This window comes from Mustela erminea, chromosome 6 (genome assembly GCF_009829155.1).
Source record: "Mustela erminea isolate mMusErm1 chromosome 6, mMusErm1.Pri, whole genome shotgun sequence".
In the NCBI taxonomy this organism is placed as follows: domain Eukaryota; kingdom Metazoa; phylum Chordata; class Mammalia; order Carnivora; family Mustelidae; genus Mustela; species Mustela erminea.
In genome coordinates, this window is record NC_045619.1 from 133,917,516 (window position 1) to 133,985,088 (window position 67,573).

General features: G+C 46.8%; 2 protein-coding genes across 2 annotated transcripts; one reads left to right on the forward strand and one right to left on the reverse strand.

The window, feature by feature from the left end:
- The first annotated feature begins 3,704 nt into the window (after positions 1-3,704).
- LOC116593640 (WASH complex subunit 1-like) lies at positions 3,705-15,165 on the forward strand. The gene is given in 13 exon segments (XM_032347913.1): positions 3,705-3,763; positions 4,763-4,916; positions 11,211-11,322; positions 11,510-11,656; positions 11,819-11,952; positions 12,154-12,289; positions 12,485-12,527; positions 12,530-12,685; positions 12,776-12,809; positions 12,811-12,944; positions 13,651-13,809; positions 14,801-14,868; positions 15,028-15,165. Coding segments are annotated over 13 exon segments (1,449 nt in total). The 5' UTR covers positions 3,705-3,729.
- Positions 15,166-15,209: 44 nt separating this feature from the next.
- Positions 15,210-41,017, reverse strand: LOC116593641 (putative ATP-dependent RNA helicase DDX11-like protein 8). Its single transcript, XM_032347914.1, is given in 29 exon segments — positions 15,210-15,396; positions 16,556-16,751; positions 16,885-16,963; positions 17,295-17,379; positions 17,783-17,883; positions 17,987-18,055; positions 18,331-18,480; positions 19,139-19,242; positions 19,596-19,668; positions 22,368-22,480; positions 22,942-23,073; positions 23,233-23,271; positions 23,274-23,343; positions 23,602-23,640; positions 25,131-25,198; positions 25,318-25,362; positions 26,319-26,351; positions 26,354-26,397; positions 26,735-26,781; positions 27,902-28,054; positions 29,486-29,691; positions 30,080-30,142; positions 30,145-30,171; positions 30,400-30,505; positions 31,356-31,401; positions 38,412-38,569; positions 38,857-38,943; positions 39,400-39,648; positions 40,994-41,017. Coding segments are annotated over 29 exon segments (2,793 nt in total).
- Positions 41,018-67,573: the final 26,556 nt, after the last annotated feature.

Consider the following 67,573-nt stretch of genomic DNA (forward strand, 5'->3'; position numbering starts at 1 on the left):
TCTGTGTCTCTATATTCATTTTTAATCTGAAATTCAAATTATTGTGGTGTTCTGTATTTTTATCTGGCAACCCCAAAAGACAGGGGCCGGGAACTTTGAGACAAAGGAATGGATTTCAGGAGGGACCACTGCAGGATCTCTGGATGGATGCTTTCTTTATATACCTAAATTTTTGTTCAGTCTGTTAAAATACCATCTGGCTTTATTTTTTATTGTTGTAACCCGTGCATAACACAAATGGACCATCTTAACTGTTTTCAAGCGTACAGTTCAGTGGGATTACGTACATTCATATTGCTGTACAACCATCACCATTTCCAGTCTCCAGAACTTTCTCATCATTCCGAACTGACGTGTCAAAGAAAACTAGAGCTGCACAGTGAGCAGTAAGAAGAGATTTTATTTAGGACTTTGCAACAGAGGGTGAAAGAGACCTCCATACAGAAGCAGGGTCCCTTGCAAACACAGCATGGCCGAGGGGGGATTTCTAGCCAAGGTGGGGAGGCGGGGGTCGGGGCAGCGGATGGAAAAATCCCTAAGAGGGTAGGTAATTCTTTGCTCTGCCGACCAACAGGATTCTTGTTGAGGGCAGCCGGGGCGAGGGGCCAGCCGCGGGGGGATCGTGGGGGATGAGGCGCGCGGTGCAATACCGAGGGTGATCTGACGGAGAGGCCGGGGATTCCGGCTATAGCGACTTGACAGGGTTCTCGCTACCGCTGGCCGATGCAGCCCGAAGCCTGGCTGGGCAGAGGATGCAGGGGAGCCTGAGTCCAAGGCGGTGGGAGAAACCGCAGAGAGAAACCGAAAGTCTGTACGCGGGAAACCACCAGCCCAGGTGCCGCACACCCACCACTCTACCTTCTGTCGGTCTGTGCGCCCCGGAGGCCGAGCCGGCACCGCCAGGCGCACGCGGGCGGACGGAGGGCGGGGCCAGGACCCGTCCCGGGTCGGGGTGGGGGTCGGGCGCGGGGGCGGCGCTGAGGGGCGGACGGAAGGAGGGGGCGGGCAGCGCGCGGCCAGGTCTGAGCGGAAGGCGGGGAGGTGACGGGGCGTCGGGAAGAGTGAGGGCTCCCGACGACGGCCTGGCGCCCCGCAACACGCGCGAGGGGTGCGGCGAGGGGACGCGGGCGGCCTGTTCTGCGCGGGGGCCCGCCACTGGCTGCGCAGAGCTCCGCCAGCGGACCGAGCGTCCCGAGAGGCCGAGCGGAGGCGCCAGGACCCGGCGGAGCGCGCGCGTCGGAAGCGCGGCGGCCGGAGCGGCAGGCGGCGGGCAGGTGAGGAGCGGGCGGCGGGCCGGGGGAGGGCGCGGGGGACAACGGGGCTGCGCGGGGCTGTGCAGGGGCGGGACGCGGCGGCGAGGCGGGCAGGGAGGGGCCCCGGGAGGCCGGGCAGGGCCGGGCCAGGCGGCGAGGCCTGGGATCCGCCGCGCTCCTTCCTCCCGGGAGGCCCGACGCCGAGCCGGGGGCCGCCGTCCGCACAGGCCTGCGACCAGGCTGCCCTCCCGCCGCGCCGCCCGCCCGGAAGCCGCGCCGAGCCTCTGCCCCGAGTCTGACGGGCCCCTCCCCGCTCGCCAGCACCCCTGGAGCCGCTCTCCTCCGCGGCGTGAGGTCGAGGCCGGGGTGCGGGGAGGGCCCTGCCGGCACGCGGGACTCTGGGCCCCGGGCGCCAGCTCGCCCTCCCCGTCGCGGCCCGCCGGTCCGGTGACCCTCACGGGCCTTTGCACCCTCTGGCCCCTGGGCCTTGCAAGCGGGCTCGACCGAGTCCTCGGAGCCCCCTGCAGCAGCTCCCTTCCCTCCCCGGCCCCTCTTAGGTGACCTGTCTCGCTGCTTTCCCCTGGCTTGCTTCCTGACTGCGTCAGGCCTGGCTGTTAACCTGGGCGGCTGAGGGCCCTGGGAGTGGGGGCCCGGGATGGTTTGCGGGAAGGAGTCCGTGCACTTCTGTGATTAAACAGCACTGAGAGGCGGGTATGGTGTCTTATGGTTTTTACCATATTCTGTAGGGTAGTGTCATCAAATAGAAATACGGCGTGAGCCCCACGTTGTAATTTGACAAGTAAGAAGAAACAGATTGGGGAGTTTGGGTGATTCAGTCGGTTAAATGTCTGCGCTCACCTCAGGTAATGATCCCAGAGCCATGGGATCAAGTCCCCCATGGAGCTCCCTGCTCAGTGGGGAGCCTGCTTCTCCCTCTCCCTCTGCCCCTCTACCTGCCTGAGCTCGCTCTGGCGCGCACTCTCTCAAATAAGTAAGTAAAATATTAAGAAAACAAACAGATGAAATCGAGATAGTAATAGATGTTCTTTAATTCTGTGTATCTAAAATTCGGTCATTTCATTCTGTAATCAATATAAAAATTTTAATGGGACATTCTACATTTTTTTCCCCTACTAAGTCTTTGAAATTTTGTGTACATTTTGCACTTACACCACCCTCCACTCCGGCAGGCCATGTGCAGCTAGAGGTTAGCATATTGGACAGCTTGGGCGTAAGGGCTTCAGAGTCAACTTCTTGCTGGGGTATGCAGTGTTGATCACAATCTGGCTTTTTAATTTTTTCCTGCTAATGGCACAAGGATAGTTGTACCCTTATCACTCAGCACCACTTACTTGCCCTTCCCTACACACTTTTGTTCAAGTCTTTCTACCTGGAATGCCCTCTCCCCAGTGCCTGGCTGGGCCTGGTAGAGAGATGCCATTTCTACTGAGAACCTTTTGCTGACTCCTCCAGCCTCTGTGGGGATGATCACTCCTTCGTTGGGGCTTCTCCCCTAGCCACTAGTATTGTGGCCGAATTAGAGCACTTGTCATGTGGTGTTTGTTTGTGAGGCTGTCTCTGTGGCTAGCATAGTGCCCTACTCATCTTTGTTGCCATCATGGCTGGCACCTAGTAGCTGATCCGGAGATGTCTGGAGACGGAATGAATAAACAACTGACCAGCTGTACTCAATCTCTTTGTTCTTTGTCTTTTTTCAAGATTTTATTTGAGAGAGAGCATGTGCATAAATGAGCAGTTGCAGGCAGAGGGAGAGGGAGAAGCAGACCCCCCACTGAGCAGGGACCCTGATGTGGGGCTTGATCCCATGACCTGGGGTCATGAGCTGAGCCAAAAGCAGATGCTCAACTGACTGAGCCACCCAGGCACCCCTCAGTCTCTTAATTCTTGAGTGGACCTGCTACTTCCTTGTTGAGATTTGTCCCCGTACGACCCCCTCCTGTGCACACACACACACAGTTGGGGTAACTTACAAAGAACTATCTCAAAATGTGCACAGAAGTATCTCCACCTTTTACCCTCTCCTGAGCTTACAGATAGGAAAACCAAGGTACAGAATTAGGTTAGAAAGGCCAGCAAGTTTGCATCAATATGAATATAAATGGGGGGGGCCTTCTTGAAAGGAGTGCAGTGGTCTCAGAGGGTTAGGTTCCTGGCTTCGGCATCAGCTGGCCCCACTTGGGTCATGTGATAGGAGGGAAGAGAAGTGGGGAAGTGAGGAGGGACTCTCCAGCCCAGAAGAGGATGCTAGGCAGCTTCGGGCCTGACTGAGGATGTCACTGCCCAAGAAGAAGTTGAAGAGCAGACCCGGAGGGCTGGTAGGAGGAACAACCCCCGGGAGAAGAAGGGCTGGGGAAGCCAGCAGAGAGAGCAAAGGAGTAAGCTCCAGCTTGGAGAAGATGGTGTGCTGTGTTGGGAAGAACCACTTGGAGAGTGGTGCCATGCTCAAGACTGCAAAATGGGAAATGGGAAAAATCAGAGATTCAGAGAAGGCAAGCGACTTACCCCAAGTCAAACCATTCTTTAAGCCCACGCAAGGCCTCCTCAGCCCTCTCTGTTACACTTACCCTGCCCCACCTCCATCTGTGTTGCACTCAGGGGCCTCAACATGGGGCCAGAGAGAAAAGGTCTGTAGCACAGGGCCAGCTCTGGTTAATGTCTTCCTCACCGTCTTCTACTGAGGGGCTGTGATTAGGCCTATTTATAGGGGCCCGGAGCCTTAATATTCTGCCTGGTACATCTCTTGCCGATCAAATCAGTGCCGTGTGCAGCATGATTTCTGCTTTAATGGCACCAGGGAGCGGAGTTAATTAAACCCAGTATAAATAGACTCTGCCCTCATCCTGCCATTGGTAGGAGTGTTTTTCCTCCTTGTCCCCCACCCTCCCATGCCCCTCCTTCCTCCTGGCCCCCCTTAGCTATAGCCTGGGGGAGCAGAGCCCAGTCACCAGCCACTACCTGTCCTGTCTCAGGAACAGGTCTTGAGTTCCTTGGGGCCAGAGTGAAAAGAACCCAGGAGTCTGCATTTCCTGTGCTTTTCCAGACCTGGGTATCATTTGGCAGTTGACACAGACATTCTCGGCCCCCCACCCCTCAATCCATCCTTGTGCTCCAAACTCTTTTTCACTCTGCAGCCACGGTTTCTTTCTTCTTCGTCTAGGCTTGGGAGGTAGAAATGACATAATGGATGGAAAGGGTGCCTAGCAGAGCAGTGCACTTCCGACTGCTTCTCTCTGGTCTCTGTTGTCATTACCACTTGCCCTCCCTCATTGATGCAACAAGCATCAACAGAGGACCAGCTCCAGGGAGCTCCTGGCCTCCTACCCATTGCTCTGTCCCCCACTCCCCACCTCCAGAGGTGGGACCTACAGCCAACAGTTCTGCAGCTAACAGTTGCAGGTGGGGGTGGGGGGGTGGGGGAGTGCTTAGGTTGGGGGCTGGGCTCCGTCCTCCTGGCACTTGGTCCCTCATGCTCTGGTTCCCACCCACAGGCACCATGACTCCCACGAGGACCCAGCACTCGTTGGCAGTGCAGACCTACGCCGTGCCCCTCATCCAGCCGGACCTGCGGCGGGAGGAGGCCATCCAGCAGGTGGCCGATGCCCTGCAGTACCTTCAGAAGGTCTCTGGAGACATCTTCAGCAGGTGGGTGCTGCCACTCACCCACACCTGATTGAGGGCTGGGCAGTCAGCATGCGCCCTCCGGGAGCAGCCCTTCTGCTCCTCCTCCGTAAACTTGCTATCAGTAGTTTCGAAAAGTGCTATGTGCCCTTTCTGTGCTTATGTCTGTGCTAACTATGCCCAGGGCCACATTAGCAAGAGGACACAGGCCTTTAAGAGCCATCAGTCCCAGATGATAGATACCCCCTGCCCAGCGACCAAAATAGAGGCAAAAAGCAAACCCGTCAGAAACATTTGTGTTTTCTCACCAGGATTGTGATTGTATGCTTGCCTTTCTCTCCGGGGGGCACTGGAGTTTTAGCACACTGGCCTTTCCTTTCCTGGCATTTGGCACCTGTAGACAGTTTCATGTCCCTGTGCCCAGGATGGAATGAGGAGAGGGCAGGAAGTCTGTCTCCTGGGAGCCTCGGCGTGGTCCAGGGAGCTTAGGGTGCCTTTCGGGAGCCTGGTGCCTGGTCACCCCACTGACCTCCCACCCTGGGCCAAAACTGCTGGACCCTGAGGGGTCCCGACGATGTGTGCAACCTGGTTCCTGTCCCAAGGACCTTGTAGTCTAGAATGGGGGAAACACCAAGCTGAGATGGATTGATTCTTCACTGTGTAGCATGAACCGTGTCAGCTTCTAGGGATCTAGAGAAGAGACGATAAGTAGGCATCAGAACTCCCCAAATCCACTGAAGCAAATAGTAATCAGTCTGTGGAGCAGGATATGGAGTCGCAGGGCTTAACCGATGTCGTCAGTACCGGATTTTTCTTTCATTCCATCCCAGCTTACTGTTTCTCTGTTGGCCGCATTCCCAGAAAGGCCTTGGCCTCCAGCAGGGCTGATGCTCCTGCACTCAACGATCAGGTCCAATAGGAAAGAGGGACACTGGCCTGGCTGGGTTCTCATGTCTATCCCAGAGCCCCTTGCGGGGGCAGAGGCCGTGACACACTGATGGGCTTAGACCCTGTTACCCGCATTACTCCCCCGGCTTTAGCCCCACCTGAAGTGCAGGGCCTGAGCCTGTGGAGCAGCGGGTTCCTCAAAGGAATTGAGGGCCCCTACTTGAGTGAGGAAGACGTGGATGCTGGAGAGGAAACCTGCATGCCTGCTATGTGGTCAGGGGAGGCCTCCTGAAGGCCGTAGGAGGGCTCGGTTGTGGTTAGGCAGGGGTAGGAATATGGGTGTGCAGGGCCTCTGCTGGGGTCTAGAAATGGGTGCGCATGGATCAGAGGCCTGAACGGGAGCATGGTGTATCCCGGGCTCCCCAGGGGAGGCTGGCCTGAACGGGCCGTTTTGTACTGGGGGTGCAGACATTGCTACTTGGCCCGCATTCAGCTCCTGCACTGTGGAACAGGGTGTGAAGAGTCCGCTTTCTCTGGGTCCCTGGGCCTTGCTTACCCCCCTCTGATTGCATGCCCTTGGGAGCAGGACTCTCAGGGCCTCTCACTGCTTTCTGTGCTCTGCAGTGCTGCGGGAATGTGCCGGGGCTGAGGGAGGGGATGGACGATGGGGCAAGTGAGCTGTTAGAACGTGTCGGTTAGGTCTGGCCTTCCTCCTCTGCTGGGAGCCACGCTGAGCCTGAAGAGAATGACAAGTGCCTCCCCCTGTCGGGGCTTCTGCCTGTCCCTCACTTGGGAAAAGCCAGGCCCCAAAATAGCCGCCCAGAGACATCACCTGTCTCCTGCTTCGCATGACTTAGATGAGGAGGCAGAGGGGGTTGGGGGGCGGAGGGAAGAGGAGCTGGATAGCTTCTGTGTGTGGAAGTTTGGGTGCTGTCGCTTGCCTTTCCCGTCAGCCCTGGGGAAGGATTCCTTTTCTCTGCAGAGCTTTTCCCTTGCCTCTCCTTTGTCTTTCCAAGCCCTCCTTTCTCCTCTCTTCCTGGTTTCCCTCCCTCCCTTTTCTCCCTTCCCATCTTCTCCCCCTGCCCCCTTCCTCCCCTCCTCCTGTCCTCTCCTGGCTCTGATTGGCACCTGGGGACTCCCAAGGTTAGGAAGCTCAGTCAGCTGCCTGCACAATTAGCAGATCATTCCTAATCCTGCCAGGGGCGGAGGAGGGGACACAGGAGCTTTTCAGTGTCCGCAATGCCAAGGGATAGGACCTGCAAGAGGAGGACCAGCTAGTGCTCCCTCCTCCCCAGAAGCCTCCCTGGGCAGGTGGAAGGCATGAGGGTGTGCTGATTGCAGGGGGTGGGGAGACTGTGGCCGGAAATCATCTGTGAGGGGGTTGGGGGGCTCAGCATGGGAGGTGGGGCCCGGGAGCCCAAGTGGTGGTCCCTGTGGTGCTCCGGGAGGAGTGGCTTCCTGTCACCCCTGTGAAGTGCCTATTTCGTGGGCCTGGACCATCCTCCCCCATGTCTGCTCAGCACCGCCTCTTCTTGCTTTCCTCTGAGCACCTGGAGCCCATAATCCCTCCTACCCTCGTGGGTGGTACTAGCACCTGATTCAGCAGCTAGTGCTGGAACATGGCACCGGCCCCATGTCGCAGCTGCAGAAGCCCAAGGCATAGGCCAGTTCATTGAATTGCTCAAGGTCCCACTGCCACGAAGTAGATGGTAAACATACCTGTTTCTGTCCCTGGGAGATGTCTGCTCCCCGGTTCATCTCTGTCCTGGGCTCTGAGCAGACTGGCTGAGCCAGTTCCATTCCTGACACCCACAGAGACCACGCTGGGGTTTTGGGGACTTGGCTTTAGCGATAAGCTTGGAAACTGACCTGCCGTGAAGCAGACCACCGAGTGAGGGAGTGTAGATTAGGAATGGCAAACAGATCACCCTCTTGCCACTACTCCCCCAAACTCTCGTGGAGGGCACTGCTAATCAGTCATGGCTTTCCGTCCCAGCCACATGTGGCCTGCTGGTCCTTCCTGTTGCCACCTTCGGCACTGCCACTGCCCTCGTGAGAGCCCTTTTGCCCGTGCTTTGTGTTCTTGGCACCACGGCTCCTACTGTGAGAGGTTGGACAGCCTGGAGGCCGTTGCTTAGATTGGTAGGCTCTTGGATGACCCTGGAAGTCCTGTCTGCTTTCCCCTGCCCCCCACAGCAGCCTCCCTTGGAGCATTTCTGATGGGTGCTCATCCGCGGGAATCTGATTTGCAGAGCTCTCCTAGAAGGAAAGTTTACTAGAAAGTTCTCCTTGTGCAGAACTGAGAGCTGGTTCCTTGTAACTCCACCCGCTGGTCCTCATGCTGCCTTTGGGGGTAACACGATAAGTGCAGTCGCTTTCCACCCGCCAGCACCTGTGACGATTTTGACATACGGAGAGAATTACTGTATTGTCTAAGTCACCTCACCTGTTGCCAGAACACTCAGGACGTGAGTAGCTCACTCCTCACCATCACCCTCCTTTGGACGTTCTTGAACTTGTCGCTTTTCTTTCACCCAGTATTTGTTACATGTCAGACACAGTGCCAGGTGCTAGGGACACAGCAGTGACTAAGACAGACCTATAGTTAGCCTAGAAGGAATTCAGAGTTCTCTTAAATTGTGGATCCAGTTTAAGGGGGACACAGCTATAGAGAGATGGGTGCCCAGCACAGATTACCTCATAATCTGGGGTCTGTTTCCTCTCTAGTGCCCCCAAGAGACTGGATGTCCCGTTTACTGAAAGAAGGGAGAAGGGACAAGGAGCTGTGTGCGCGAAGATCCTGTTTCCTTCGTAAGCTGCTTAACACACTTGTAGCTCATACTGAGCTCTAGTTAACCGAAACGTCAGGCCTTGCTGCTAACCCTCCATCCTCTGCGGCACTGGACTTCTCCCACCTAAATGCTGGACCTCATCCCTTGTCAGTTTCCTCTTGCTGATTACAGTCCATCCTTCTGGACTCTTGAGATTTGTGAGTCTTGATTCCCCATGCAGACCATGTTGACCCTCCCCCGTTCGCTCTCCCCAGTTTACTAACCCAGTGTGGCATGAGCTGGACGAGGCCCTGCCAGAGAACTTCGTGCAAGGCTGAAATCAGTCCATTGCTCAGCAGTGCACTTCGGGCGCTGTTCCTCATCTGGCTCTGAGTTTTTCTAAATATGTTCCAACCCCCATAGCTCCATCTCGTCCACAGGATTTTGTGAGAAGCTGTCAGAATCCTTGCTGACTCAGGATGCACTATGTTTAAGGTTTTCCCCTGCTACACCAGTCTAATATCCCTGTCAGAAAAAGAAAGGCTGGGGCACCTGGGTGGCTCAGTGGGTTAAAGCCTCTGCCTTCGGCTCAGGTCATGATCCCAGGGTCCTGGGATCGAGCCCCACGTGGGGCTGTCTGCTCAGCAGGGAGCCTGCTTCCCCCACCTCTCTCTGCCTACCTCTCTGCCTACTTGTGATCTCTCTCTCTCTGTCAAACAAATAAATAAACTCTTAAAAAAAAAAAAGAAAAAAAAGGCTGTGAATTTAGAACAATTCTGACCCCTGGGAGCTCCCTTTTTCTCTTCGGAGGGCTTACCGACCCTCGATTTAATAATCCATTCTGGAAGTTTGCCAGGGTTTATGGTTAAGCTCTGTGTTCACAACTAAGAGAGATCAGCCCTTCTCTCCTTGCCGGAGGAAGGAGAACAAAATGTCCATTGTCCCTCTCCAGTTCTGCTGTCCCTCCCACTCTCCATGTGGACTTCAGGCCGAGCTGTCATATAACCACGGAGGTGGCTTCCGCACCCTGGGCAGGATGGCTGCGCTGGGAGCTGGAGGAGGTAACTCGCGCACAAGTACCCTTTCTCAGCGGACACAAACCCTTCTTCCCGTCAGAAGAGATGGAGCTCATGCAAGTCTGGTGGTTCTTCGTCCTCTCACTGGAAGGCAGCTCTGCCCTCAGTCCTCTGTCTCCTTCGCCGCCCACTCAGCCCAGTCTGTCAGAGAAGACTGAGCTGCTTTGGGTGCCTGTTGTACCCCAGCCCCCTGCCTTAGTGAGCCCCTGTACATAAGGGGCCGGGAGTAAGCAGGGAGACTGCAGGGAGCCAAGACCCCTGGGCTGTGAAATTGGCTGATCTGGCAGGTTCTCTCGGGGGCCAGAATCCTCTAGAGTTAGTGGGGTTTGATTTAGGAAGATGGGTCCAGGGCCTTGACCTTTAAAGAAGTCCTGGTGTTCCCTGACCCCAGACACCGTGGGGCCCCCCCTGTCATCTCTGTGGCCTCTGCCCTTTCCCGGGAAACTGGCACTGGCAGTCCTGCCTTTCTCACCTGTATGCTCCCTCTGGCCAGGTGGGTGCCGACACGCACCCTCTCTGAATGTGAGGCGTGGAGGTCATGGGCGGGAAATGGTGTTTGTGCAGGTCGGGGAGCAGTTGGGAGGAGGATACCCTGGCCCCAGTTCACCCAGTCCACTCCGCAGGGAGAACAACCTGGCCGTAGCTCAGTAACAGGGACAGCGGAAGTGAGGCTCCTGTGCACTTATGTTGAGGGCACATGGGTGTTAGTCACTCATGGAGCTCTCCAGGTGCCGGTGCTGGGAAGACAGTAGGGAACAAAGCGCAGCCATCTCCCCCTTGGAGAGCAGATAGGCGATAGATGCATGTCAAGTGGCTCCCCGTGAAAGGGGGGGTTGGGAAGTGACAGGTGCACATTTATAGAGGCGGTGGTCAGGAAGTCTTCAGTGAGGAGTGTGCTCGGTGAAGCAAAGAAGCCAGTCCCGGGGCTGTCTGCAGGGACGGCACTCCATCGGTGCAGAGGCCACACGGGAACATGTTTGACCTGTTCAGGGCCTTGGAGTCCCTGGAGCCCGATGCGCCAGGAATGGTGGGTGGAAGCCTCTGAGCGAGCCCTCTGACCACACACTGGAACCACGGTGAGGACTTTGTCCAGAGGAGCCGTTTATTGTGTGTCAGGGCAGTTCCACGTGAGTGGGTCTGGGACTTGATTTAGACCCAGCTTTGCCCACCCTCCCTCCTCCTTGGGAGCTCGAGTCTCATCTGGAAATAGGCAGTTTTGTGGGAATCATGACTATTTTCTCTCCGCTTGCCCCTGCTTGAGGCTGTAAATTCCTGGAGGCAGGGGCCCTGTCCCTGACAGATGGCAAGTCCAGCCACCACCCTGGGGCCAAGGTGATTGCCCATTTGTACCCAGAGCTCCAAAAACTCAGTACAGTTCATTTAGACCCTTCAGAGTAGAGATCTATGCGGAGGTCACCAGGACAGTTAAAGGTCAGCCGTGACAAGCAGGTTACACTGTATTTTAAGGGCCCCTGTGGAAGCCCTTGGCTTTGCAGTCTGCAGATAGAAGCAGGGGTGCAGGAGACTGCAGGGGCTTGGGGAGCAGCCCTCAGCCGCTGAGTTTTTTTTTCCCCCCATGGCAGAATTTCTCAGCATGTAGAGCTCAGCTGGAGGCAGCTGCAGGCCACTGGGGAGAGAGTCTCCTTGGCTCAGGCCAAGATTGAGAAGATCAAGGGCAGCAAGAAGGCAATCAAGGTAGACCATGTGACCCTGAGTCCCCGTGGCTGGCAGGCAGTCCCAGAAATCCCAGCCCTGTTCTCTCCCTATGCTCCTGAAGTTGCCTAGGTCTCTGCCCGCCTTGTCCAGCCACACCTCAAGCTTTCCTGTTCAAATTGCCACCCACCAGACTCTCTGGAGCATCTCGGACCCCCTGTGTCCCCAGGTGTTCTCCGGTGCCAAGTACCCAGCTCCAGAGCACCTGCAGGAGTACGGGTCCATCTTCACGGGTGCCCAGGACCCTGGCCTGCAGAGACGCCCCTGCCACAGGATCCAGAGCAAGCACCGCCCCCTGGACGAGTGGGCCCTGCAGGTCTGAGGGGCTCACACACTTACAGGGGGTGATCAGAGGTGGTCCTCGGTGTCAGGGAGGAACTGAGGGCTCTATTCCCCGAGAGGACTAGGACTGGGATGGGTGGTCACTTTGGCCCAGTCCTGAAGCCCACCATCCTTGTGCTACTGCCCCTGCCGGGAGAAGCTGAAATACTTCTCTGTGTGTGTGAACAACAAGCCTGAGCCCAAGGATGAGGCCGAGAAGGGGTTCGGGGGCCTTCCCAGCAACATCAGCTCTGTCAGCTCCTTGCTGCTGTTCAACACTACTGAGAACCTGTACGGCACACGGCGGGGCCCTGGGAGGGTGGCTGGGTGGCCTGGCCTGGCTTTGTGGGGGCCCCAGCAGTCTGATTGCCCTTTTGAGGTGTTGGCGTCCACATTATAGACTAACTGGCCTGGATGAAATAGGAAAGCTGGGTCAGGACCCTGGGCCTCGAGCTGATGATGGGCTGCCTGACATCCCTTCCACCTCTGTAGGTACAAAAAGTATGTCTTTCTGGACCCCCTGGCTGGTGCTGTAACAAAGACCCATGTGATGTTTGGGACAGAGACCGAGGAGAAGCTGTTCGATGCCCCTTTGTCCATCAGCAAGAGGGAGCAGCTGGAGCAGCAGGTAGAGCCCATGCTGCCCACCGGGGAGGGTGGACAAAAAAGCCTGGCGGCATCCTCTAGGTGAGTGGTCTGTTGAGCCCCTGCTCCCACCCTGCTGTCCATGGGTATGCACTAGGCCCTGCTGACTGCCCCAGGGTCTAACTGCAGGGCACAAGCCCCCTTCAGCCCCTGCTCGTGCCCCCACCTAATCCTGCAGGTTCCAGAGAACTACTTCTATGTGCCTGACCTGGGCCAAGTGCCTAGATCGACGTGCCGTCCTACCTGCCCGACCTGCCAGGCATCGCCGATGACCTCATGTACAGCGCTGACCTGGGCCCCGGCATCGCCCCCTCCACCCCTGGCATCATTCCAGAGCTGCCCACCTTCCACACAGAGGTGGCCGAGACTTTCAAGCCAGGTGAGCAGAGAGCAACAATTGGGCAAGAACCCCCTTACTTGGCCACTTGCATTCCTGGGCACCTCAAACTTTCCCACACTTCTCTTTCAGACCCAGAAGATGGGGTGCTAACAGCACCCCCCCCACACACCGCCACCACCACCCCCGCCTCCCCCAGCTCCGGCTGTGCTGGTCAACGCTCCCCCACCCCCGCCGCAGCCCATGGCCTCCCCGGTCCAAGGTGCCAGGGAGGACAGCAGTGGTGGCATGTCTCCTTTAGGTAAGAGCAGCACTGGGGTATGTGGAGGGTCAGGGCGAGGGGGCGTGTGCTCTTTGAGGATGCCTCTAATTTCTGGATCCTGGGAGGGTTTCCTGTAGGTTTATAGGACCATAAATTCTAGGCCTTCAGAATAGCTGTTTTCAAAATCTTGTTCCCCTGGGTTCATGAAATCGTGGCTTTCAAACTCTGTATCACCCCAGAATTCTTATGTCCAGAGTAGAGGGAGCCTGGACGTGGACAGGTAGAGCTGTTGTCCCCCATTTCCAATTACACCAGTGGGAAAGGGGCAGCTACTGGAAACAGTAGAAGGCTTCAGCAACGAAGTACTTATATCCATAAATGGCAGGATTTCATTTTAGCAGGACATCTCCCCGCCTATCTCCAGCCCCCATGTTGGCTCATGTGTCAAGTTCAGACAGTCTCCATCAGTAGACTCCCACCTAAACTAGGTGGCATTAGAAGAGGGACCAGGGGTGCCTGGACATAGGACTGGCTGAGCTCAGGCAGGTGCAAACAGCATCCAGGCTGCACACGGTCTCCCAGGGCTCAGACTTACTCACTGGCTTCCTCTTTCAAAAGGAAAGACCCACAGCCAGGCTCAAGGGGAAGCCCCTGGATCCCCAGAACCTCAGGCTGGGCAAGGCTGTCCTGCAACAGTGCCTGCCTGAGCAGCCCTCTTTTTCACACCCTGCCCCCACCCCCCAAGCTGCAGTCCAGGGAGCTCCCAACGAAGTGGTGGACCCCTCCAGTGGCCGGGCCACTCTGCTGGAGTCCATCCGCCAGGCTGGGGGCATCGGCAAGGCCAAGCTCCGCAGCGTCAAGGAGCGCAAGCTAGAGAAGAAGAAACAGAAGGAGCAGGAGCAAGGTGAGAGGATCCTCAGCCCGCTCCAGTAGGGGGGCTCTCAGGAAAGGGCCACCTTCTCTCGTAGCCGCCACCAGACTCCCAAGAGGTCAGAGGGGCAGGACCCAGCCCACCCGCCCCATGCTTTCCCCAGGCAGTCTGTGGGAAGCCCTGGGCAGCCGTCCCTAACATTCCCACCCTTCCTGCCTAAGCTGTGGGTTCCTTCCTGGTTTTGTAGCCTGCTTAGAACCTTCCTCTCTAAACTCAGGAGACAAAGCCTCCCCCCAGCTCAGATTCTGCCAGGAGCTGTCTGAGGACATGGTTGGGGACCTGAGCTGCTGTAGGGACTGTGGACCTGGAGGGTTAGCGCAGTCCTGCTTCTCCAAGCCTCTTGAGGCTGCAGGTTCCATGCCCTGCATCCTGAGTGTAGCACGAACAGAACATTCAGGCCCTGGGGCGCCTGGGGGGCTCACATGGTTAAGCATCTGCCTTCTGCTCAGGTCCTGATCCAGGATGCTGGAATCAATCCCTGCATCAGGCGCTCTGCCTAGTGCAGAGCTTGCTTTTCCCTCTCCCTCTGCCATTCCCTCTGCTTGTGCTCTCTGGCTGTCACATAAATAAAATTTTAAAAGAAAAAAACACCCAGGGCCAAAGCCACAGTGCCTTCAGAGTCCCGAGCTTGAGTTCTACCTAGATTCCTGAGATTTGTGCTGTGACTTCAGGCAAACTGCCCAACAACCTCTCTGGGCCAGTTTCCTTGCCCGTACAGTGGGGCCCCTCCTCCTTGCCCACTTTGTCTCACAGGGCAGCTCTGCCAGTTTAATAGTGCCCCGGTGCTGACTCCAGTGACCGCCTGTAGCTCTGGGACCTGGCAGTGATGCTGTGGCTGGGGGGCGGGGCTGGCAGGTATGGAGAGTGAGCAGAAAAGAGGACCAGCCCTGAGAAGATCACCCCAGGGGCAGATTTTTCCTTGGTCCCCTCATCCTTCTTGACCTGGGACTTATTCCTGCTACAGTGAGAGCCACCAGCCAAGATGGGGACCTGATGTCGGATCTCTTTAACAAGCTGGTCATGCGGCGTAAAGTTAGGACATGGAGCTTGGCTGCCTTCCCTGGGCTGCGAATCTCAGGATGTTCTGTATCCTGCACATTCTGCTTTTTTCTTCCGGTTTTTAAGTCTCCAGTGGCTGGGTGAACAGGTGTCCCAAACTAACTCCCTCAACCTCCACCTCTGCCCTCCCAGGTATCTCTGGGAAAGGACCTGCGACGGGCCAGCGAGGGGCCAGGAGGAGCCTTTGCCCGAATGGCAGCCTCCATCCCACCTCTGCCTCCCCCACATCAGCCACCTGGAGAAGAGGATGAGGATGACTGGGAATCCTAGAGGCTCACTCCTTCCCCACCGAGACCCAGATTGAGGTCTCACCCTCACATGGACACAACCAGGATGAGATGCCTGGCCTGTGGGTCTCTTGACCCCTGCTGCCCATGCAGGAACGGGGACCATGGAGGACTGTCCCAGACCTGCACCTGGACCTTCTTCAAGGAGTGAGGTAGCCGCTTCTGAGGCCAAGTGGCTGGGGGCGGGGAGCCCTTGTGCTCTCCTCCAGCCAGACTGAAGTGAGTACGTGCATCAATAAAACAGTGTCACGCGGGAACCGAGCATAAAGCAAGAGCGTGCTTTTACTTAAGGACCCTGGCTGTGCAGGGGGCGAGCGTCTCCTCCGAGCCGGCACCTGTCCTCTCTCTCCCCCTGGGCTCAGGCGGCGGGTGGGGGCAGAGCACTGGGTGAACTGAGGGCCCTTCCTCTGGGTCAGGGACAGCAGAGAGGTGCTGTCAACAGTGCTCGCTATTGCAGATGGAGGGAAGGAGATTTTCACACAGGGAAAAAGGTCTGTGTGACAGACACGGGGTCTCTAAAAATAGTCCTGCTGGGAGCCTAATGGCCTTTGGCATAATGGCTGAAGTCAGGGGAGGAGGTGTCTTAGAGTTTGCTCCAGTGGCTGAGTGGAAAGGAGGTGCCACTGACGTGGGAGGAGGACGTGGAGCCAGGCCAAGGGAGCTAGACATGCGGTGGGACAGGTTAGGGGCCAGCACTAGTTGGGGAAGAGAGAGACCAGCAGGTGGGGGAGTCGGCACGCGGCTCTTCCCCGTTCTTCGTAACACCGAGAAAGGTGGCAGGATTGAGGTGGTCAGAGAGCCCTGGGCAGAAGGAGCCCTATGGACTCCAGGGACCTGGGGCTGGAAATAGGGGATGTTCTTGGTTTTGAAAAGAAGGTGAAGGTCTAGAACAACAAATTATAGCCAGAAAAGGGAAAGGCTAGAGGGCATGTTCCGCCTCACCTGGGAGAGAATGGACACCAAAGGGAGGACAGAGATGCCTCAGTGGAAGACTGGCCGCAAAGCAGGGCAGAGAGCTGGACTCTGGACCATGGTGAATGGGCATTCAATTCCAGGGAGCCAGACTACCCTGGGATGGGTCCCAGGATGGCCAGGACCCACTGTTTCTTCAGGATCAACCTGATGTTCTCTTACTGGCTTTTCCACCTGTGCATAGTCCTGGCAGCCCACTGATTCCAGAAAGGGGCTGGTCTGGTCTCCAGCTGGGCTTCACCTTCTTAGCCTGAATCCCCACAAAGCAGGCATGAGGCAAACATTTCACGTGAGCAGCTGGAAGGAAAAGGCTGGCATCTGGGCAGTGGTGGGCCATCCATCAGGAAGAGACAGACTTCTAACGATGAAAATTGGGGAGACAGGGAAAAGCAGTGAGACACGAGGTGGGGGGCTTTCGGAGAGAGGGAAAGGCAGGACTGACCTTCCTCATAGCAGCAAAGGCAGGACCAAAGGTGGCTTTGACCTCTACACGGTCTCGGATCCAGGCTGGCAGCTTTCCCAGGATAGGTGGGCGGGCATACCGCTGATCCAGAAGCACTATGCTGGCAAAATCCTTCTGGTGCCTGATGGCCCTGCCTAGGTGGGGACAGAGGTTGGGCTCTCAGCTAAACCAGCCTCCCCCACAGTGTATTTCTATCATGTTCCCTCCTTCCTGTCTCCCCATTCTCCTGCCAGGCATCCCAAGAGCCAGGAACAGTCCCAGGCCTACCTATAGATTGGTTGACAGCCTTCACACACAGATTCTCCACCAAAGCCTTGCCTGGTGGTGGCTGACCTGGGCCTCTGGGCTGGGGAGGGCAGAGGACAGCACCTGTCAGCATTTTCTTGCCTCCCCCGCCCCCCGCTCAGTGTTCTGAGAAAATGACACCGCTCAGCATGGGAGAAAGAGCAGCAGGCATCACGGGCACGAGGCCAGCAGCAGCTGCGACAGAGGAGATGGCAGAGTGGCTCCGGAGGGTAAAGGGGTGCATCCATGCCCTGGAGTGGACGGGAGACACGGGGACACATCGGGGGGCAGTGGGGAAGGCACAGCACTGCAGCGCCGGTATCGCAGCCCCAGAGGCAACAGCCCCTCCTCCCCAGCCCTCTCCTCCCAGCCTCGGGACACGAGGTACTCACCAGGGTCTGGCCCAGGTAGGCCATCTTCTCCTGCAGCTCTGGTGACCTGACGTTTGGGTAGGGCATGCCTACCATAACCACACACCTAGGGCCAAGGAACACGAGGCCGTGGCGCGGGGGCAGTCAGGCCCCCAGTGTGTTTGCCAAGGGCCAGACCTCACCCTCCTGTCATCAACTGCTACATCCAGTGCTCTGCCACCCCCCTCAAGTTGTGCTTGCTGCCTCTACCTCCCTCCACACCGGGAGCAGGTGTGCTTGGCCGAGACCCAGTGCAGGCCACATGAATGGAGTCCCCACAAAACTATGCACTGCCTAATTTCCACCTGGAGCTAAAGGGCCAAAGCTACCTCCCCACAGAGCTGAGTGACCTAAGCAGCCAGCCCGGGGTGCAGACTCCTGCTGGCATCAGCTTGTAGGCAGGGACCCGGCCATTCGTGGAGTGAAGGGTGATCACAGCAGAGCCCAGAGATGAGAGGCCCATAACTTACCGGCCAAGGTTGTCAGAGAATTTAATACCTTCACTCATCTTTCCTCCAACCACAGAGAGGAGCAGAGCACCTGTCACCGTGCCTCCCGCCTGGCCACAACACTGCGGGAAATACCAGTCCAGGTTGTAGAGCCAAAGCTTGAAGGCCACCCAAAATGCTGCCAGCTGTTCTCTGGACCCAGGGCCTCGGAGTTACACTTCTCACCTTAATGCACCTGGAATACTCCGCCAGCACCTGTTCCACCTGGTTTGCTTTCTTGGGTTCCTGAAATACCTGAAGGAAAACAATGTCTCCCAGGAAAGGGTTTCAGAATGCATGGGCCCCACGTCTGCTCGTGGCCTTTATGTTTTCTAGACTGGAAACTGGAGAGGCCCCCAGAGTCAAAGGGTTCTAGGGAAATCCTCCAGAGGTGATCAGGGGTTCTAATTTGGGGAAGTAAGGAGCTAGCCGAAGTCCAGACAGTTCTCTGACATGCATGAGAAATCCTAGCAGGAACTCTGGGTGCCACTGTCCTAATAAGTGGGAGTTCTAGCTGAGAAGTCACTCACCTTTTTCCTGACAGCCAGGCGGGAGAGCAGCCCACTCTTATCCCAGTGGGCATAGACCTGGCATTGGTACTCATAGGAGGGGAAGAAACAGACCACCCCTCCAGGGACCACAGTGCACAGGTTACAGAGAATGCGACCAGTCTCCTCCATCTAAGGAAGGAAGACAGACAGCCCTCCCTGGAGTCATTCCTGAGGCCAAACAGCACTTCCTGACTTTGAGACTCAAAACCACATACAGGGATCCAAGCGTGACTGTAGTCATGGGGGAGACCTGTGGCCGGAAGCGCCCCCTCCCCCGCCCCCCTCCCACACACATCACAATCCTAGCGCACCGGAGCTAAAACAGGCTGACATGCACCAAAGCCTCCCTGCTCAACTCCCAATGCCTACGGGCCACTGGGGACAAGCTCCACTACAACAAATCGGACACTGACAACCCCATGTGTGCCTCTCATGACAGGCCCCAAGCCCCATGTTCCTGCCTGGGGCAGGGAGCGATAAAACCAAATGGCAAGAGAACCAAATGAAACAAGCAGATTCTCCTCAGGCTCATCCTGAAGGAATGGCCCAAGGTTCTAAGAAAACATTATTTAATGGTCGAAGCGGTGAGGGGACAGGGGAGCTCAGACCTCCCAAGGAGCATGCAGATGGGACACTATCCAGCCTGGGCCGCCTCTGTGTGGAAGTCCCCAGCACTGATCTCCCTAACACCTGAACACTAAAAGCGCAGGCCAGGGTGCCCAGCACCCCAGAAACCTCTCTCCTGCCCCGGCGAAGGTGGTGGTAAGGTGAGCGGGCTGGTACTAACCATCTGCGGCAGCTCTCTCTTCTGGTATGTGAACTCCAGCTGCTGGCTGGAGGGGCCGCTGCAGATGACCAGGGGCAAGATATTGTCTGGTGGGATCACATGACCTGCAGAGACCCCAGGGAGGGGCTGAAAACGAGGGGCTGACGAGTCCGGAAGGCAGGGCCTGGGAAGCGCGTTCACCATCCCTGTCTCCATGCCAGGAAGAGCAGTTCCCACACTCACCCCCGCGCCTGCTCCCGCAGCACAAGTGGATGGTACTCAGACCTCCCCACAGGGGTGGAGGCCACTGTGCGGGAGCAGAGAGACGTGAGCCCACGTGAGAGCTGGCAAAGGACTGAGTTCCCATCTCACAGGCTCCTCAGCCCCTGGGGCCGGATGAGAGCACAGGGTCAAACCACGACGACAAGGGGCCGGAGAGTGACACGTGGCCCATTCCACCCTGGACAGGGATTCTCACCACAGGAAAACTCCACCACTCGCTCAGCTTCCACCCCAGCACAGGCCAGCAGCTGCTCCCGCAAGTCAGACACCTGCGGACCACAACAGCAGGGCTCTGTGATCCCCGAGAGGGCCGGGGACCGCAGGCCTGAGCAGGCAGGGGGCCCTGGCAGGGATGGGGGGAGAGAGAGCCGCACTTTGGGGAAGACGAAAGTCTGGCCTGGCACAGTATGTACATAAGAACAGGAAAAAAGAGGTAAAAGGTAAGACAGATAATCAATGGGCAAAAATAAATAAATAAATAAATAACAATAATCTAGTGTTGGATAGTCTCAGTGAGCCTGTGGGAACAGCATGGGTAATCTGGTGAGCTGGGCACAGTGCTTCTCACCCCTGACTAGGCAACCGAGAGCACCTGTGGGAATTCAAGACAAAATCCACACGTCCAGGTCCCAGCCTCAACTACCGGAGAAGGACCTCTGGGGGGATGGAGGGGTGGGGCAGACATATGCGTTTGTAATTTTAAAGCACTCCGGGATTTTCACCTACTGAATTGGCAAGAATCCTAAGGCGTGACCCCTCCGTGGAGAAACACACGTGTGGGGAGACAGAACAACTCCAGCTGGAGGGGAACTGGACAGCATTTTGTAAGCTGGATGTATTTTTACTTTTTAGCCTGGCAGTGCTCCCCCACCTAGGGGTGCCCCCTGAAGGTACAGCTCCACAAGCCAACACCTGCGTAGGGATACTCCTGCATGTGATCTCTGACTGCACAAGGCCGTTCGGGAGAGCCCAGCGCATGCGCTCACCACACCCTTGCAGGGTAGAGCGCCCACCGCGGGCAGGACACACACCCGCAGCGGCCCCCGAACAGCGTGAGTGCCACAACACTGACGCCCCAGCCACTGACAGAAGAACAGGGAAAGGACAGACGTGAGTACATGTATTTGCTTAGTTCTGCAGAGAAATGCAATGAAAGCAGGCAAGGACACACCCAACAGTCGTAAAAGTGACTGCCTCTGGGCACAGACAGCAGCCTGCAGATGGGCAAAAGTGGGGCTTTCTGAAGGCACCTTCCAGACAGTTTCGACTTCTGAAACATATAGGTGTTTACATATTTTAAAAACATATTAAATCAAAAATAAAAAAAAAATTAAAAAGCAAACGCTAAAACTGAAAACAGACGGCAGTAAAGAGGACCCTTTGTCACAGTCACAACAGAAGCACAGAAGGAGCCTGAATTCCAGTGACTTCCAATCCTTAGTGAGCAGACATCCTTAGTAGGATACACTCTCAGAGCAAAAATAAACGCAAAGAAATTAAATTTCAATCACTAGTTTACTGTTAGAATATCGGTAGTATAGGAAAGTATTTGAGGTCTCCTGTGGAGAGTGCAAGTAAGTAATAAGATAGAACAAACATAATAAGAAACCAAATGTTCAGCTCAAGAAAAAAGATATACAGTGTCAGGTCAAACAAATTTATGGATTTTCATTTAGAAACACTCATGATTTTTTAAAGCCATCTTCCCCAGTCTGTCTACAGAAAAGCAATTACAATCCAGGAGCATGACCAACACCCCCGGCACACGGATGCTGGTTTCCACATACCAATCCCCAAATAAGGAAGCCAGGTTACTTGGAGAAATGAAGGATTCCAGATCTGGGGCAAAGAAAGTATAAGGTGGCCCGGGACATTCTGCATTCTGTCGTGCCAAAAAGCAAGAAAGCATCCCAAGGCCAATAAGGGCCTTGTCAAGGACCAAGGGCAGCATGTGGGGGCTCTGAGGGGCCGAGCCTGAAGCAACTGACATCAAAAGCAGCAAGGACTAGAGATGATTTTAATTTGTGAACAAAAATCTGAATCTATACACAAGAAAAATGGAAAACTAACAAAGTGGCAGGAGTGGTTCCAGTGGCAGAAGAGAGGGACCAGAGTGTGCGGGCACTGAGGAGCCTTCCACCGGCTCAGTCCGTGCCACGCATACTCTGGGGACAGAACTGCTGTGCAGAGATGTGGTTCTCTGTGCCTCCATGTTGCTTAAAACAGAGAAAAACTGGAAACCACCCGAATACCTAACAAAACAAGAGTGGTTCTACAAAATATAACATTCTCGTAACAGAGTAGAGCCGGAGCGTGGTGGGATAAATGCACACTACTGACAAGGAAAAATGTTTTTATGACATTCTGTTGCTGCCTGAAAAATCCAAATCGTAGCAACGGCATGTAGAGATGGAGATTCTTGTTTTTAAAACATGTATGTGTATTTGTAAAAATTACACACAAAGACTACTATAACGATATACACTAAAACAAATCTTTTGGTGGTGGAATTATAATCTTTTTTTTCCCCCTGCTTTTGCTGGTCTCTGCTTTCTACAATGAAAGCAAAATACTTTCATGTGTGTGCATGTGTGTGCGTGTGTGTGTGTGTGTGTGTGTGAATCTGTAAGAGAGGGAAGGTGGTATCCCTGGTGGGTTCAAGAAAGGCCCGGCACTCAGGCACTGGATGGGGGCCTGTGATTCCAGAACAGCTGTCTCTGGGAGAAATGTGGTCCTGTGGCTCAGAAGCACCAAATGCGCAGCAGTGCCCTTACACCCTCGCCCACCCATGGCCCCGGGGTAAAAGCCCAGGCCTGAGACAGTACAGCAATGCCACCTGGTGGGTGCTGCTCAGCCTGCTCAAGCTGACCCCCTTCTGGTTTGGGGGCCCACTGGACAGGAAGAGGCCTGACAGTGCAGCTGTTCATCCCACACCTGGGGCACAAGAGGCGGGCTCTGGTTCCCTTACCGGCTGCACAGTGCCCCCCACGATGACCACGGCCCGGCATTCCTTCACCACCTGGGCAAAGTGTATGGCTGGATTCAGGAGCAAGAATTTGAGGCTACTCTGACAAAGACTTCCTGAAAAAAAGACAGACAGCTCTGTGGGGCAGGGGGGGTGGGCTGCAGGCCCAACAAAGACTTCCAGGAGTCTGAGGCAGAAGGGAGCTCGGACGTGTCTACGGTCATGTCTATGCAGGAACCCCAGGGATACCACTTTGCTCTTTGATGAGGTCCCATTTAATCTCCAGGACAACCCTGTGGTAGAGACATCTACCCTTGTACACTGATCTTCAGAAAGACAATGAAACAAAGCTTGGAGGTGAGGGAATCCAACCCACCTAACCACAACCACCAGGCCACACGGCCTCCCTTGCAGCCTGGCCCAAGGTGCCCCACTGTCCTAGTGCCTCGCACCCCCCTCACCACAGGCCAGCAGACCAGTCACCAGCATCCTGCTTCCTGATCCTAGCCCAGGAGGCATCCCCAAGTCTCTCCATGCTCTGGCTTGGTGGCCCATGCTGGCTCCTCCTTGGGATTACCTTGGCAGTACAGGATGACCCTGCCATCCTGGTTGGCAGTGGTGAGGGCTGCTAAGAAGGGTTCGATGTGCATCAGCGGGGAAGCTGGCCGTGGCAGCCTGGCCTCGCCCTCCTCCACAGGGCTCACAGGAGCTGTACAGAGCAGAAGAAAGAGGGTCTGTGACCACAGAGGCGGTGGGGGGGGGGGCCTGCGGCAAGCCTAAAGCCATTCTCTGCAAGAGGAGTCCCGGCATGAGGGATGGACGTTCCTGTCCCCCGCGTGCAGCCCGATCTCCCGCCTCCTTAACTCACTCTCGGCCACTGTGGGCTGCAGGGTCTGCAGAAGTGCTAGAACCCAGGCAGTCTGGGCTGCTCCCTGGAGGGTGTGAGGACTGCGCCATACCTTTCTGTGAAGCCGAAGAGCTGGGACGGAGTAAGAGAGCACAGGGAGGAATGAGGGTGCAGCAGTGGGAGCCCTGGCTGGAGGGAGGTTCCGCTGTACCCCAGACAACCTGCAACTTGCCCCCTACCCCCACCTGCCACGAGGACTCTCGCACCCCCACCCCCACCCAAGGAGCCCTGCTACAGGAAGGGAGCAGAGGTTTCTCAAGCGCCTGAAAGGCAGGGGGCAGCACTGGGGTGCTGCAGACCCTAGCCAGACCCGGGAAGGGGAGGGCACACCTTTCTGCTGATCATGCTCCTCTCACAGTAGCGCCGCACCTGTGAAAGCAAGCCTACTGCAGGTATCTGGCCACCATTTGCTGGAAAAGAGAAACCACCAGCTTCCCAAACCCCAGGGAAGCAGGACTCCCTGCTTGCCCTCGCCCAGCCCCAGGAACCCACAGCCTCCTTGTTGGCCAAGTGGGTCACCCTCCTCAGAGGTCCTGCCTCTCCTGCCCCCTCCCCACACAGCATGGTGGAAGCCTCGTGCAGGCCGTGCCCTCACATGTGTGTGCATGGCTCCAACCCTCTAGAAAGGTCCCCTGATCTCTTCAATGTGACAGCACCTAAGCTGAACCCTGAAAGATTAAGTTTTAAATAACCTACAGGAGCAAAGGCACGAAGGAGGTAAAGCTTGGGTTTGTTCAGGCGCGTCTGGTGCGTACACTATGTGTAGCCTGGAAAGGAAGACAGCGAGTTGAAGCCTTTGAAGATTTCTAAAAAGGGTGCTATCTTCCAGCGGAGCTCCACTAGACCCTAGTGTGGGAAAGAGAGCAGAAGGGAGAGGGAGTGCGAGCAGGGAGAGCAGGGAGAAGGCAAGAGGAGAAGAGCCTCTCCTGATGTGGCAGCCATGGGAATGGAAAGGCTCCAGAAGTTCAAGAGCTAATTCTGGCTCTGGGAGCCGGTGACCATTTAGATGCAGGACCCAAAGGGAGAAGAAAGGAGTCAAAAAGGGCTGGATTGCCAGCCTGTCTGATGGGGTCATGGCAGTGACGGGGACCGAAACGGGTAAGTTGGGGGTGTGTGAAGACAGATGGGAAGGCCGGAGGGAAAGCAAAGGGTCTGGAGTCCAGGCAGGGGGGCTAACACGCCAGGTACCATCTGCTCACTTGTGTGTGACCTATGCCTGTCTCTCTTGGGGTGACCTCTCCCAGCCTCGGGTCCCTCTGCTTCTGAGCGGTGATGGTACCTCCTACCCTGGAGTCACAAAACCTGGTGCCCTGCCGTAAACGCAGTAAGTGCTCTGTATCGTCAGTAACTTAGAATCCCTGAGTCGAGTGATGGTGGTGGGATCCTGCACAGCAGGCCTGGAGCGAGCTCCCACCAGAGGCTGCACGCAAGTCCAAGGCCTCAGGGGGCAGAGGGGAGGCAGTTCACAGCCACCTCAGCCCAACAGCAGGATAATGCTCCCGATGTTAACCTCCTGCTCAGACTAAAGGCCCAGGGCAGAGACTGTGCCCGAAGAAAGATGGAACCAGGCAAAGGACCTGGGAATTTCTGTTCATGCTTATTTGGGACAATGAAAGGCACCTTTTCTCCCTAGTCCCAGGACCCTTCAACCCTGGGTTAGAGATTACTTTTTTCTTGCTGATGCAATGCCTCCAGGGGTAAGTGTTACAAACACCTATTCTGTAGATCCTCAGACTTCTAGACTGCCTGACATTAGGAATTAGGAATTTACTTTTTATTCCTTCGTCTTCACACAGCGTTCTGCTCACAGATGGTAATAAATATAAGCAAATTGGACACAAAAGGATGAAAATCTCTACCTTGAACAGGTTGATGTTGTCGATCTGGTTCTCAAAGAGGAAGTCATTGATGGTCTTCATCTCTGTCCCTTAGGGGTAAACAAAGGGCCTTGGAATCCTTCCTTGGAAGATGGGAAGACCAAGGTCCCAGACGTGAGCTCAGAACCAGCTCAGAGCAGCTCTGGGCCTCTGAAGGCAGTCCTCTTACCTGTCTGTGAAAGGCTCTGTGTGTTGGAATTTTGCTTAATGTTCCCTAAAATAGAGAATTCAAGCTGGTCAGGATGGTGACTCTCTAACCCCCAGCTTCTCACACTGAACACTGGACTCCTTAAATAAGAGCATTCGTAATTGAACAGATTTTTCTGCCATGTATAAACACCCAAAAAACCTGCTAAGAGGACAGGAGGCTCAAGGTAGCCTCAGAATCTGACCCGTGTTTGCACATGGAGCCCAATCTCTTCCAGTCCCGTCCATGTTGCTACAAAAGTTGGGTATTCATCCTTTCTGATGGAGGCGTAATACTCTATCCCCAGGGGTGGTGGGTTTCATTCTTTTCACACCTCCTCCACGGAGGCTGGGACCAAGTGACCACCCTACTTTAGGCAGACCCAAGGAGCTGCCCAGGGGCAAAGCAGAGATGGAAGGGAAGAGCACCGGCGCTAGGCAAAATCCCTCCAGCAAAATGGTCCCCTGGCTTCCTAGAACTCAGCTTGTATGTAAGCCATCAGGTGAACAGCCATGCAACAAAAGAAAAGGCAGGTGACACAGAATTGTGAGAGCCACATGGACCTGGAGCCACAAGAGTCCCGCCATTAGGTTCACGAAGCAGAGACAGTTCACACCCCTGCTCTGAGCTCTAGTTTACTCAGCTGTCCACAAGGGTGAGCTCGCCTGTGTTCCGTGCTTTCCTCAAAGGTGTGCTCCAAAGTGACTTCACACGGTCCCATTATACTACGCTGTTATTACTACCTGGGGAGTAGAGTCTGGCAAAATAAAAAGGACTCAGAACAGGGGGAAATAAACTAGGAATCTAAAAAAAGATCTAAGGTTAGACAATTCAACTAAGCTGTAAGAGAGAAGAATCTTCTCCACCAATGGCTAAGATAATTCTTGGGGACGCAAAAAACACAGGTGTCCTGACTGGCATCCAGGGAACAGACCACACAAGCTTAGCTGGCCAGGGGTCAGGGAGGGCACGGTGCTCCTTACCACACAACACAGTCACAACCTTCTCCAACAGGACAGGATCTGTTTGATGTACATCAAATTCTTGGCCTTCAGACGCTTCCTGAGGAGACACCAATGGACATCAAGTGGTAGTACTCCACAAGCAACTTCCCTTCCAAGTGCCTCAAACTCAGGCCTTTTTGTCTAGTGTCTTCCAAAGCAGGCCACGAGCGACAAATACACCCTCAGAAAAGAAGGCTCGCCATGGCCCAAGGCCTTTGTAGCCAGCTGTGGCATCCTGAGCATCCTCGGCCTGTGTGGGATACACACCATCGTGAACAGGAGGGGAACAGTGTGCTGGTCTCCCTGGCGCTGGGCCCAGACCAGAGGTGGAGACCCCAGTGTTTTCTCTGAGACTGAGCAGGACTTTCCCTTCCCCTCAGGAGGCAGTGTCTTACCCATATCGTTCCATATACTGGAGCAACTGGGAATGGGCCTGGCAGAGCTGGAGAGAACAGAGAATGGGCGTGAGGGCAGGCCAGGCTCTATCTTAGATTATGCCTAGTAAATGCCAGCCATGCCACATGGGAAGCAGTAAAGGCAGTGGGCCTGGGTAGAGACCAAAGGCCTTGAGGCTGCTGGGAGCTGAGAGGTAAGGAAGGGAAGTTCTGCTGCAATATCCACTTTAGGTCAGTGAAAATAGCAAGAGGCTGACTAACTCTTTCAGGTAATGAATCTCCCTGTTAGTTTTTACTATGTTGGGCAAAGATGTATTTTCCACTAAGCAGAGAAGTGGTTCGAGGTAGCCATTACACTCTGGCCTAAGGTCAGCCCTGGCCTAAGGTCAGTAGAAGTGGTGGGAGGCACGTGGGTGACTCACTCAGTTAAGTGTTTAACTTCACTCAGATCACAATTTCAGGGTCCTGGGATCGAGTCCGGCATCAGGCTCCCCGCTCAGCAGGGAGCCTGCTTCTCCCACTCCCTCTGCTCCTCCTACCCCATCCCCACCCCCTCATGCACATGTGCTAATAAAATAATAAAAAAAGGGGGGTAGGAATACCACATGAGCTTCAGGGTCAGAAACCAGTGGTCAAGTCCCAACTCCACACTCCTGAGCTGTGTGATTTTCGGCACACTGCTTAAAGCCCCCCGAATCTGAGTTCTCAGTGTTAACAGGGAACAACAGCCCATGCAGAGGCTGTGTGAAAATTCATGATACTGCACACGGGCCATGGCAGAGAAGAGGTAATCAACAGTGGCCCTCGGAAACCCTGAGCATCCCTCAAAGCGAGGCTAACAATGCCGAACTATGTGAGGACCCCCGCTTCCTTCGCCCTATCATCCTGGCTTACAGAGAACAGGATACTAGCACCTGGGACTCAGGATGACTGACCTAGGACAGTAAAGAGCAAGGACATGAGCTACTTCCCCTCAGCTGGGTCCCCATAGTTCTACTATCTGCTGGAAAGCCAGTTAGCCCCTGACGAGTCTACTGCCCCGACTCAAGGCACCCTCTCCCAAGCCACCTCCAGACCAATTCCAGGGCTTAGAAAAATGATCCACATCCCTCCACATCCCTCTGCCCCATGGCAGGCCCTGGATCAAGATGGGAGAGGCTGACCCACCTGGGAACCGCTGACCTCTGCACTGTGGATGCCCATGATGGTGTCGATCAGGTTGTGCGCCTCGTCGATGAACACCACCTGGCCCTGTAGCCAGATGCCCACAGCCTGGCGGGTGGCCACATGCAGCAGCATCTGGTAGGGCAGCACCATGAGCTGGGGGGAGGGGCAGCCGCCTGAGCAGTGTTGGGGGGAAGTCGGGGTTGGGGGGGTACTCATTGCTTTGGCAAGTGTTCCCCGCCTACTCTAAGTGTCTGATGCAAATGGTTTTAGCCAGTCTGATTCTGACTGAACCAAGAGTGGGGGTGGGGAGAGGGGGAGCAGAGAGGAGTGTGGAACCCCTGCCCATACCTTATCCATACCCCTGAAGCACCCGAGGTTCCTCAAAACACAGTGATCACCCCTGGTGTACTAGAAGGTAGCCCTGCGCTCTGGTCCCAGGACTGTGACTTCTTAGCTGCGTGACTTGCAAAAGTCACTTAAACTTTCTGAGCCTCAGTTTCTTCATGGGAAAAATGGACTTAATAAGCTCTATCTCAAATGAGGGCCAAAAGCCAGAGGTCGGGGCAACAAAAATAAGAATGCTGTAAATTTTTCGGTGCTACTCATGAGACTGATTTCCCAGTTAAAAGAATATTGATAAAGTGAAACTCTAGAAAACTGGTAACTTAAGGCCCAGCTTTAATCTGGCACCATTACCCACCTCCTGTGAGAAAACAGGTAAATCACTTAGCCTTTCTGGGCCTGTGTCCTCATGTGTACATATGGATAATACCTGCCTTAGCTTTTTCTGTGGGATACTACAAAGCAAAAATGAGGTGACAGTTATCTCAGAAAGTCAAGATCATGAAAATCTCAGACCCCAGGAAAGCATGCAACAATGGTGGGGGCTGGGAAGGTTCTAAAATTTCCCTCTGAGCACCTATGCAACACAGTTTAGAGTAGTATACTAACGAGCATTTAGCTACTGTAAAATCATTACTAACGTTGTTCCCTGTATCTCTGAAAAGCTACCTAATCTTTTTTTGCTTGTATGGAATTCTCCACAAATGAAACTCTATTTCCAAAAGTCACTCGAATGAAACAGTGGAAGAAGACAGTAAAACCATACCAAATAACAATATTTTGGATCTGTCAAATGGGCAGATCCAAATGCCCATCCAAATGGGCAGTGTAAAGATGAGCCTCAACATGGCAAGTCGAAAGAAGACAGCCTTCTCCCACACCGACAGGCAGGTGCCTACATCAGGATGGTTGGTCTGAAAGGCTGTTTGGAAACACATTTCTGTTCTGCAGCACCCTGACTGCATCTTCTCAGCTTCCTGCTGCCCTGTGCCCCTGGACTCTGGTTTCTTTAGGACTGCACACCCTTCTCAGTTCTTATCTGTTGTCCCCAGTAAGGCCATCTGTTCCTGCAACCCAGAGCCAAAGGACACCCCCACTCCCATGCACTGGCACCTGGGTGCTGTGTGGTCATCCACCCACAGCCAGGAACATCCTCCCAAATTAAGAGGAATGAGGAAATCCCTTGTGGCAGAGGCCACAGATGGAGCGAAGAGTTACTGTCCAACCCTCAAAGGTCTTTACCTGGGCTGCTGGAATGGCAAACTGGCTCCTGTAATAGGGACAGGCCCGAGCCTCCTTCCCCAGTGTCACCAACTGCTCAGTGTCCTTCACCCCCACCAGGACCTGGTCTCGGAGGAGCTGCAGCTGCTCGTAGCCATAGAAGGGGCATGCGGCCCAGTGCTCCTGCCTTCTCCTCTTGGGCTTCTCTTCCTCAGCTCTGTTCCTCTCTAAGGGGGGCAGAGGCACAAGGAATGAAACCAGTCCACAGGGCCACCACTGGGTCTAAAATGTCAAGACCCAAGTCCATGACCCTCCCCACTACTGTTTAGGAAGGTCTCACCATTTGGGCATTTAATTTTATGTTCTCTAGAAAAAGCCAATAAAATCATCTCAGAGCCAGGGTTCTGGACTAGATACTGACCCAAAAAGCAAAATGCCTTTCCCAAGGAGACGACCTTAAGGAAGGACCCAGCTGCAAGCTCCACTGTCACTGCCACTTAAGACACTATCTCCTGCATCCCTGGTCCACTTCCAGCCTGCTCCCCACCACTTCTCAGTACTGCCCCAGGCTACACGACCACCCCAGGGGCCATGCACGGCTCTAGTGATGGTTGCTACCATGTTTGCTTCTCTGCATCTCCACGCAGCGGTCATTGATGAGCTGCGCAGAACCCAGGGTCTCACATCATCGTTTATACAAAGATTCTAGAAGACACAGGGCAAAGAGAGAGCCACAGCAGTCACGACATAATATACAGCAACCCTCTGGGGCCTGCCCAACACCCTGCCAGGAACCAGAAGAGGCCAATCCTCCCACGGCATGGCATGCCCTGGGCCTGGGCCCACCATCCTTCCATGCCTGGAAGAGGAAGATGAAGGCCCAGGAAAGGGAGCGGGATGGCACCCAGGCCAAGACGCAATGCCTCCATGTCCCTGCCGAGAGCCGAGGGAGACGAGCCGGGTGTCCTTGCCAAAGGGGCTCCTCCGTACCTCGTGCACAAACTGAGCCAGCTGGGAGTGTGTCCGACTGCAGTAGTAAATCTGCTCCGAGGAGGAGCAGGGGATTTCAGAAACGAGATTACAAGATCTCCATTCTCTGCACATCAACGAATGCACAGGCCAGTAGGCTGAGGGACTGGGGACAGTGGCCACACACACACAAACCTAAAGCAACAGGACTCTGTCCCACAGCAGATCTCGCTAACGCGGGGCCCAGGCATTCCCCACCTCCCCCACTCAGCTCCAGAAGTTTACAAGAACACCCACAACATGGAGCTCCTCCCATCAGTCCTGCTCAGCCATGAATCCGGCCACTTCACGGGGCTTGGTCATCTCAGGACAGGCTGCCTCCCTGAGCTGTGGTTCCCCAGTGGGAAAGAACAGATTCTGGTGAGCGTGTCGGGGGTCGGCTGTCCACACACTCCTCCCTAAAGTCTGGGGGGCCAGGCTCGCAGTAGGACAAGGGGAGCTGAGCTGTGCTTTATGCTCCTCCAAGACTAAGAGCGGGAAGAGAAGAGAAGCAGGGAGAAAATATCTACTTTGAACAGAGAAAACCAAAGTCTCACACAAACTAAACCAAATGTTTTTAAACATGACAGATGTCCGAACCCTACATACCTCCCAGCGCTCCATGCCAACGGAAACACAGACAAGAGAAGAGGGAGCCAAAGGGTAGGGTGCTCTTGCTCAGGCCTGCCCTCACCCCCTAGCACCACCGGTCCATGGGCCTGCCAAGTGAGCACCCCAACACTGAGATCTGGGTCTGGGGAGCCCCAGAGTCAGGAGACTGGAGGCTCTTTGTTGATGACAGAGCGAGAAGCAGCCAAGGCGGGCAGACACAGAGCCCTGGACTCAGGACCAATCCCAGAATACCCACGACGCAATGTCTTACCTTAGTTATATGTTCTTCCTCTGGGTCATCCTTATCCGCGTCCACTCTGAGAGAAAAGAACACAGAAACTCAGAGAACTCAGGCCACCTGAAGACACACTTGAGTGAGCACCTACTGCGTGCCCACAATGAGCCCTGGACCTAAGCCAGATTCGGTCCCTGTCGTCGGAGACCAGCAGAGCTAAGGCTGAGCTCTGAGCCAGAGACAGAAAAGACACATTCCAGCAACAAAGTTCCAGCAAAGCCAGTGCCTGCTTGCTTGCCCACTGGGTCAGCGAGATGCACCGGGCTAATACCAGCCCGATCCTCCCCCCGGCACTCACGAGGGAAAGGAGAAAGGGGCACAGTATTCCCCAAACCTCCATTCACTGTCCGACTCTGTCCGTCATCAAAGGCTACTCCGTCCTTACTGTCCACGCCTCCAGCGAACTGGAGTTCTCTCAGTCCCCGCAGAACTGTGCTCTTCACCCCCTCGCGGCCTCGGACATGCTGTTCTCTCAGCCTGGTAGGCGCCCGCCCCTCACTTCCTCTTTTACCTAGCCAACTGTGTCAACCTTGAGATGCCCACATAAACACGGCTGCCTTCCTCCACCTCCCAGAGAGCCCCTCCCTCGCCACACTGCTGTGGCCCCCTGCACCTGTTCTTTGCAACACCCATCTCCTTCAAAAGCACTTATTCTGGGTCTGTCCGCCTCTCTAGACTCATGTCCGCAGGCAAGACTCTGGGGTGTCTTGCTTCTGAGAGGTACAGGGGACTCACCCCGGCCATGGCACATGGCAGGAACTCCAAGCACATTTCCTGAGGGAAGCCACAACTGACTGAAAAAAGATGCTGTCGCCCAGAACCTGACAAACCTCTTCTCTCCTTGGCACCTCACCCCTCCCGGCAATGAAGGAAGAGCCCACATGCACCGAGGGACTGGGAGGGAGGTCAAGTCTGCATTACGAGGCGGAATGGTTAGCTGACATTATTAGTCTAGGCTCCCCCTCAAACAAAATCTTTTACAGACAGACACACTCTCCCTACAGGGCCATCACTGGGATTCTTTTTGTTCACGTGGGAATTTTTTTTTTAAAGCAGAAATGCTAATTCCCTTGTGCAATTAGAAAACGAGTTATTTATAGGGTTGCCTTTCTAGTCAATAAATAATTGTTCAGAACCCTATGTCTGACAGGCCTTGATTTAAATCATGTAGCACAAGGTAAGCAAACTCAACAGGATCTAGATAAGAAGCAGGATGTGTGAAGAAAGGAAGAGCAGAAATTTTATGTTCAGAACTGGCTGGGGCACCTGGGTGGCTCAGTCAGTTAAATGTCTGCCTTCGGCTTTGGTCATGATTCCAGGGTCTTGGAACTGAGCCCCACCTCAGGCTCCCTGCTCGGTGGGGAGTCTGCTTTTCCCTATCCCGCTGCTGCTCCCCCTGCCTGTACTCTCACTCTCACTCATTCTGTCAAGTAAATAAATAAAATCTTTTTTTTTAAGATTTTTTTAAGATTTTTTTAAAGATTTTTAAAAATCTTTTTTTTTTAAGATTTTATTTATTTGACAGAGGGAAACACAGCAAGAGAGGGAACACAAGCAGGGGGAGGGAGTGAGAGAGGGAGGAGCAGGCTTCCTGCTGAGCAGGGAGCCCGATACAGAACTCCAACCCAGGACCCTGGGATCATGACCTGAGCCAAAGGCAGATGCTTAATGACTGAGCCACCCAGGTGCCCCAATAAATAAAATCTTAAAAACAAAAAAACAAAAACAACAACAAAAAAACTGGTTGCATTCTCAGAGAGGCTCCTCCTCCCTCTCCAAATACCAAGGCATGGAAGCTGTAGGAGTTAATCTGCAGGATTAATGGCTCAGGCCAAAGCCCTGGGTAGTAGCACTTTGTTACTCTAATATTCACAAACTCCACTCAAGTCCTTTTTTTTGTCCCGGGGCGGGGGGGTGTCTCGAGGAGAAGTCCAGGAGCAGGCAAGTAATCTTGCAGGCAGGTGGCAAAGGGTTTGCAGAGCACTTCCTATCTCCCCGAGGTGGGATGCCTAAAGAGGTCTGACCATCTCAGCCCTGGGCAGGGTCAGAAGCTTTGGTTCTAATCCAAGTCCCGAAATCTGTGCTTAAGGCAGCCCTCTAGCACCAACAAAGAAAAGCCCAGGGCCAGATAATTTAACTGGCCAGACTGATGCTGATTTCAATATTTAAAGAAACAATGCCAACCCTTCTCCAACTCTTCCAAAACACAGAAGAGAAGGAACACTCCCAAACTCATTTTATGGGGCCAGTATTACCCCAGTATCAAAGCCAGATAATGACACTACATAAGATATACAAGCTACTATATCCCCGACAAAGACAGATGCAAACACTCCCAACAAAATGTTAGCAAACGGAGTTCAATAGCACACAAAAAGGATCACGCCCCATGATCAAGCAGGGCTCCTGCCTGAAAGACAAGAATGGCTCAACATATGCAAATCAGTAAATGTGACACATCAGTCAACAGAATGATATACAAAAGTCACATAATCATCTCAGTAACACAGAAAAAACAAATGACAAAACCCAACACCCATTCATGATAAAAACTGTCGTATGAGGTACAGAAGGAACATACCTCGACAAAGGCTATCTGTGACAAGCCCACAGCTAACACTACTCAGCAGTGAAAGCTTTCCCACTAAGACAAGACTAAGACGAAGGTGCTTACTTTTACCTCTTCTCTGCAACACAGTGGAAGTCCTACCCAGACCATCAGTCAAGAAAACGGAAGAAAAAGCATCCAAACTGGGAAGGAAGAAGTAAAACTACCTGTTAGCAAATGACATGATCATACACAGGAAAAGCCTGAAGATAGCGCCAAAAAACTGTTAGGATTAATTAGCAAATTCAGTGAAGTTGCAAGGTACAAAATCAACAGACAAAAATCAATTTCATTTCTGCATGCTAACAATAAACTATCTGAGACAGAAATAAAGAAAACAGTCTGGTTTACGATGGCATCAAAGACAATAAAATACTCAGGAGGTAAACACTTACACACTCACAGCTACAAGACTTCGGTGAAAGAACCCGAAGAAGACACGAACGACAGAACATCCCATGTTTGCAGGTCAGAAGAGTTCATGCTGCTGAAATGTCCACACTACTGAAATCCATTCATAGATCCAGTGCCATCCTATATTAAGAGTTCAACAATATTTTTAACAGACATAGGAAAAGAAAGATCCTAAAAATCACATGCAACCACAAAAGACCCCAAATAGCCAAAGCAATCTTGAGAAAGAAGAACAAAGCTGGAGGCATCACACGTTCTGATTTTCAACAGTATGATTATCAAGAGTACAGTACTGGCACAAAAACAGTAGAATAGGGACGCCTGGGTGGCTCAGTGGGTTAGGCTGCTGCCTTCAGCTCAGGTCATGATCTCAGGGTCCTGGGATCGAGTCCCACATCAGGCTCTCTGCTCAGCAGGGGGCCTGCTTCCCTTCCTCTCTCTCTGCCTGCCTCTCTGCCTACTTGTGATCTCTGTCAAATAAATAAATAAACTCTTTAAAAAAAAAAACAGTAGAATAATCAATGCAGGAAGGTACTGGCATAAAAACGGACACATAAGACTCGTGGAACAGAACCCAGAAATAAACCCATGCATATACAGTAAAGTAGTATTTGACAAGGGAGCCAAGGATACACAATGAGGAAAAGACTGTCTCTTCAGTATGTGCTGAAGAAATGAAGAGTCACATGCAAAAGCATGAAATGCAATCCCTATCCTACACCACTTACAAAAACTAACTCAAAAGGGATTAAAGACTTGGGGCGCCTGGGTGGCTCAGTGGGTTAAGCCACTGCCTTCGGCTCAGGTCATGATCTCAGGGTCCTGGGATCGAGTCCCACGTCGGGCTCTGTGCTCAGCAGGGTGCCTGCTTCCCTTCCTCTCTCTCTGCCTGCCTCTCTGCCTACTTGTGATCTCTCTCTCTGTCAAATGAATAAATAAAAAATCTTAAAAAAAAAAAGGGATTAAAGACTTAAATGTGAGGCCTAAAACTCCTAGAAGAAAACACACAGAAACAAGCTTTACGACATTGGTCTTCACATTGATTTCTTTCGCTGTGACATCAAAAGTATAAACAAAGCAAGAATAAACAAGTGGGACTATGTCAAAATAAAAAGCTTTTGCTACGGCAAAAGAAACAATCAACAAAATGGAACAGGAACCAAAAAATGGGAGAAAATATTTGCGAACCACCTATCTGATGATAAGGGGCTTAAAACCAAAATATATAAGGAACTCCTAAAACTCAAGAGCAAAAAAGAAATGATCTGATGAAGAACAAGCAGAGGAACGGAACAGACATTTTTTCAAAGTCATACAAACGGTCAATAGGTCCGTGAAAAGATGCTGATCCCCCAAGGAAATGCAAATCAAAACCACAATGAGTGGGGTGCCCGGGTGGCTCAGTGGGTTAAGCCTCTGCTTTCGGCTTAGGTCACGATCTCAGGGTCCTGGTTGGAGTTCTGCATGGGTTGGAGTTCTGCTTCAGGCTCCCTGCTCAGCAGGAAGCCTGCTTCCCTCTCTCGCTCTGCCTACCTGTGATCTCCCTCCCTCTGTCAAATAAATAAATAAAATCTTTAAAAACAAACAAACAAACAAGCCACAATGAGCTATCACCTCACCCACCTGTTAGAATAGCTATGATCAAAAAGATTAAGTGTTGGGAAGGGTGCCTGGGTGGCTCAGTCAGTTAAGCAGCTACCTTCCGCTCAGGTCCTTCCACTCAGGTTGCGATCTCAGGATGCTGGGATGGAGCCCCATGCTGGGCTCCCTGTTCAGCAGGCACAGGGAGCCTGCTTCTCCCTTCCCCACACCATGCTGGTGCACACAGGTGCACAAAAGCGCACGTGTGTACTTTCAAGTAAATAAATCTTTAAAAAAGAAAAGAAGAAAAGATAAGTGTTGCCAAGAATGTGGAGAAAAGGGAACCCTGTGTCCTGTGGGCAGGAATGTAAATTGCCATTCTGGAAAACAGCATGGATGTTCCCCCCAAATTAAAAATATTAAGTAGCATATGATTAGGCAAGTCCACTTCTAGGTATATACCCGAAGGAAATAAAATCCATATCTCAAGATCCCTGCACCTCCCTGTTCACAGCAGCAACTAATGAAAACCACCGAAGCATACTCGGACCGATGAATGCATAAAGAACACGTCACACACAGTAAAACAGCCATAAAAAGGCAGGCAATTCTGCCAGCTGTGACAATCCAGATGAACCCTGAGGGCATTGTGGTAAGTGATGTAAGTCCGAAAAGGACAAATTCTAGGTCATCTCATGTGTGGAATAAAACAAAAAACAAACAAACAAAAAAAAAAACCTCCTAGAAGTAGAGAGTAGATTGCTAGGGGCTCAGGAGTGGGTGAAGGTAGCCAAAGGGTATGATCATTAATAAATGATTAATAAATAATAAAATTATTTTAATTAATGTTTTATTAATTAATAAAACAAGTGACCATGTTAACAACACCGTACTGTTTATTTGAGAGGTGCCAAAACAGCACATTTTTAAAGAAATATTACGTATGTGAGGTAATGAATTAAGCGACCTCATCACAGTGGTCCCTTTGCAATACAGACACCTATCCAACCCTCATGATCCGCAACTTCAACTCCCACAGTGTTCTATCCCGACTGTAGCTCAATAAAGCTGAGGGGGAAAGAAGGAAGTCAGGGCAGCCGGGAGCGGAGCTGGGTGCACTGCAGCCCACTGTGAAGGTTTTCTCCATCACCCGTCAATGGCAGGTTTCAGACGCTGGAGTTACACTCTACACTGACTCGGTCACCACAGCATCAATGACAACGTGGGACACATGGGACACATGTCTCCTTTAGAGGAGCAGGAAACCTCCCTTCCAAGCTGGGAGCCCAAGAGGAATGACCTCTAGGGGCACTCTTGCCTTGGGGGCAGAGCCCCTGATGTCAAAATGACCTCAACACCCTTCCTAACGCCCAAACCCGATCAGGTCGCTACCCCAACTTGTAATGGCTCACAGCCCCACAACACGGAGAAAGACACCCAGCGCCCTCGGTGGGACTCCAAGGCCCACACAAACTGACAGCTGCCTCTTCTCTACCTCATTTGCTTTTAGCCCTTGGACCTTCTGTGTGTCCCTCAACCCACCAAACCTGCTCCCCTTTCCAGACCAGGGCACCAGCAGACCTCTGACTAGTCCTGTCCTCCAGGTCTTCCACGGCTCCTTCTCACCCTTCCTCACCTCCTCGGAGGCCTCTCCTGGCTTCACCCAGAGAAGCAACCCCACACTCTACCCACTGCCCCCGGTTTCATTTTCCTCCTGGGCAAACACGCTCATTCCGCGCAGTTACCATCTGTGTGTTTGTCCCAGCCCCCAGCTCCAACCACATGCAAGCTCGCCCAGCGTAGGGGGCGCATCTGGCGGACTTGGCATCGGGGACCATGCTGCACCCAGAGCTGGCCCTCAAAGGTCATCTGTGCAACTGAAGCATGAATGAAAGAGGAGGCCCCGACAAGGGGCAGCTGTCATCTTCAGGGTCTTCTACTCCACCCAGCAGCTTACTGCTCACAAATCAGAAACCCAGACAGAAACCGGACGGTGGAGGCAACAGCTTAGGCTAAGGATACGTTGATGGTTTACATCCTAAAGCTCCCATGGTATCGTCTGGGAGCAAGGAGCACACGACTAAAGCCGGCCCAGCCGGCTCCAAGGCCCAGCTGCTCTGTCCCTAGCCCTGTGGCTTCGGCTAGGGCACAGCCCCCGCTGGGTGTGACAGGGAGACGCAAACCTGGTGGGGGCAATGGAGCTCAGACCCACAGAGCCAGCGTCGGCAGATGAAGGGCACCATCTCCAGCCTTCTGAGTGCTCCTGAGGAGCCCGGCTAAGAGGGGGCAGGGGGCTGGCACACCGTCCCTTCGGATGCCTTGTGAGGGGCAAAGCAAACTGCCTCTCTGTGGGCACAGGAGCCGGCCCCATAGGAGCCCCCATGGCAACCCGAGCAGGGGCGGTGGGTGAAGGAGAAGCGTTGTCTCACCCGCGAGCTGCTCCCTTCTCCTCATCACTCTCATACTCAGCGAGGACCAGCTCCTCCTCCCCAGACACCAGCGGCTCCCAAGGCTCGGCCTCTGCTCCCACCGCTAGCATCTCCCTGCTGAGGCAGAGGAGACGCTCCATCTCTTCTTCCTCTTGTCTCTGCAGAGGAGCATCGCCAAGCGGGAAAGAGAAACAAATCTCAGGACTGGACCCCCGCCCCCCGGACCGAGCGGCCTCTGAGCAGCTACCACTGAGGATGACACACATGTCACTACCACAGGCCTCACTCTCTTCCCGGTGTCTAAGGTACCAATACCTCAGCTCAAGCTCCAGCTACCGGGGGATGAGAACTCAGCTTGGGGGGTGGGGGGTCGGCCCTGGCCACTCACCCAGGGGAGCAACAGCACCCACGCACTGTCCCCACCACCCCCGCAGAGGGCGCTCACCAAGCGCTTGGCTGCATACTTGAGCTGCGCATTGTGCCGAATCTGCCGCAGGCGCTCCTCTCGCTTCTTCCTCCTGACCTGTTCCTCCTAGAGGGTGAAACAGCCAGAAAGAAAACCCCTGCCGAAGTCCCCAACCATGCCCTTCTTAAAGAGTCCGGGGCAGAGCGGTTCTCCCTTCTGTGGGCAACACTCCAGGGGGGCAGCAGCATCCCTGACCCTCAGTATGGGAGGTCCACACACTTTGTCCCAAAGCCACATCCTCTCAATCAAATTCATTCCCTTAAAGGAGTCTGCAGCTGCAGAACCGCGTTGCCAAGGGCAACGGTGAGGCGCCTTCCCTGGTTGGGTAATGAAGGGAACCGTCCACCCCGTCTAGAAAAGGCCTGTTGACATCAGCTTTGAAAAGACAGCACAGGTGCAGCACCACTGACTCAAGGAGGCACAGCAAAGGCAAAGGACATGCTACCCCCAGAATCAACCCCAAATCACCAGCCAAGCCCTGTTTCCTGGAAGGCTCCCAGCTCCTGTCACCCCACAGCTCACCTTCATACGGTCCACCAGGTCCCTTTCTTCTCTCTTCTGCACAAACTGAGTCACCCAGTCAGGCTCTCCTGCAGGCCTCGGGGTGTCTGGGGTCTCTTTGCAGGACGATGAGAGAGACAGGGGCTGCTCCTTCCCGTCACTCAAGGGGACAGTTCCAGTTTCAAGGAGACGTGCCTCTTCCTGATGTTTCCTCTGCTCAAATTCACAGAGCCAGGAAGGAGCCCCACAAATAAGACTTAAAGATTTTCCCTACAAGAAGAAAAAAAGTCATCAAAAACAAGAACAAAACCCAAAGCTTTCCAAATAACGTTTCTCATTTTAATAAAGCCTTCAAGGAAGGTCTAACTTTAAATATTAGAAAGCACTCTAAGACCAACCTGAGGAAGGACAGGAAGGGATTTAGCAAAAGGACAGCCAGAAAAGATAAGGAAAATAAATAAAAATAAAGTTCCTGGCTTAATTATATAGCTCACTATTCCTAAGATAATTTAATGTGGCTTATCAGGTTACATAGAAGTACTGCAAGTTAGCATAATTAGAAGCTGAGGAATTAGATAAAGCCCCAAAAAAGAATTAAGGCCAAAAACACATGGCTTGAAATCCTATATACTCGCAACGGGGAGCCACATTTAGCTCTATGCTTTAATACAGCCATGTGCAGACAGAACAGGATCAGTCCCATGAGATCCAGTCTTCAAAAAATTTTAAAGCAAACTAATTGCTCTGGAGAACACAGTTCTTAATTTAAAGATTAGAATATTCCCTATGGGTCCTCCTTGTGGGTTGAATTGTGTCCCCCACAAATTCATATGTTTGTTAAGTCCTAACCATATGTCTCAGAACATGACCTTATTTGGAAAAAGGGTTACCGCACATGCAAGTAGTTAAGAAAGAAGAGGGCCCTGATCCACTAAGACTGGTGTCCTTAACACAATGGGGAACTTGGGCCACCGCGGCAAGCCCAGAGGGCGAGAAGCCCAGAGGGAAGGCAACACGGTGAGACACAGGGAAGGCTGGCCTCGGACATACTGAGGAGAGGGCCGGAACAGTCTGCTCTCAAAGCCCTCCCTGCTGACTCCCTGCATCTGCACTTCTGGCCTCTGGAGCTGTGGGAGAGTATGCTTCTGTGGGTTAAGCCCCCAGCCTGCGGAGCTCTGTCCGGGCAGTGGGAGCACTAACTTCCAGGAGGCTGCTGCATGGGCTCCTTCCCTAAAGCTGCTGCTTCTGGGGTCCAAAGGGCAGTTCAGTTCAGGCGAGCCTCTGCAGGAGCCAACACGCTCTGGTCAGGCAGCCAACTATCCAAGCCTGCTTAACCCAAGGGGGTCTCAGAGCATCCAGAGGGGTCCTGAACCTAATATGGGCTTGAACGAACTGTAGGTAAAATGCACAGTGTGTAGGGTTGGGGATAGAGTGGAGCACAATAACTACGGCTTCAGACTTCAGGCTGCCTGGCCGAACTCTGGCTCTTCCACTCACCAGCTCTGTGACCTGAGGCTTGTGTGCTCCACAGAGGCAAAAATGGGAACAGTTAAATAAGATAAAAAAGGAGGTGAGGTATATGTGTGTTTATGTGACACAGAGAGATAGATAGTACCTTCCTCAGAATTGCCGTAAGCATTACGTTCATACTCATAAGAGCTAATACCTACACCAGGACTAGAACAACACCTGGTACATAAGTGAGTAATAGGAGCTAGCTTTTTTTTTTTTTTTTTTTTTTTTGCTTTTGTTAAGTAATAAATTATTGTGACCTTGAATAAGAACCCATTTCATGAAGTTCCCTTGAAGAGAACATGAAATAAAATCCCATGAAGATTTTATTTATTTGTCAGAGAGAGAGAGAGAGAGAGAACGCACACAGGCAGGGGGAGCAGGAGAGGGAGAAGCAGGCTCCCCGCTGAGCAGGCAGCCCGATGCAGGACTCAATCCCAGGACCCCAGGTTCATGACCTGAGCCAAAGGCAGGCACTTAACCGACTGAGCCACCCAGGCATCCCCTATTTCATGAAATTCTTAAAAGGCCCTATGATAGAACAGCACTTCTGAAGAGTGAATGGATGACGTATCTTTGGAAAAGCCCATATATACCATTTCTCTCAGCTTTTGATGAATACAGAATGGCAAAGCCTTCTAAACAGCCCTCCCCAGCAGCCGCTGGAGAGCAGCCATTCTGTATTGCCAGTAAAATGGAGAGCCACTGGCTTTAGCCATCAGCAAGCTAGGGTCACGAGAGCCACCCCCTGTAACAGTGGCCCAGGGTCAGACAGCTGGTCAGAGAGCCAGCACCCTCCCCTAAAAAGGGAGCTGAGGACCTTCCTTAAGGGAATGTCAGAGTTACCTTCCCACAACCACTGCGGGCACACTCTATCACAAAGAGAAAGGAGAACTGAGCCCTGCAATTCTATATCCTCTGGTAAGACAACAAAAATTTAAATTGGAAAAGGCTAAGACCAAATGCTCATGTTAGGAAATAAATTTAATAAAGTACCCACAAGACACCTAGCTTTGAACAATGTTATTTCATGGGGTACCATCCAAGATATCACAGTTCTAAAGTTTCCGCCAAGTACATTCATGCATTCTGAACACCCACACTGTAGCGAGCACTGGTCTTGATGCCGGGAAACAGAGTTCTCTAGAAAATGCCCACAGGCACAAACTTAACACGAACCATGGCCACGGGGCATCACAATTCCCTGTGAAGCATGGGCTCCATCCCGGTGGAGAGGTCAGCACAATGTGGGGGACTGATGAGAAGCTATAAAGGGGACACGGACAGGGAAGCAGCAACATCTAGAGCTAAGCAGGGAGCTCAGCCACCGAGGCAGAGGTGAGGCACTGCGTGTTAACGGTATGGCACGCCGGTTGGCAGTGGGGCGCCAATGATGGGGAGAAGAGCTTACTCCAGGCATGATTTAGACAGTGTCAGAATGGGACAGTAACTGAAGTCACAAGGACAGGAGGCCCTGGAACCCAGAACATCGACAAGAAAGGGCTGAGCAGAGGAACAGGTTACATGGAACTGGCAGAGCGCTGAGATGGGGAGCTGAGACTTCAGGTTAGACAGGACAGAATGAACACATGCTCTTCTGTGTTCTTTTCCGAAACATGCTAAAATTACAGCAAAGGAATAAAAGAGGCTTAAAATCCACCAAGACAAAGAAAGCGGAAGAAGGGAAAGTAATGGGTTTTAGGAGAGATGGAAAGCAGACAACCGGAACTGAGAGGAGTCAAGGAGGCTAAGCCTGAGCCTGCGGAGATTCCCTGATATTCGTGCTCAGAAGCCCCAAAACTGCCAGGGACGTCCCCACCCTGCAGGAGACAGGACGTGTACCCTCTGGAGGGGCCGAGCCAGGAGGGCTCTGGAGATGGTGGGTTGCGTGAAGGGTGGGGAAGAGGGCCAGAACCAAATCGGGACACACAGTGAAAGACCATGCACCTAAAGCCACTTCCCCAAGACACCCTCAAGAATACTGGCCATCAGGCTGGGACCAGAAGGCAAGGGTTTAAAGGAGCCTACTCTGGAAAAACTGGATGGCTTGAGTGACATCACACAGACGCTAATCACTAGACGCCCCAACAGAGAGGCTGGCTAGCCCATCAGCCCACAGCCAGCCTGTCAGGCAGCCCTGCGGCGGCTTTTTCTTGAACACCAAGAGGAGACAGCCAAGGGTCACCAGACATTTGAGGAAAGCCTCTCCACAAAGCACAGACCCAAACTGGAGGAAGGAGGAGGACGGACGATGAGGGGATACAGGGTGGGAAAACTCAAAGATGCTACTTCAACTGATATCCTCAGAAAGATATTGCTATTTTAGGGAGACTAGAACAGGATGCTCTTTTTAAGAAGCAGAGACTAAGAACAAGGTCCTAAATATTAAAGAGAATAACAGAAATAAACCGAAGAGAAAGACTGGACAACAAAGTCAAAGGAATCTTGAAGAAGCGGAATTCAAAGCAAAACAAAACAAAAACAAACCAATATGCCCAACGAGACAGGCAATTAGAAGACAACATAGTAACAGGATTAACCAGAAGGTCCAAACTCAAAGCACGGGAGTACCAGGAAGCTTATCGAATGTGTAAAAACATCTCAGGATGGAAAAAGAGAAGCTTCCTGTTGCAAAGTGCCCATCAAGAGACCAACACAAAGAACTGACCGCACTCTTCCAAACCACCACCACGACGTTTCAGAATACAAAGGACACAGGATATCCTGAAACACCAAGGACCGAGGTGCAGGCCGCACTGGACTTCCCAGTAGCAACAATGGAAACCAGAGGGTGGAGGGAGCAACTGGGAGGGAAAAGCACTCTGCCGCTAGAATTCTACACCCAACCACCCAATCGCCATCAAGCAAGTGAAAAGGCACATGGACACATTTGCAGACCAGCAAAGTCTCAAAATCTTACCCCTCCATGCGACCCTTCAGGAACGTTCTCTTCCAAAACAAAAGTGAACCAAGAAGACATGGAATCCAGGAAACAGAAAATCCAACCCAGAAAAGCATACACACAAAAGGGATGAATCCCCAAAATATATACTCAGCCAGTATAAGAAGCCAGTCACCAGACAGGACTTACTGTAGGATTCCATTCCCGTGAAACTTTACAGAGACAGAACGCGTCTGCAGAGATGGGAGGTGATCACTGGCTGTGAAGCGGATGTGCGAGGGGAAGAACAGCAGCCAAGGGTACAACAAACCCTGGGCTGATGGAAACGTTTTCCATCTTCATTGCGGTTGTGGTTATATGGGGGTTTACATCTGTCAATACTCACTGACTTGGGGATTTAAAAGAGGCATGTTTCATTTTATGTCAATATAAAGTTGGTTTTTCATTTTTTCAAGGAGAGAAAGGAAATTCCTAGTAGAACAGTTGTGAAGTAGACCTTAGAAGAACATAGAGAAGGAAGTCTCCAGGGTAGAATGGTGTAACTACTACAGACTGAACTGTGTCCCCCCACAAATTTGTATGTTGAAACCCTAACCCCCATGGGACTGTACTGGATAAAGGGCCTTCAGGGAGCGGATTACAGTTAAATGAGTTCCTAAGGACAGAGCCCTGATCTAATAAAACTGATGTCCCAATAAAAGGAGGAGAAACACCAAAGATCTCTCCCCCATGTGAAGACACAGTAGGAAGGGGGACCCCTACAAGAAGGAGGAGTCCCCACCAGAAGCCAGAAGCTGCCCAAACCTTGCACTTGCCAGCCTCCCAAACTGCGAAATAAATAACTGTCCTCTTAGCGCCCAGTCTGTGGTATTTTGTTATGGCACCTGAACAGCCTGAGTAAGCTATAATTTTAAGGATGGACTAGCATACGGAGAAGCCCCTGGATGGTGTGAGAAAGTGATGCAGGTATATTAAAAACTAGACAAATTTTAAAAGGCAATTATCAACTCTGGGAAAACAAAAACTATTCCAGAAGAAAACCCATAATCAGAGCATCCTGATTTAGCAGAGGCTAACATTTTCCAAGCTACATTGAGAGGATGGGGCACAGGAGGGAAAGGAAACAGTTACAGAGCTACATCTTAGCTATCACAAGAGGAAGGCACAATGACTAGAATAAATCAAGAAACAGCACCAAGCTTACAATTTCAGATAGGCTATGCAAGTATATTTCTTAGGAACCAGTTCAAAGAATTCAAAGTACCTGCCCAAAGAACCAAGTTTGATAAATTTAACTTTTTAAATGACATGTATGCATTATTCTTTATTAGATTTTTCATATGACTTTAAACAAAGGAGAGGGATATGTTCAATGACACTAACTATTGCAGAGAGATCAAATAAGGACTCAAAACACCCAAATCTACTAATGAGGAAGTCACTGCTGTTACTAAAAGCCATCTCAGGGGACTGGTGGGGAAGCAGGCCTGCTGCACAAGCCTGAGAGCCTCCTGTGGATGGAACTTGCCAAGCTCCATGGGATGACAGGGACATGGAGGACCTCCAGGAGGTTGCAGCCTGGCTGGGGGACCTTCGTATCAACGCTCACTATCACATAGTACTTTCTAAAGGAGAGGCAGGGACTGCTCGCTATAGCTCTAATGCTCTTCCTGGCCACCCTCGGATAAATCCCTCTGTCATTCCATTCCTGGAAGGAAAAGCTCACAGGCCTTTGACTGGATCTCTCCAGCACTGGGTAACCTAGTTCCTGAAGACTAAACGAGTATGTTTAACCTGTGAAAAAGCCAAGGTAATCCGTTTCTCAACATCAAAGCACTTGTGTGCCCAGAACAATTTGGAAAGCTTGGGGGCTATGGGTCTTGGTTCCTATAGGCATTCACATTCTCCTTTGTCTTCAGCCTAATTGTTCCCAAACCCTGGGGCTGCATTTAATCTTTAATAGTGGAAGTGACTGTTACTCAGAAAGGTAAACCAAGGGAACAACTTTGCCCAACTTCAAAAAAAATAAAAAAAATAATAATGCATATGGCAAGGTCAAGGAGAATAATAACTAGAAAAAAATTCCCCTGGTAACTTAAGGCAGGAGAGTTGGTACAGTAGTTGGAAATAAAAGACTTAGCATGGTTTAAGAAGAGCCTAAATAATGAAGAGGTTGGAGGAGCAGAAGTACTGTGTCCATTTCAAGGACCTGGAGAGGAGAAGGGGAACAAGGGAGGGATGCATGCTAGAATGCAGGAGGAGGGGAACTGTGCAAAGGAAGACAGGATGCTGGCATTGGACCAAGTGAGCATGCAACTTCCCCCTGCGGTTGACCACTTCTTCAGCTGGGTAGCCTGATTTGGTCAAGGCCCTCCCCAAATACAAGACTAGGGGCCCTACGAAAACCTGGATCTGGAGAGGGCAGCTATCTTCGTACAGAATGTACAGCCAGGGAGCAGTGACAAGAATTAGAGGTCATGACAAGGTTGGGGGTATCCTGAGAAGTCCACATTTGAAGGAAATTGAAGAGAAAGTCAGAAAGTCAAAGATGGAGCGTACAGCTAGGCTGAAGGCCAGTGGAGCAAATGCCAATATACAAAGAACTGGAAGTCTCAGTGCTTTGGTTTGGAAGCTGGGTCACAGTAGTATTTCTCCTTCTCTTGGTGTCACAGTAGTATTTCTCCTTCTCTTGGTGTCATCCAAAAGAAATGACACTTCTCTGTTGACTCAGAGGAAGCAGCCTTATACCTACTGTATTAGTCAAGATTCTCCAGAGAAACAGAACCAATAGTGTGTGTGTGTGTGTGTGTGTGTGTGTGTGTGTGTGTCTGTATGTGTGGGCTTCTGTCTTTTTGGTTACTTTGGATTATATCATATGTGCTTCCCATTGTGCTCTATGAGGCAAAAGTATGCACTGCCCATTTCTAGGTCCATGAGAGACCATGGCTTCTATGAGACTTGCTCTCTTTTCAGGATAAATCTGGGAACGAATGTAAAACTTCTTCTCTGAAGTCTTTCTGGAGGCACCTGCTGTTTATCTCACAAATCTCTCGCAGATACCATTCCTCTGAACACCATCATCTAGACTCTCTTATTTTTGCCATCCTTTCCAAAATTCTAGGTCAGAAAAACTCTTATCTCATCTCTTAACAGTGAGAAAAAGTGATTTGTCATCAAATGTTCTTTCAAGTTCTCTGGTCAGAATTATTTGGATCCTGCTCACTCTATTCAAAGCTCTGCACTTCAGATCCTGCTAGGTTATTCCCGTGGCCTTGAGCTGCATGAAATAGCTACTGTGTTATTATAAAAATAATTCCATTTATTAATTATACTACTTATTAGTTTAATAATTCACTAGTAAAAAGTTACTTATCAATTTGTTAATAAAACAATAAAATAAAAATCCCAAGTAGCTCCCAGAGATTTCTGTTACTTGTTGTGTGGAGTACTAGATAATATGAAAATTTAAGTTATTAAGAGCTAATGTCTGTTGACTACATTAAACTTAACAATCATTAAAGCTAATTATGAGTGCCTCTGCAAGGTTTGCCACATGATAGCAGGTTTAAAAGCAACTACTTTTTTTTTTTTTTTGAGAGAGAGAGAGAGAGAGAGAGAGAGAAAGCAAGCATGTGGGCTAGTGGAGGGGGACAGGTAGTAGAAGAGAGAGAAGCTTAAACAGGCTCCACGCCCAGTGCAAAGCCCAACCTGGACCTGGAACTCCATCTCAGGACAGTGAGATCATGGCGTGAGCCGAAATCAAGTCAGATGCTTAACAGACTGAGCCACCAGGCGCCACTGAGCACAACTGCTTTTTAAAAATCGCAACCACCAGGGTCGATTATCTGATTCCTAATTACAACTTCCATGTGTGGATAATCTTGGACTAACTATTTGTGTTTTAATTTACTGATCTATAAAATGGGATTTTTGTGGTATCTATTTCCTAGAGCTCTTACAAAGACTACTTGAGATACGCATGTAATGTTCTCAGTATGATGCCTGGCCCATAATAAATGTACACTAGAAGCCAGTTACTACTAATCACTGGATATCTACATCTGTATATATAGATATAACATTATATATTATATATATATATATATATGTAGGTATTGAATACTTATAATGTTATACAAGTATATATATTTAAGAAAAATTTCAAAATTTTTATAAATTCTCTTCTTCTTTAAGTTGTACTACTCATCACGGAGGTAATCATTAGGGACACACTAAATCTGAGCCATATTTTTCTTGGTCTTCTTGTCTCTCAACATGAACAACCACCCAAGAGTATGCATACAAAGTAATTAAAAGAAACAGGAATTATAAGAGGTACATTTAAAATCAAATTTCTGACTCAGACACATAATCGAATAGAAAGTTGAGATATGTATGTGTACACAGGTTCATGACGCTCTGTTGTCACATTTTAGATCTATTATCAACACCCACCCCAAGTACTTTGCTCTTTGAAGACTGGGGCCTATCATCTGATTGAACTGTAACCTCTATAAGTCTTTACATTATTTTCTTGGTAAGAATATTGAGGTGGCTTATAAAAACATATACAACACCATGACTAAGAACTGTAAACTTTACTAAGCTTTATACTCGAGACAATATCTATACTTCATGATCAATAAACTGGCAGGACGTGTAGAGGATGGGAATGAACTTGACTCACCTTTTTCTCGTTGGGCATATAAAATAGCAGTAAGTTCCTGCATCTAGATCACTCAGTTATCTTAAGGTAGAAATATAAATATGTTAACTACTTTAGAATGTTCTAGCCAAAAAAGGGCATTTTTGCTTATGCCTTGTGGGCACTGTTACCACTGAAGTTTATTAGAAGAAAAACTAAGTTGCACTATTAAAAACAAAAACAAAAACAAACCAAAACAAAACTGGCCCGATATAAACACCAGAAAAGAGTGGCAGGCAAAAACAGGAATCAAGTCTCTACAAACAGCCTTCCAGAAATGCTCCTAAAATCTCCAGTTAGGGGGAGCTTCACTGGAATCAAATAGTTAATGGCGTTGCCATCACTAGACCTATTTCAGAACTGCGGCAGATGTGTGCATATCAGGAGGACAGACATGGCATCTGCGCTCTGCAGCAGTGTATATTTTCCTTTAAAACCCTGAGTGTGGTCTAATTCCAACTCTGTTATGTTTTCATGTTGTGGCACTATGTCGACACAAGAGTACAATATTTGGAAAGCTCTTGTTTCCACAGCTTGTACTGATTTATGCTTCATTCTGTTTAGAGACCTTTATAGTAGCTCAAACCTGAATGTCATTTGTAGCAATGTACTAGAGGATTGTTTCTCTCTGCTTTAAGCCACATGCTATTAGATCATCTAAGATTGTTTTGTTAACTAGTCTTGGATGATGGTTTACAAAAGAACTTTCAAGAGACCCAAATAAATGAAGGGAATCCAATCTAAAGCTATATGTATGAACACATCTAATCTTCCCAAGATTGTCAACATAATAAAAAAAAATGAGAATGTGTAAAACTTCTCTTAATAACATGTACTTTGGGACAAGGTTTAAGGAAATACATTATTTCAAAACCATTTTCATCCTAAAAATAAATTAACTTTCTGTAATTTCCTTTGAAATAGGTAAAAAAAAAAAATCTTCTTAAAGATAGTTACAAAGAAATTTATTAGAAATTCCATTTGGAAGCAAAAGCAGTGCATTCTCTAAACATTATTTTGAAACTAAGAGAGAGACAAGGAACCACATAGACAGAACAATTTTCAAAAGCCCCTATTTTACATAATTTATCATTATAAAAATCACACTTTCTCGATAATCTCTGATTAATTCAAGCAGTAAAATAAGTATTTTTGTTGTTGTCATGGACTTTACTTAAAAATTATTTCCATGAACCAAGGTAGTCAATGCACATTTCCAATGCTTTCTCTATGAAAGTGCTTTTTTGAACAACCCTATGGTCTACTAAGGAATTCTGCACACAAAGAGCAGTTTACATGCACAAATCCAGAGAATTATTCTATTCAACTGAATTACCAGCTTTCAATTTAACTTTCAAATATTTCTCTTATCTGGCTGATTATTTTACTTATTATCAAGATTTATTATTGCTTTATGGTCACACATTTCTTCATTATGTACAAAGCATACAGCTGGTGATTAATAAATGTGTTCATTGAGTAAATCAGGTGCATGGACGTCATCAATTAAGGTGAAATGTTACATGGTAAGAAATTTGTTATGATCTCATGGTATACCCATTCTAGTTGTTGAAATAAATTTCTAGGCCCAAGATGGAGTCTCCTGCCTGGGGTGCCATGTCAGCAAAGCAAAACTTTGATAACTTCCATGTCCTATAAATGTTCCCCTTATCCAGACACACAGGGCATTTGGTTAACCAATTCCCAAACACAAGGCCAACTCTGGGCCTTCTCACCACAAACAAAGCTGACTATATGGCCTTAGCAGATTAGGTATTTTCTCTTCTTGTTATTTATTCTTTTTTCCTATAAACCTTTCCTGCTTTCTCCCCCATTGTGCAGTTTTCCAAAAGGAGACTAACTACATTTCCTGAAATGTTAAATAAATTTTGTTTTATTACCAAAATTTTCTTACTTAATCATCTTTAACATAGTGTTAAAGCACCAAGAGTACTAGACTCAAAATGCTTTTTTTAATTGAATTAAGCTAAATACCATTCATGAAAGCAATAGGATAGTGTGGATGGTTTTGAGGGAAAGTCAGAAGAACTATGTATCAATAAACAGCATGCAGTTACCATGTAGATTTTATTCCATGCTCTAACTTCAAATTAACAAGGTATGGCAAATTCAGCCTTGTTTTTATACTGTGACTGAAGATGTTAACATTTTTAAAAATATTTTATTTATTTATTTATTTTTAAAGAGAAAGAGACACAGCATGTGCACACGAGAGGGAGTGGGGACAATAGAGAGGATCTCAAGCAGATTCCACGCTGAGCGCAGAGACCAACACGGTACTCAATCCCACGACCTTGACTGGGATCATGAGCTGAACCTAAACCAGGAGTCAGACACTGAACCAACTGAGTCACCCAGGTGTCCCTATTTTTTAAAGTCAACTTATTGTCAGCATATTCATGTTCATATGTGTGAAATAATAAGGTGAAAATAATCACTACTACATATTTAAAGTACATAAAAATGTTAAAAACCTTGAAACTGTAAGTTTAAAACAATATTTTTTCATCTCTCACAATTGACCAGTATTAACATTGTAAAGTTTTATTTTTAAATCATCTATAATATATATTAGATAACAGAATCTATTAATTATTCTTTATGTTCCATGACTTTGTTCCACCTTCCTATTGCCTTTACAAGGTCAGGGGAAAAATCATGGTTTTATATTAAAATGGCCAATACAAAGTCTGGGGAATATGATCTGGAGATTTATTGAAGTAAAACAGACGAAAGCAGCAGCCATCATACATCAGTCCTATAACAACAATTAAAACATAATGTTTATAAATCCTTACAAGCCTTCCAAATAAATGTTAAAACATTCCCATCATAAAAGCAGTACAGTATTTTATGAAATGCAATCCTTTGTAAATGGAGCATCAGAAAGAATAAAACAAGTTTAAAATCACCTTTATTTTACAATTTTTTGGCCCTAATCTGATCTTAATGCTTTCCACCTGCCCCATAAACTGGGTGGAGTTTGTGCCTGTATTTGAGAACAATGAAGCTTAATTTTTATGTTTTCTTCTTGAGAGGTTTTAAGAGTGTAATCTCCTGACAAACAAATGGATCTCCCTGTGCTACACTTTCTTTACCCAATGAATGATTTTAATTTGTATGAAATATTTGGTTCATTTGAAAAGAAACAAAGTGGTTTGATTATAAACATTTTTAAATTTCCTTCTCAATGTTTTCAAGAGTTTTTATACTTTATAAAAATATGTATAATTTTCATAATGAAAGTCAAATTTCTCCAACAGTCTTTTGAAAAGTCAACCTAATTTTAACTGGAAATTAAAAATTTAAAATGAAATTATAAAAAATGCTAATATAATGTTGAATTCTGATCACAATAAGTGCTTCTATATGACTCATGAAAAGCGAGTTTACTTTCTGCTCTGACATGGTTAAATGCTCGCTCTCTGAACCCTGATTTTCTTCACCAAAAAAAAGTGTGGATTATCCCCGATGAGTACATATCCCTTCCATATGTAATATTCTTTGTAAGTCATAATTTAACCAAATGCTAAGTATAGAACATTTACTATCTGACTAAAGACTAATATGAAGGCATTTTATTATCAGTCAAGTATGAATGCCAATGCCTTAGTCCAAATTCAAAATGTCCGTGAATCCAGTGACAAACAATGGCATAATATTGGGGAATTTGAAAAGAGGAAAACATTAATGGCTTGAAGAACAATCTTTAGATTGTTGATTATTCCTAAGGTATATTTTCCCACCATTTAATATCTTTTTTTCATTCTATTTCGACATATTAATGCCACTGTATGTGCTGACATGTGAAAGGTAAAAACATGCATTGTGGTGTAAAATCCAAATGCATGAAGATCTATAAACTGAGGATGAGACAGTGGTACTAACTGCAACTTTCTTTCAATCCTTCTATCATGTGCATGACTAGCTAACTTATGATCTTGGGAGAATGATGAGAGATATGTAACACAGAGATGTACCAGTTGAACTGCCTCTATTGAGCCTAACCAAAATTGGCATTCAGGTCCCACAAAGATGTGTGAGTGATTATTAAAAAGAAAATGTTTAAGCAACTGGTTTGTTATATAATAAAAACCCAATGATGTAACATCCTACTTTAAAGGAAACGAAAATTCAATACTTGATTTTTAAGAATTACAGATCTAAATCTCTCTTATATTGTATAATCTGTCAATTTACCTCTCATTTTTTACTATCTCTGTATGCCAGCAACTATGTTATCTTTATAAGCGATTCAAAGATACTTAAATATTGTTTTGTACAAAGGATGTCTGCAACCAAAAAATATGATTAAGTATACTTCTTACCATACTGTAAAATAGAATATAATAATCTCACCATAGAAACATAAAGAGTAAAGAGTGATTCCATTTTTTATATATATTCCTTTGCACATGCATGCACACACACACACTTTCTTTAACAATAGAGAGTGTAAAAATAGAAAATAAAGCTGAGAAATACTTTGGGATTTTCATGTTAAACATGTTAAATTAAACATATGAAATCACCTTTTCTTCTTCCTAAAACTAAATGGTATTAAAATAAACCTTTGAAGGATAAATTCAAAAGATATATAGAAGTAGAGACAACAAGGGGGTGAAGTATACTAGCAAATTTTGCCGTATGGAAGGTAAATGTAAGAGTGACAACTTACCTGGTACTTGAACAGGTTAAATCCTGGGTAATAAAAATAGGAATGCACCTAAGTAGCAAACTGAATTATCCAAAATAGTCACTCAAGACAGAGGAGCTTTGGGCTCTAGTTACCTTATGTGACAAAAGAGAAGGATAAGTCTCAAAGAATTTATCAATTCAATGTAAATGATGTGGGAAACAGAGGCAGAAGAAAATTTATTAAATTTCCTTACTATGTTGAGCCCACTGACAAGTCCTTGAAATGGGCAGAGTGACATTCCTCTAGGGACTCAATGGCTTCTACCTTAATACTTTGCTAAGGGCAAAAGGCAATAATACTAGCCTGACCAACCCCCACACACCCACCAGGATCCTTAAAGTCTACTTTAACATATAAAAATTCCTTGGAAACTTCCTTTATCTCTAAACCCTCCAAGATACATTCTGGCAATCATCCCCAAGCATATGGTCCACCAATATATATCTGAAGGGTCTCATGACTAAGGTTTTATTAGATGGTAATAAATGACCTTTTGCTATCAACTGCTAGCACCTCAAGGTCCTGGAAACCTTGCTTCCAAAACTCCTTAGAGATTTACACCATTCCTGACCCCCTCCCAACTTGCAAGTATATAATGGACCACTCCTCACAATCCCGGGGCAGCGACTCTTCCTGCCAACAGTTCCTGTCCCCGTGCTTTAATAAACCACCGTTTTGCACCAAAGACATCTCAAGAATTCTTTCTTGGCCGTTGGCTCCAGACTCTACCCAACTGAACCTCATCTATATTATAAAACTTCATCATTAAAAGCAGGCATATAATCATATCTCATCTCCCACCCAAAAGTCAAAGAACATGTCTGTCCCATGCTTGCAAAAGGGAAACCAGTATTTTCTGAAGAAAGTGAAGTTGAGAGGTTCTTAATACTACAATAACAGATATAGTAGAGTACAGGTTCAGTCATCAATATGAAAACAGGAAAATTTTGTGAAAGTCTACACCATCTGATCTGGAAACACACCCTTCCCTGGAGAAACTGACCCAAGAGAAAAGTCCTCATAAAACCAATGTTAGGTTTGTCAGGCCATTGTTAATCACTTCACAGAAAAGCCAACAAGGCACAAGAAACGCCCACATATGAATCTACTTAGACATTTTTTTTTGTTCCTTTCATGTAAGTGTGAACAGACTAGAAAGCATCAGCAGACATTTAAAAAAAGCTACTCAAACAAAAAACAGAAACAAACCAAAGGAAAAAAAAAAACAAAAAATAAATTATAATAAAAAAGATTGGAAGAACGTTGCAAGAAGAAACACACACACACGCACACACTACATAATTAATATTGTAGAAAATCAAATTACATTTTAATTAAATAAATAAAATTTAAAAGCAGATTTAAAGGGGTTGGAAAAAGAAAAACTGAAGGAAATTGTCTAGACAGTAAAATAGAAAAGAAAAACAGGGGGGGAAAGTGTTAGGAGATTAAAACATTAAGATCACGTCAGATATAATATCCAAATTCCGGGATTATCAAGAAAAATAAGCAAAACAAATACTAGAGAAACAGGATAGGAGAAATAGCCAAACACTAGTGTTTTTAAAAATATTGATAAATAAAAACTAGGGCCTCCTAGACTGAACTGGCCAACTGAGATTCTTGCAAAACAAATGAACAAACATAAACACACTTCAAGCACATAATTGTGAAATTTCAGAACACTGAGTGAGATGAGTGGAAACAGAAACCAATGTGATGCCTCCATCTTGTTCTATGGAAATAGATAATTAGTAAATTTAAGTATAGAAGTAGTAAAAGCCAGTATTTCCTTCCACGAAGATAACAACCAACTAAAAGAAAAAAACATTAAAAATGGAATTCAGGGTGAACGAATAGAAAGGTGTCACAGGACACTGCCTAGGTGATACATGTTTTATACTATTTGACTTTAAAATTAAATATATACTTTCACTTAAAATTAAAAATGATTAAAACAAACAAAATGGCAAGTTGGAACTGTTCTGAAAAGAAGTTTGAGTGTCAGACTAGCTAGTTCAGCAAGATGTTAGACACTGACGGTGCCATAGAAGGTTTTATTGTTAGTGAAGCATTAGCAGATACTAGTGCAGCCAGTAAGTCTCTCTCCACCACCCCACTGCTATTCCCATTACAGGCATCTTCAGTTTACACTGCTTAGGAGAGATGGACAAGGGTTAGATGAAACTAAAACTGAAAGTAATAATATTAAGTAATGTTAAATTTATAGACAAATATAGATCTGGAACAATGTTTCTTTGTCCTTTGTTCACAATCCTTTCAATGTCCTTGTTGAATAAAAATCCCCCATCATTCTTTAAAAGTACATATTTCAGTGGTTTGCTTTTGACTTTATACTGCTGACTTTAGTCTGTTTAATGAGAAACAGACTAATAACCTCAGATACAATTTATTATGCCTAATTATTAGAACTTTTGTACAAAATAGAAAATTGGCCCTAATTCCAATTATTAATGACCATTCCATGGAAACCAGCCTAAGAGTTTTTTTTTTAATTGTGTTATTTTCAGTTTCATTTTGGGCATAAGGCAATTGTTTTTAATATTGATTTAAAGATACCTAATTAAAAAAATATGCCAACTATTCATCTACAGTTAAGATATGATGCTGACTTCTTAGAATTATGGGGCTGCTTGTACAATGATTAAAATGAAATAGGCAGTATTATTTATTTTATGATTTCTCTTAGAGTTTGTATAAAAAAGTCAAAGTTTATACCATTTGAAAAAGAGTAATGCTTAATTTTATTTATAAAGTCAAATTCATACAACTGAATTGTATAAAAAGCTAATATTGATGCAAATGTCCTCACTTCAGAATTAAAACAAAATAAAAAAATAAAATACTAGAGTAATCCAAATCTTCTAAATGTTTATATAATTTCTATGAAATTAAGTGTCTTTACAATACTTTAAAATATATAATGTACTTGATTAATGATTTTTTTAAAAAATGCTACTTTGTCTGTCTCTGAAAGAAATAGGATGGAGATATTTAAGTGGAATAATTGATATAAAAAAACATATATTATGGCATTATTGGAATTGTTGACCAACAAGTCACATGAGGCAAGGGTCTTAATCTCTTTGGATCAACATCCTTAATGTGCAAAATGAAAAGTTTTAGCAAGACAATTTAATTCATAAATAGGAGTTATCACTATGACAATCTGTTGTTTCTTCTTGATACAGGGAAATAATTTTAATATTTTTAAAAACATATGGCAGAGTTCATTTTCATTAAACATTTTGAATTTCCCTAAGTGCTGAGTATATACTGTGCAAAATACTGGGTCCGTTTATTCTAAGTATATCATGACTAGAAATAAATTAAAACTAGCATACTGGATTACATATGTTACCTGATAGGAAAAATTAGTGGCATTTAAAATCATAACTCTCTTTAGCTCTTTAGCTCTTTCTTAAGTAGCATGCACAAAACTACACAAGATACAGCCACATACATTTTCTAAGCTATAGTTTTTAGTTTAGTAAAATATAATAGTATGATAGTGTCTTGTGAAAATATGACAATAAAGCTTTAAAGGCATGAACAAATAATTGTACTATAGTGTTTAATTTTTAGAAGAATCCAAAGAATAGGGCAGGGACCCAGGAGTATTAAATGTAAAGATCCCCACCACGATAAGAAAAGCTAAAACTCTGAACAGGAGAAATGGCTGAAGGACATTTTTTTAGAACACTAATTATTGGTATCAAGTTATTCTGTAAAGGACCTCTTACTTCATTAAAGCCTCACATTACTGTAAAAGTAGGTTCTACTTTGGAAAATTATGGAAATAGAAGTGGTGTCAAATGAGGTACCGCAGAGCTTAGGAAAGAGGGAAGGAGTAGAGGTAATCCATAATTGAATCAGTCTCATAGAAACAGGAACCCCTAGTTGATGCAGAGACAGAACAAGAAATGCATGGAAACACACCCATAATCTCCCTCCACAAGAATCACTAAGTGTAACCAGAGAAAAAAGAATTATGTTTCCTAAATATGTGATTTGGAATTTAAACAAATTTCATTTAACTATCATGGTACTGGCATACTCTAAATGACAGAAAATTTGTATGTGGCTGTAACACAGTAATCTCATTTTATTTCTTTCTTCAGAAAACAAAAACAATAGTAAAAAGTTGGTATATATTTAGATTTGTTACCTAAGAGGTACACAGGAAATACATACCAAAACTAAAAATGTGCTCAAAAAGTTTACCATTTCTCAAAATAATTAATTTTCTCAAAGTTAACCTCAATTGTTCAATGTTACATTGTATTAAAAAAAAACCCTAAAAATATTTGGGGGAAAATTGATTTACATAAATTTTAAAAATGAAAATATTTCCTAGACTTCTTAAAAGCTTTAAGAAGGAATAATATTAGTCCTTACATGAAAATACAATATATACTATTTCCCAAACTTAGTTGAACATGGAATGTGAATGTGCATGTGTGCATTTCATGGGAACCAGGGGTCCCATGCAAAAGCTGCTGAAGGTGTCAAGGAGACTGTTAATGATAAATGGAAGACCGCTGAGAAAACTGATGGTAAAAATCTAAGGACAGTGAGAAAAATGTTGGAAGCTCTCCTTGAATCAGTGATGGTCTATTAGTTCCTTGACTAATAAAGTAATTTTGATAAGATACTGCGCCAGTTCCAGACCTACCTTAAAAGAGTAATGGCACCTTTGTCTTGGTCACTGGGCATCCTAGTCTGCAACTCCTCCAATACAGGGAAAAGTTGAAGGGACCTAAGAACACATGGATTGGAAGAGGAACCCAGCTGAACCTAGCTTCCAGCCACAACTCCTACAATACTAAGTATATGATTTTAACCATACTGGATCCTCCACGTCTGGTCAGCTGCCAGGAAATTACCACCCAATGATTCCAGTTGTTATCTTGTGAAGTAGAAAAATAGCCCATCTAAACCCTGCCTGATATAAATATATTAAGTCAATGCATTTAACCCCTTAAACATACACAATGTTATATCAGTTATATCATAAAATTAAATAAAAATAAGATAACATAGTGCTAAGTTAGGCTTTTTGATATTGGAAATTTTTAAAGTTACAATATAATCATCCACATAATTTTGTAAATAGGCATTTATTACATCCCTACAGATAATTAATAAAGGTACGTGTTATTTAAATACACATCATCAAACTAAAAAGTGGAGACAGCTTAAATATTGGAAATAAATACTTCCCAGACTAACTGCCAGAAGTAATAAGTTATTGCACTCCTGAAAATTTATTCTTCAGTCTGAGATTCTGACTTGAAATGGTTTTGGAGTAAACCTGTATGATTCATCTTTTTGAACCTAAATTAACTTGATGAAGTCAAATTGAAATTCTTTCTACATATGGATTCAAGCCAGGAAATTAAAAATTTCATGAGGTAAGGGTCCGTTTCTACCTTTTCTTCATAGAAAAATTGCCACTAACTGATAAACTACTATTGTATTTTTTATTCTTAATATATTTCTAACTGTAATCATTTTCATGACTGCCACCCAGCATTGAGTAACATTGCCAGTTATTAGCTGAATGTACAAAATCTTTGAGAGAAATTAATTTGGATCAGTGATTTAAATACCATCAAGTTACTTCTCTGCAAATGGTCATCAGGTGTTGAGGTGTCCATATTTAAGAACTATTGTCAAATGATAGTTTTTAATTGAAAGAACTCTAAATTTATGATTCATGTATGCTTGAACAACTTTAATAATTTCAAAAACTTAGGTAATTTATTTTAATCATAAAACAAAGCACATGGTATAATTTAATGTTGAACTGACCTGACAGAGTAAAATGAAAGATGGGGTTCAAAATCTTACCATTTTATCTCGAAAACATGTAAGTGAGACTACATAAAAAGACCATTTTCTTTTTTAAAAGACCATTCTCAGGTCTAAAATTGACTTTATGAAAATCCATGTAAAAACATAAAAAGAAAAATTTAAAATTCCATTAGATAAGCCCATTTAATTTTTATGATTTTAAATAAATCAGAGGAAAATGTTGTGATCTTCTTCAGTTCTTACTTTGATTTTTTAAATTACCAGATAGAAACGTAATACATCAAAATATATCTTTATAAATGAAAGTTATAAAGAAAAACTTAATTGACTTTCTTATCCTCCAATCCCCAATTCCATCGCTAAACAAAAGTACACATCAAAATGATGAATGTAATATAATCAAAATATATATTTATATATGAAATTTATAAGGAAAAAGTTTTTTCCACCTTATTCTCCAATCATCAACTCTACCACTCTAAAAAGCAAGCCATGTTCACTCTTTGATATATATTTATACACACACATGTACACACAAAAACACTTTTTTTCTCTGCTCAAGCACACATACGCCTACACATAATATAAAAATGAGACCTCTCTACATACATTACTCTCTCCTTTTTATTTTGTTCATATAATAGCATAAAATAAATATTCCTTCAACCCCACATGATAAATATGTATGGAGGCATTTAACTCATTTTTTTTTAAGATTTTGTTTATTTATTTGACAGACAGAGATCACAGGTAGGCAGAGAGGCAGGCAGAGAGAGAGGGGGAAGCAGGCTCTCCACTGAGCATAGAACCCGATGCGGGGCTCGATCCCAGGACTCTGAGATCATGACCTGCGCTGAAGGCATAGGCTTAACCCACTGAGCCACCCAGGCACCCCTAACTCATTATTTTTAATAGTTGACCTGTATATCCTTTGTTTCTTGAATATACAGCATAATATAATGATTAAGATCACAGAGTTTTAAGACTAGCTCCTTGGCATTTTATCCACATTATACCATTTTTCAGCTGTGTACATGGAGCGATCATAAAATTGGCCAAAAATCATTATCACAAAAAAGTTGAGACATGTAAGTAAAAATATTATAAATGGATTGGCCAATTACCATATAATAAATCTAAAAATTAATAACAATATTTTAAAATCCTTTCTTTCTGGAGATTTTAAAATACTTGATTAAAATTAAATAAGGTAAAAATATAAACCAAAATTACAGAACTTTAAGAAAACAAACCATCGGGCGCCTGGGTGGCTCAGTGGGTTAAGCCACTGCCTTAGGCTCAGGTCATGATCTCAGGGTCCTGGGATCGAGTCCTGCATCGGGTTCTCTGCTCAGCAGGGAGCCTGCTTCCCTCTCTCTCTCTCTGCCTGCCTCTCCATCTACTTGTGATCTCTCTCTGTCAAATAAATAAATAAAATCTTTAAAAAAAAAAAGAAAAAAAAAGAAAACAAACCATCACAAATTACACAAAAATAAACTAAAAATGGATCATGGACTTAAATGTAAAACATAAAAATTTAAAACTTTTAGGAAAAATAAAATGGCAAATCTTTCAGGACCTAGGGCTAGGAGAAGAGTTCTTAGACTTGTCACCAAAGACATGATCCATAACAAGAAAAGTTGGCAAATTTAATCTTATCAATATTAAAAACATATACTTTGCAAAAAGCTCTGGTAAGAGGATTAAAAGATAAGCTACAGATTGAGAAAAAAATTATTTTCAAACCATATCTGACAAAAAAATTATATATTATATATAAGCCACTCTCAAATTCAACAACTAAAAAATCAAGTAATCCAATCAGAATATAGGCTTAAGTCATGAAGTGGCATTTTACTGAAGAGGATGTAAGGATGACAAATAAGCAGACAAAAGGGTTTTCAACATTATTACCCCTCAGGGAATTGTAACTTAACGACAGTAACATATTACTACATGAATGTCTAAACTTTAAATGTGGTAATGGCATCAAATGCTGGCAATAATGTGGAAAAAAAGGATCACTTGTCCATTTCTAGTGGGAAAGTAGATTTGTACTCTAGAAAATAATAGGACAGCTTCTTATAAAAGTCAATACACATTTATTCAAAGACCCAGCATTTGTCTTCTTGGACATTTATCCCAGATAATGACAACTTATGTTCAAACAACCTGTTTGAACCTATGAATGTTCAGAGCAGCTTTTTCACAATAGCTCAAAACTGGAAAAAACTTGAATGTCCTTCAGCAAGTGGAAGGTTAAAAAAATTATGGTACATCCATAACATCAATACCATGGAATTCTACTCAGCAATATACAGGAACAAACGAATAAAACACACAACTTAGATGGGTCCATCACAAGTGAGTAATGGATTAAAAGATAAGCTACAGAAGATAACCCCAAAGCAAAAAAAACCCTAAAGACTAACCAATAAATTAAACAAAACAAAACCCATACAACTTCCCCCCACCCCGTCCCCCAAGGCTAGGAGTTTTGAGTTGTATTTATATTGAAACCTAATGTTTTAAAAATAGTTCTGATTCTCCAACCATCCCACCCCACCCCACCCTGGGTATGCAGCAATAGTAACCAATTAATTATTTTATTCTACCTCCCACCAAAAAATTAATCCAGTGTTCTTCAGCTTTTTTTTTTAAATACAAACAAAGAAAGTGTTATAAGCTTTTTTTTTTTTTTTTTTTTTTTTGTGTGTGTGTGTGTGTTTTTTTTTTATTTTTATTTCCAGCATATAAGCTTTTTAAAAAGGTGAGTGAAAAAGAGCAGTCTCCAAAGGCTATATACTGTATAATTCTACTGAAATAGCATTCTAGAAATGACAAAATTATAGAGATCATATGAAGAAGAAAATATTTAATGGTTGCTAAGGACTGGAAGGTGGGAACAGGGAGGGAGATGTCAGTGTCTATAAAATGGTAGTGTGAAGGAATCTTGCTATAGGACTATTCTATCTTGACTGTGGTGGCAGATAAAAGAAACAACACGTGGAATAAAATGTGTATAACTAAATTACACACTTACATACAAGTTAGTGCATATAAAACCAGTAATATCTGAGTAAGTTTGGTTGATTTTCAAAGTCAGTTTCCTGGTTTTGATATTGTTGAGCAAGATAATATTGGGGAAATTGTGTACAAGACATATATAATCTTTTTTGTATTATTTATTACAACTGCCTGTGACTCTGCAATTGTCTCAAAATAATGAAATAATGTTTTTTAAAGAAATGTAATGAAAACATTATATATCATATAAAAAAGTAGGGTATACTGAGTTAATTACATTTTTATCCTGTCTCCTACTTCTGTGCTTTCTTGCCACACTCTTCACCTACCAAGCTTACTTATAACTCAGGGTTGATTACATTCAAAAGATTTTATGGCATTAAAAGAGTAAAAAAAATCAGAACTATCAATTAAATTATTCATTATATAAAACTAAGCTAGTAGTATATCTAACATATTGGTAGTGTATCATATTATAGGCAGAGTACTTGGAACCTCACTCAAAATAAAAAGCAAGTCTTATTAGATATTCAATACATAAATAATCAATTTTATAATGAATTATTTGATAAGAGCATTAGGGCTCTCCAGGGAACAAAACCAATAGTATGTGTACATGTGTATAAAAAAAATATAGTACATAGTAAAGAAAAAATATATTCAATTGTCTTGGCAAGTCCAAGTATTGGCTAGCAGGCTGAAGACCCAGGTAGGAGCTGAAAATTTCATTTCAGGTCAAAGCATAGTTGGCTAGGAGCACTGCCTTTTTATAAGGGGACATGAGTGTGCTTTCTATTAAGGTCTTCACCAATATTATGGAGAACAATAAGTTTCAATCAAAGTTTGCAGACTTAAATGTTATTCTCATCTAAAAATGCCTTTATAGTAATATACAGAATGGTATATTACTTCATAGTAATATACAGAATGGTAATATACATCTGGGTAGTTTGCCCTACTCAAATTAATACCTAAAATTAGCCATCACAATAGCTCAACCCAAAATTGTTCTTTAGCAGATTTCCTCAACTTTCTTTTTTTTTTAAGATTTTATTTTTATTTATTTGACAGACAAAGACCACAAGTAGGCAGAGAGGCAGGCAGAGAGAGGAGGAAGCAGGCTCCCTGCTGAGCAGAGAGCCTGACTCGGGGCTTGATCCCAGGACCCTGGGACCATGACCTAAGCTGAAGGCAGAGGCTTTAACCCACTGAGCCACCCAGGCACTCCAGATTTCCCCAACTTTCTTAGGAACAAAAATATCCATTCATTATCAAAGCAGAAAACTACTTATCTTCTCCTTTTCCTTGAAACTTATATATACCACCTTGCCCCCTTCCATTCCCTTCACCCATAACATCCAATAAATCAGCAGGTACCCCGACTGTTAACTCTCCCATAAAGGTCACCAGAAAACTATTTTTACCAGGCAAAATTAAGCTTATCTGATTTAGGAAAGCAAAAGAGAACACCCCAGAAAGAATCTCAACAGTGTCTCAGGAGAGGCAAGTTAGGGAGAGGTATTTACAGAGTCTAGAGTCTAACTTCCGGTAGTATTAGGCAGGTTCTTCAAAGAGGGGAATTGGATGGAATTGGGCAAAATTCATTACAGAATATTTTAGTACCTGTGAATTCAATATGCCAAGAGTTTTGAGGAGACTTTAAAAGCAAACTGGTATCTGAGAAGCAGGATATTTGTGCAGGTGAGCAAAATGTTATCTTAATGGGAGATCTGTTTACACAGATGAGCAAAATACTCAAATAAATTTGTTTGCAAGAACTTCCTGATACAAACAGGCAAACAGTGGCAGTACTTATCTGGCTACACCATCACCTTCCTAGCAAAGAACTTCCTGGAATGAATTGTGAAGTCATGTTGATACGGGTAATCTAGATTCTCCATGAAGTGGTGTCTCCTTTGTAATCTCTTCGTTTTCTGCTCTTGAGCCATCATCTACATTACTTCTTCCTCTCTCCTGGATGCTTAAGAATGTTTACTATCTATGGTCTTTTAACCTCCCCCTCAAACCTACCTTCATAGTTTTTTTTCCTCTAATTTATTAGACATAAATCTAAAATGCCCATTTATTCTATAATTCTCATACTATAACCTTCAATGTCTCTAAGTTTCCAGGTCACCAAAATGGATAAAAAAGCTCCTAAGAATAGTACTTACTGTTTGGCCTTGGTTTATTCCTTCAATATCTTCCCTAGCCAAACATCTATATCAAAACCAAAACCCAAAACAAACAAACAAACAAAACACCAAAACTTCAATACACTGATGAAAATACAGGTTCGGGTCATTTAAGTTCAATGAAATATCCCATTCTTTCTTCCAATTTGTTACTGTTTGTTGTTAAAATATGAATGAGACATAAATGGAAAATAAAATCAACTCAAAAATAGAATTGAAAAACAGACTATATCATTAAGTCAGAATTAGCCCAAACCTACCATATGAATATCAAGATTTTTGAGTGACTAAAATTTGTACAACAGATTTTGAAGCAGTCTTTCACACACACACAAGCAAACATTCATTCAGTGATGTTTGCTTTCATCAGACACAGACAGCAAGCCCAGTCCACATGCCTGGTGCCTCTCTACATTGGCCACATACCAACCTGTATTTGGTATTTAAGGAGTGCTTTTTGTGATGAATGCAATGTCTTCATTAATCCTCATTCATTTTTGAGAAGCAATTTCTGGAAGATATTTACAAAACTCACAATACTGCATATGGAGACAGTGACTCACAGAGAAACTGAAGAATCTGATAGCAGTATTACCAAATACTGTGTTTCACTGGAATCAGAAATTTCTTCCAATCTACATAGTACATACCAAACAGATGGAGTGTTAAAACAAATCTTTGCTGTAGGTGGCCTTATCTTTTCAGCCAAAACAGTCCACATATACCCACAAAAGATATGTATCCAATAAATCTGAAAAAATATATCATGGATTTATTTTCTCAAATATTTGACTAATTTCTTTGCAATGCTTAATCCCTTTTCCAAATAATCTAATTTCTAGAAATTAATTATTTTAAAAAATGACTGTCAAAATATCCGCTTTATTCATATTATTAAAACACAGAGTCATCCAAGTGTCCAACAGTTGGAGTGTAGTTAAGAAATTTACGGTTCATGAAATGGATAGAGTCTTACTCAGCCAACTCTCAGAATAGGGTAATGCAGAGAAATGGAAAAGTGTTTACCATGTAACATTTGGTAGGAAGAAGTAAATATAAGATTTTATGTATATTATGATGACCACTGTGAAAAGTGTGTATGGAATTGTTGGAAGGCTAAAACAGAATGTAAAAAACAATTAAAAAATATGCTCTGTTGTTGGGTTTGGCATATCTTTTTCTTTATAGTCATGATTTATGTTTCCATAATATTCTTTGTATTATAATCAAAACTATAGTTAAATTTTACTTATTATTATTGTGTTGGGTTTTTTGTTTGTTTGTTTGTTTTTTCAAATTTTAGAAGGTGCTTAGCTTTTGTCTCAACTCCTCCATTCTTTTCTGGTCACAGCTGTTGTACCACAATGAGCTGACCTAAATAAAGTCAACAATGTGCAAATAGATTCTAAGTCTGTTAACACTTGTTTTCCAACTGGAGTTTTTGTTTACTGAGTTCTCTGTCAAGAGCTCTAGTTTGGAGTGTTACGCAAAAGCTACTTGTTAAAAACAAAAATATTTAATGTCCCAAGAAATACCATTGTAATTTGTAAAGGGCAGTTACTGGAAAGAACGGATCTCATATGAATTTTTAATTATAAGACTGATACAAAGTTCCAAGCAAATGTCATCTACGATGTTGTTGGTCTTTATATGGCCTTCAGATGTAGCAATTCAATAATTTATTTAGTGAACAGTGTTTGCAAAATTCTGTCCTAGGTATTAGAAAGAATGTGAAATAATAATGTAAACCTTTGCATAAATTTGATTTTATACAACATTAATAAATCAAACCAAGTTTTTGTTGTTTACCAATTCTCTTTTTCCCAAATAAAGGAAATGATACTTATAGTACTTATCTGTCTCATATAAATGGATTACCATGTAATTAAGCCAGGAATAGAATATAAATCAGTGCTTTTCATTCTAGCATGTTTATGTTTCCTCTCAGGAAAAACAAAAACAAAATCCAAAACAGAACTTGTGGTAGCTCATCGTTTTGGCCCACTTGTGTTACTCCCGTGATTCCCACAAATGTATTATATTACCTGGCAAGAAACTTTAGAGATGTAATAAATTTACTAACTAGCGGACCATAAGATTGAGAGATTATGGACAATCCAATGGATCTAATCACACTGACCCTTTAAAGTACAAATGTTGCTCTGGCTAGTAGCAGAAGACAGTGAGAAATTAAAAGCATGGCATGGGAAGAACTTGACTTCCCACTACTATTCTGAAGGTAAAGAGGACCACATGGAAAGCCATGAGTAGGAAATGAATTCTGCCAACCATTGGTGGGCTTGAAGGTGGACTCCAAGACCCAGATGAAAACTGCAACCCTGGCTGACACTTGAATTAGCCTCATAAGATCCCAAGAAACCAGTCGAGATTTTTTTGGCTTCTGATCTCCTAAAATGTGAGATATTGGTTTTTTTTTTTTTTAAAGATTTTATTTTATTTATTTGTCATAGAGAGAGAAGCGAGAGCAAGCACAGGCAGACAGAGTGGCAGGCAGAGGCAGAGGGAGAAGCAGGCTCCCTGCCAAGCAAGGAGCCCGATGTGGGACTCGATCCCAGGACGCTGGGATCATGACCTGAGCCGAAGGCAGCCGCTTAACCAACTGAGCCACCCAGGCATCCCGTGAGATATTGTTTTAAACCACTCTATTTTTGGTAAATTGTTTTAATAGCAGCAATAAGAGTCAATACAGTGTTTGTCCAATTAACTTCGCATGAAAAAAACAGAAAAGCAGATAAAGTTTTGAGGTTTAAATTTATTTCTACCTTCTTTTTCTCTCTGTTTCTTCCTTTTGCTGTTTTCCTTTCCTTCTGAAGCTATCCAAGGACAACTGATTGTGGTGTAACCCCCTGCTAGGGATAGTTCTTTAAAAGTTAAGAACACATGTTGAAAATCAACCCCATCTATACAACCTTTTACTTCAAGTCCAGCTGGTAACTAGAGAGAAAGGTAAGAATTTCTTATCAGAGTTCTCCAATGGTATTTTCATTTCAAGTTTGGATACATGAAGGAACAGCTTAACAGTTATAAATCTCAAATGGTGAAATTTCCACCATTCTAATAGATGGGGAAGGTATAATATGATAGGCGGGTAATCTTCAATTGCATTAAAATGCCCCCGGACTTTCACATCAGCAGCATGTGGACAGCCATTAGAAATGCAGAATCTTGGTCTCCACTTCAGAATTACAAAATCAGAATCTTCATCTGCACAAGATCTACAGATAATGCATACATAGTAAGGTTTGAGAAGTGCTGTCTTAAGTTTCACTATGTGG